The sequence below is a fragment of the Microtus oregoni genome, unplaced genomic scaffold (genome assembly GCF_018167655.1).
Source record: "Microtus oregoni isolate MIOR12 unplaced genomic scaffold, Mior012 000047F_ref0000412, whole genome shotgun sequence".
Lineage (NCBI taxonomy): Eukaryota > Metazoa > Chordata > Mammalia > Rodentia > Cricetidae > Microtus > Microtus oregoni.
The window spans coordinates 5,017,746-5,071,584 of record NW_024543221.1 but is presented as its reverse complement, the minus strand read 5'-3'; the positions used below and the strand labels follow the sequence as shown (position 1 = coordinate 5,071,584).

At 47.3% G+C, this 53,839-nt stretch overlaps 1 protein-coding gene and 1 pseudogene across 1 annotated transcript; one reads left to right on the top strand and one right to left on the bottom strand.

Annotated features, from left to right (window-relative positions):
- Nucleotides 1-364: 364 nt before the first annotated feature.
- Nucleotides 365-21,406, bottom strand: LOC121435785 (annotated as a pseudogene).
- On the top strand, nucleotides 21,191-53,636 carry LOC121435840 (epoxide hydrolase 1). Its single transcript, XM_041635338.1, has 9 exons — nucleotides 21,191-21,320; nucleotides 39,205-39,392; nucleotides 41,634-41,814; nucleotides 47,505-47,732; nucleotides 48,650-48,779; nucleotides 49,265-49,473; nucleotides 51,118-51,226; nucleotides 52,661-52,786; nucleotides 53,214-53,636. The coding sequence occupies exons 2-9, from the start codon at nucleotides 39,210-39,212 to the stop codon at nucleotides 53,413-53,415; spliced, it is 1,368 nt and encodes a 455-aa protein (XP_041491272.1). The 5' UTR covers nucleotides 21,191-21,320; nucleotides 39,205-39,209; the 3' UTR covers nucleotides 53,416-53,636.
- The last annotated feature ends 203 nt before the right edge of the window (nucleotides 53,637-53,839 follow it).

Here is a 53,839-nt window from a genome sequence, read left to right as displayed (position 1 = left end):
AAGAAAATTTAAAATAAGTTTCCTTTAGTACCCAGGTAACCAATTGTAATAAAGGAAGAAAAAGACAAAGAAACAATAGATATTGATACACTGCGATTAATACCTTAAGTTATTAGTTATCTTTAAGGTAGAATTGTGACAAAATCATATAATAGAAACGGGCAGTTTTACAATATGCTTGCAAAATGGTAGACAAGAGTGAGCACTCTCTCGGGGATGGTAGTTGAGTTCTGTGACAGAGTCAGGCTGACAGGGAACCAGAACAGCTTTTTGATATTATGGAGATTAAAACTCTTCCTGGACAGCTTCTGAGCATCACTGCTCTTAATTTTAATAAGGAAATAAATAGACATCGTCAGTTATTTTAAGTCTTTGCAGAATTTGCTTTGGCTCTGAGAGTGTTTCTCCAAAAGTTACTTTCTTCTTGAAGCCTCTTCCTCCTTGAGTAGGGACTTAATATGTCATCCATCACAAAATCATACAGTACTTTGATCCAGGAGCTGTGATGGGGGAGTTTATCATAGTACTCAGCTGCTATTTTCCTCTCCTGGAAGTGAAAAACACAGCAAGGTGAAGAGTGGGTGTTACTGAGGCCTCGAGACAACAGGTGAGTGTCTGACAGACTGAGGGACAAAATACCGAGCTAGCCAAAGGGCACCACCTTTGCTCATGGTCCTCCAGACTCCATGCAGGTCTTTATGAATAAAGACTACAGATCACAATCACATGAACAACTCAGTTTCAGAACCCACACTCTCTCACAAACATTGATTCAAAAAAATATTGGCAAATCGAATCCAGGATCACATTGGGAGCATCATCCACCATGATCAAGCAGGTTTCGTCCCAGAGATGTAATAAGAATTACAGTTACTATATTTATATCTATTTTTGTCATGATTAAGGAAAACTATAATTATTACTATCTATTATGCAACTCCATTAGACTCCAGAAGGATATAATATTACCTCAGCAAACAGAAAGTTCATTGTAAGCAACTTCCAAAGTTGCTGGAAGCAACTTCCAGAATTGACAGAGACATCTCACTGCCTGGACAGTTACCCAAAGTTCTTCTGTACCATTGGGGCATCCATCTTCAGCCCACAGGCCCATAGTATCCAGCAGACTTTTCCATAAAGCAGGAAATTTCAAAGAGTTCCACCTATATTGGCAGTTTGTCAGTCATTTTCTTTTGTGTCCTGCAGAATGTCTTGCAGACTCTTTTATGAAGCAGGAACTCTGAAAGACTGTCTCACCTTTAGGCAAGTTCAGTACTCATCTCTCTGTGGGTCCTGCATGTCCAGTTTACACAGCATATCAAAAAGCAGTCTAGGCAAGAGCAGTTTCTTGCCCAAATGGCTAGCAAACTCCATGAGGAGTCTCTTTGATGCCCATCTTTTTCTTGAAGTAGACTGGTGCTTCCAGGAGCAGATGTATCTCACTGTCATGAAAAGTCCTAAATTCTTTTTTTTTTTTTTTTTTTTTTTGGTTTTTCGAGACAGGGTTTCTCTGTGGCTTTGGAGCCTGTCCTGGAACTAGCTCTGTAGACCAGGCTGGTCTCGAACTCACAGAGATCCGCCTGCCTCTGCCTCCCGAGTGCTGGGATTAAAGGCGTGCGCCACCACCACCCGGCAAGTCCTAAATTCTTAAACATTTTAAATGTCATATTCTGAATGTCTCTGAAAAATTTGAAGAATACCTATCTAACTGAAATATATCTCTATATATCTAGAAAACCTAACTAACAAAACTACAAGCTTGACTGTTATAGATGATTATCTATTAACCTATATTTCTTAATCATACATTATATTTTTAAATGAGCTGCACAAACACAATACCTTAATCAAGAGCAGAAATATACATATTGCAAAATTGATCTTAAATTTGTATCAATAAACCAAGATCTATACCAATGTAAATCTCTATATCATATCCCCTTTAAATGTAAATAAACATTTATAAACAATATTTGGGAATATGGGCATAGTTCTCTCCAAACTGCTTCCTGCTTTTTGTTGGGCAAAGTATTTTGGGAGGTGTTCATAGCAACCTTTTAGAGGATTTTGGTGCATCAAACCACATTAGTCTGGAAGGATTCCATAGGTTCTCATCCTCTGTGAAAACAAATGAAGAACCTCTTTTCCAAAGCAACATATCCTTAGACTCAAATTCTGAGGTCAAGATACCTTTAAAGTATATATGTTGTTTACTTAACTCCTTCACAGTCAAAAAATTCAAAAAAACACAATAATATACATAATCCAGACTCTCTGTGTATATTTCATCTTTACATGGCTTATTTGTTTTTACTCTATTACTTTTTAATATTTATTTTATAGTCTTTACTCCTTTATTCTGTGACATTTGCTCAATTATGTTCATGGCAGCATTGTTCATAATAGTCAGAACCTGAAAGCAACCTAGATGCCCATCAACTGAAGAATGGATAAAGAAAATGTGGTACATTTACACAGTGGAATATTACTCAGTGGTAAAAAGCAATGACATCGTGAAATCACAGACAAATGGATGGAACTAGAAAAAAGCCATCCTGAGTGAGGGAACCCACACCCAGAAAGACGAATACAGTATGTACTCACTCACAAGTGAATATCAAATATAAAGCAAAGGATAACCAGCCTACAGTCCACAACTCCAGAGAAGCTAGAACTCTTGTTCAGAAACAGAAGGAAGCAGACACAGAGATCCACAACCTGCCCCTGTGCCAAGATCCCAGAGAACAATCCAAGAGAGGCAGGAGTGATAATATGAACAAAGGGGTCAAGACCATGATGGGGAAACCCACAGAATCAGCTGACCTGAGCTGGCGGGAGCTCACTGCCTCTGGACTGACACTGGGGAACCTGCACGGGTCTGAACTAGGCCCCCTGAATGCAGGTGACAATGGTGTGGATTGGGCAGTCTGTGGGGCCTCTGGGAGTGGGACCAGGATCTGACCCTAATGCATGAACTGATTTGTAGAGCCCATTCTCTCTGGAGAGAAACCTTGCTCAGCCATGGAGGGGAGGGCCTTGGTCCTACCTCAGGGAGGTGATGAGACAGATTTAGCTTACTTCCCAGGGGAGGCCATACTCTCCCTGAGGACAAGATGGGGGGAGGGAGGGGAGGTAGCAGGAGTGGGAGAACAGAGGGAGAAGGAACATGGATTTAATTAATTAATTAAGAAGGAAGACAGCATGAAGGGAGAGAAAGGGATGCCCTGGGGCTTAAGTCAAGATGCCTGACATGAGCTAAGTTTTCAGTATCAGGATGGCTACAGAAAGTTACACATATCTTTCTATGTGGCTTATTTTGGGGAAAAAAAAACCCATGTGTTCAGAGGATTACTACTGGCTTAGTCTCTAAGGAAGACCCACTTAAAAAAAAAACATAAAAGTTCTAGGCTAGAGAGATGGCTCAGAAGAGTGTCTTCCAATATTGTAGAAGACTCGAGTTCAGTTCCCAGCACCCACATGGCAGCTCACAACTGCCTGTAACTCCAATTCCAGGGGATCTGACACCCTCTTCTGGTCTCCCTGAGCACAAAACACACATGTCGTGCACATCCATGTCTGCAGGCACTCACACGTACACAGCAGAGGTCAACAAAAGCCACACTAGAGATTCAGGGCAGACTGACACCAAGGAATCGGGCGCTAGCATCACATTACCCTTGTTCAAGGTTGTGCTCATACAGGTAGGTGCTGCTTTCCTCAAATACTTTGTTCTGAAAACGTTAAGCCTGGTAAACAGTGGAGAGAATAGTCCAGTAGCCCTCATGGGCCTTTCGCAGGGGTGCAGGGGTGTCACAGTTCCCCGGGACAGTTGCCCACCCTTGTTCTCCTGCTGGACCTATTGAAACTAAGTTGTGACCTCATGCAAGAGCTCCAGAAAAGGTAACAACAGAATTATTTCATGCCTTGTTATCTCAACAAGTGTTCCTCCAGGTTGTCACTCTATAAACCAGATTTCCACATTCCATGCCTGGTCCAGTCTCATTCACCACCGTTCCTGCATGCCTGCTGGATCCCTGCCATGAGGATCACGGGCTAACCCTCTGGAACTGTGAGCAAACCCCTAATGAAATGCTTTCTTTCCTGAGCTGCCTTGGTCATGGTGTCTCCTCACTGCACTAGAATGGATGCTGAGAGGCCTAACCAGAGTCATTTACTGGACAACAGACTTTACACATCTCCCAGTACTTCTGGACCTTAAATGTAACCACTAAGCCTCAGGATCTAAAAGCGTGTATCCTTAGTAAATACTGGCCTGTTGGGCACTAGATGTATACTACACTTAGATTTTCATTTTAATGAGCAGCTTTGGTTGATAAAATATGCTAGCTTTCTTTAAAAACAATTAAGTGAAGACTGATTTGGATTATACAACTATTAGGAATGAAAATATTTACAAAATCTTTCACTTTCCAGGGGCAGGTTTTTTCCAGGAACGTTGGGGAAGTCATGGTGTTCATTATGATAGCCCACATTGAAGGTCAGCAGATTCAGAGGCCCATAATATGAGTATGTTTCGTGTCCCTTTAAGAACATGTAATGTTCGGCTATGAAATGCCCAGAAATGGGGTGCAAACCCAGGCCAAGCAGGGAGGCTGCCAACATGTAGACTAGAGATTTAATTCCGAAAACATAGTAAACTATGACGTCAAAAGTGATCTGGGTCACGGTATTGATGATTTCTAGGTAGGAAATTGTTTTCAGGTTGATAAATAGAGGACGAAAAATCACAAATTGAGGCTGAAAAATAATCCAGACAAGCTTCCTGAGTGTAGTGCAGAAGAACCAGCCCTCAAAATCGGTAGGAATATCCACATCGATGCCATCAGCTCCGAGGTATCGATGATGGTCCATGTGGTATCTCTTAAAGGAAACTGAATATGGAACTCCAATAGGGAGGTTAGCAAATATTCCAAACCAGCGGTTCCACAGCACCCTGTAGTGGCCAAAGGGGGAATTGTGGGAAATCTCATGGATCCCCAGAGTCATTGAGGAGTGGTTAATGGAGCTACCAAAGACATAGGACCAAAATAGGACCCATTTCCTCTCCAAGTCTTTCACTAAGTAAAATTAAGCCAGCTGGGCAAGGAATATCACGGATATGATCCAGATCAGGTTGGGGTCAGGTTGCACCAAGGATTTTATCTCTAGATATGTTGCAGTAAGAACAGAACACACAACAGCATGATCAATGGAGATTAGTGTAATTACAATCATAATCTATCAGGTTTCCATGACATGGTGGCAGAGCAGCTAGTCATTAACATGTAGACTCACAAGCGGGACACCTTCCTCTAAACATACACAATTGCTAAGTAAAACCACGCCGAAGACCCAATGATAAGATCACTAAACTCAGAAGAAGACATTGAGGTGAATCTTCATGACCTCTGTGGTTTCTTATGTATCCTTCTTAAAGGTATTAGTGCAAAAAGGGAGAAAAGTAGACTTATTAAAATCTTTTCTTGGGCTGGAGAGATGGCTCAGAGGTTAAGAGCACTGGCTGCTCTTCCAGAGGTACTGAGTTCAATTCCCAGCACACATGGTGGCGTACAACCCAACCATCTGTAATGAGATCTGGTGCCCTCATCTGGCCTGCAGGCATACATCGAGGCAGAATGTTGTATACATAAATAAATAAATAAATCTTTAAAATAAATAAATAAATAAAAATCCTTTCTTCTGGAACAGAAACTGTGCTTTGGATGTAAAAGAAATAAATAAATTTAAAATAAAAAACCAAAACAATCTTTTCTTCTGCTAATGATGCTATTGAAAAAGTCAAGACTATTCAAAACCCAGGGAATCACATCTGGAAATGGTCTATTCGATAAGAGATTTTACATAAAATAAATAAGGAACTTTTAAAACGTGTACAAATAAGTAATAATCCAATTTAAAGACTGTAAAATGCCTGAACAGGTATTTCTCGAAGAACACATATGTGATGGCTAGTCTTGGTTGTCAACTTGGCTAACTCTGGGCACACCTGTGATGGATTTTTCTTGGTTGGATTATTTGAGTTAGAAGATCCATCTGAAATCCGAGCCAAGTTTTCTGGTGGCAGCCCACATAAAAGGACATGGGAGGTTGATGTTCATGGCCTGTGTTGCCACCAGAGGCCACACAGGCCTGGGGTCTAGTCAGCCACCAGAGATCATGTTGGTATCCAAGGGCCATGTTGCCACCTGGGCCATACTGATGTGGGTGCCCTGCACTGACTCCAGGCCATGGTGAGACATCCAGGCCCGATCTGTTGCCGAGGGCCATGTCTGAGTCCGTGGCCCTACTGCAGCCTGGGTCAGTCTTGATCTCTGTGGCCCATGTGAACAGAGGGTGCCACAGGAACCATGGGTGTTGAAATCTGAGGCCGGGGCAGAGCCGGCACCTGTTGTTGGTTGTTTTTATTCCTTTGCTCTTTTGGGGGCCTGACACACAGCTCCCAAATAAATACACAGAGGCTTATTATTTCTTATGAATGCCCAGCCTTAGCTTGACTTATTTCTAGACATCTTTTCTGAAATTATCCCCTCTACCTTTTGCCTCTGGGCTTTACTCTTTCTCTATTCTATATGCCTTTGTTTCCTTCTTACTCCATTGCTGGTTATGTAGCTGGGTGGCTGGCCCCTGCTGTCCTCCTCTCCTCCTTTTCTTGCTCCTCCCTCCTCTCTTTCCAGATTTCTCCTCCTATTTATTCTTTCTGTCTGCCAGCCCTGCCTATCTTTTCTCTTGCCTCACTATTGGATGCTTAGTTCTTTACTAGACCAATCAGGCGTTTTAGACAGGGAAAGTAATACAGCTTCAGAGAGTTAAACAAACACAACATAAAACAATATAACACATCGCTGTATCATTAAAATATTCCCCACTATAAGCAAATATAATGCATCTGAAATTAATATTCTACAACAGGCCCCTCCCTTAGCTGGCCCTGCCCCTCACTGGCCACTGCAGCAGAAGAGCTGGCACTGTTCCTCATGGAGCAGGCCTAACAGCATGGGCATACAAGAGTAGGCTCTACCCCTCGAGGTCCCAGTGTCCCAGGCTGATCAAATCAGCTGCCACCCAGACTGACATCCAGGGCTTTGAGTTGGCCCACCCCAACATCTACCCTATCTATGACCTGCCGGAGTGTGTGAAGGAACTGGTCCTACAGAACCATAGTGGCAGGATCTTCATGACTCGGGCCAACAGCAGGATACCCGAGAGGAGTCTCAGAGAGGGTTCAGGATCGATGGTATACCAGAATCTTGTTGCACGAGTTTTAATTTGTCTTAATATCACATACCACACCCTGCCTCATTGGCCTAGCATCTCTTCATGCACGGCCGGGTTGGCAGGTACTTGAACTGTCTGTCTGTGATCCGCTGCCTACACTTCTTTGGTGAACCTGAACCACAGGACCTGGAGCCTGTGCCGTAGCTATATTCCCAGCTCTCCACCTGGCCTCTGCCCTCCCATACAGACATCTTGGATCTTCCCTTGAATCTCAGAGTCAGGGTTGTGTGACCCAGGGAGGGTTGTGTGAACCTGCTGTGCTTCCTGTAAGCTCTGCAGACAGTCCAGGGGATGCAACTTCTATTTGCTATCACCAGTAGTGGGGTGGACTTGCACGTGATGCGGTCGCCATGTTCTTGTAAATAACCCGTGCCCATCCTCCTGTAAGGCACCCCAATAAATATACTGGATCACTAAGAGAGACATGTAGAGTTGTTTCTTTGATCTGTCATTAATGCCCTAAGTGGGGTGATCTCCAGGAATAGCCACACAATAGATTGTCAATGTTTTTTTCTTCTTTTTTATGATCACTTCAAAATGATTCAGCTGAAACTAATAATGGTATGGAGAAGGACTAGCCTATAAGAAGCTTTGTTAAAATTTACTTATAGAAGAAAAATTCCTATAAACATTCTTTATTTGCTTCAACCAAATCTAACCTCAATAATTTTTGTTCTGTATTCCTGGACATACATAATGAGTGATTATTTCCCAATAAATAGCTTCTCTTTACTTCTTTCAAAATGTATCACTGGGGGCTGGAGAGATGGCTCAGCAGTTAAGAGCACTGGCTGCTCTTCCAGAGGACCTGACTTTATTGGCAGCTCCCGTCTGGTGATTCACCCTTCATAATTCCAGGTCTAGAGAAAGGATGACCCCAAGCTACCAAGGCACAGTCTACACATTTGACTAAGAAGAATGGGAAATGCCTCTGCTCTGGTATTATACCTCCTTGATTCCTGACGGCAGCAATGCCACAAGGTGGTGTCTGATGATTAGACAAGAAACTGCTGTTCTGAAGGATGGGATAACTCGGTTGTCTCCAGTGGATTAGTGGCATGTGCTCTCCGGTGCAGAGGACCTTGGCAAAACCTCTGAGGAAAATGTCTAATGGTGTCTTTATCACTCAAAACCTAAAAATGCCACGTTCTTGTGGAATCTTGTGTGACCTGGAGATTTCCAGGTCAGTCTGAAGGCTCATCGTAAAATGTGGACACAGGTTGAGGGAGCAAGACACAAAGAGACAGAATATGGTGTTTTGGATGAGACGTCCCCCACACTCCCAGCCATGTGAAACCTTGTTCACCAGTTGGTGGCCCTATCTGGGGAGGTGTGCTCTTGTTGGAGGAAGTATGTTACTAGGGCTGTTGTGGAATGTTTGTACACTGTGAAGATGTGTTGCTGTGATTGGTGTAATTAAAAAAAAAACTGAATGGCCAATAGCGAGGCAAGAGAGATAGAAAGGATTTCTGAGCAGAGAGAGGAAGAGAAAACAATCGATGCACATGGGAGAAGCCAACGGAACAAATCGGATATGGGCCAGAGGAAAGATGACCGAACCACGTGCTAGAACGTAGATTAATAGAACTGGATTAATTAAGTTATAAGAGCTAGTTAGAAAAAAGCCTAAGCTAAGACCAAGCTTTTATTATTAATAATAGGTCTCCGTGGCTGGGTGGTGGTGGCACACACCTTTATTCCCAGCACTCAGGAAGCAAGGCTGATGGATCTCTGTGAGTTTGAGGCCAACCTGGTCTACAGAAAGAAGTCTCTGTGTTGTTATTTGGGAGCTGGTAGTACAGAGAAAGACTCAATTATAGGATTTTAGGTTTCAAAAGCCACTTGCCATTTTGAATTCACTCTCTCTGCTTGCTGTTTGCAGCTCAAGATGTGATCCCTCACCTTGTAGCTTCTGGCTCCAGTCACCGAGACTGCCTGCTGCCACACTTCCCCAGGGCCTCTGGAACAGTAAGCCCCAAATATACTCTTCCTTCTCTAAGCTGCCTTGGACATGGTGTTTATCACAGCAGCAGAAAAGTAACTAAGACAATTAACGCATGAAAGGACTCCGTTAGCAGAAAGGCTGGAAAGCCCTCCACACCAGGGATGCACGAAAGGGGCAGAGCTCACACAAGAGCAGGAGCTACAGGGGAGAAGGCAAGTGCTGGGTGTATGGCCTTGCTGTATGAAGGGTCGCCATGCACACCCTGGGTCACATCTTTGCTTCAGACCCTGGCTCTCTAGCCAACTTCCATTCTAGAAAATACCTTTCTCCTTAAAACATGGTCTCTATTTCCATCACTACCTATGTATCCATGATCCAGTTATTTATTCTTGTCCCAAGAACCTGGAAGTTGCGGCTGGAGAGATGGCTCAGAGGTTAAGAGCATTATCTGCTCTTCCAGAGGTCCTGAGTTCAATTCCCAGCAACCACATGGTGGCTCACAACCATCTGTAATGAGGTCTGGTGCCCTCTTCTGGCCTGCAGGCATACACACAGACAGAATATTGTATACATTAAAAAAAAAAAAAAGAACCTGGAAGAAGTCTCAGCAGGTGCTCTCTGAACTCAGATCTGTGCCTCTAACAGGCAAAGTTGAAGAATAAGACCCTCATGAAACTCAAGAGCTGATGGGGGCGGGGCTCTTAAATAAGAGGTGGTTGGATTCTTGTGATGGGAAAGTGGAATGGGGCCTGCTAGGAAGAGGACCAGGATAATCGATTGAGGCTGGGAACAGGGGCAGGAGGGCAAAGCATGAATGAAGATGTGATCATGAAACCCATTTCTGTGGCTAATTCTACTACATAAAGAGACTTCGCCTCTGACAGACAACCCAGGGCTTTGCACGTGCTGGGTGAGAAGTCTACCACCGAGTTATGCCCCCATTGTCTCTATTACCTCTGATAGTCTCCTCCCGCTGTCTGCCCCCACTTTTGTCTTTTCCTAACGGGGTTCTCAGCATGTTGCCCAGGCCAGGCTTGAACTCCTGAGTTCATGTCAGCCCTTCTACCACCGTTTCAATGTTAGCTAACACCACAGGCGTGTGTCATTGAACCATTAAGTATTTTTTAATTTTGGTTTAATATTTACATGATTTAATATTTATTTTTTATTTTGTTTTAATGCCATATCTTTGCTGCGTAGGTTTCCCTTAAACAGGCAAACCTTCTACTTCAGGGTCCCAAATAGCTGGGAATGTAGGAATGTATTACCATAGTTAGTTCATTTAATATTTGTAATTAAGAACACAGAGAACTGTTGGGAGGCCAATAGTCTTTGCAATTCATTTACATATTTGTGTTTTGGAGAATGGATGTAGACAGATTTTTCTTTAACTGCCAGCTCACACACACACAAAAAAAAACCCAACATGGAGACTTATTATTAATTATAAAATCTCAGTCTTAGTTTAGACATGTTTCTAACTAGTTCTTATAATTTAAGTTAATCTTTTAACCTACATTCTTACACATGGCTTGGTTACCTTTACTCTGTACTGCCCATCCTGCTTCTTCTGCCCCTGGCTGGTGACTCCATCTTTCTTCTTCCCAGAGTTCTCTTAGTTTAGAAGCTCGGCCTATATCTCCTGCTTAGCTATTGGCCATTAAGCTTTTTATTCAACCAATCACAGTGACATATCTTCACACAGTGTAAAGGAATATTCCACAACAGATGGGTAGACATTTTGGGGTGCCCTGAAACAGCAATCTCCAAGTCCCTACCACAGCCTTCCTCTTCCTCTATTCCGGGTGGGGTAAGTATGAAAACACCCAGTGCTCTATCCCTGTTCCTTCTTCCAGGTCAAGATAAGCATGAGGTTCAGTCAAGACAAATGTAACCTGGAAGGAGATGGCTGTAGCTTCTATTGGAATAAATGTCCTTCCTAATTTAAGGAAAGGTCTATTATGGATTGAGTATGAAATGCCCCCTGCAGACTGGAGTTCTGAAGGCTTGGTTCCCAGTTGAGGAGACTGTGGAAACTTTATGATATAAATTTACGTCATTAATAGTTTAAAGTTTTATTTTGGCACTAAAGGATCTTCAATTTAAATCTTCAACTCAATTTTTTTTCTTTTTCTTTTTGGCTTTTCGAGACAGGGTTGCTCTGTGGCTTTGGAGCCTGTCCTGGAATTAGCTCTGTAGACCAGGCTGGTCTCGAACTCACACAGATCCGCCTGCCTCTGCCTTCCGAGTGCTGGGATTAAAGGCGTGTCAACTCAATTTTTTTAAAAAATAGATTTTTCTTTCTTTTTTGGAAAATAGATTTTTCTTTTCTTTTTTTATTTTATTGAACTATATATTTTTCTCTGCTCCCTTCCCTTCCTCTCCCCTCCCCTTCAACCCTCTCCCATGATCTCCATAATCCCAGTTGACTCATGAGATCTTGTCTTTTTCTACTTCCCATGTACATTAGATCCATGTATGTCTCTCTTAGAGTCCTCTTTGTTGTCTAGGTTCTCTGGGATTGTGATATGTAGGCTGCTTTTTTTATTTCTAAAAGCCACTTATGAGTGAGTACGTATGATATTTGTCTTTCTGGGTCTGGATTATCTCATTCAATATGATGTTTTCTAGATCCATCCATTTGCCCGCAAATTTCAAGATGTCATTATTTTTTTTCTGCTGTGTAGTACTCCATTGTGTAAATGCACCACATTTTCCTTATTCATTCTTCAATTTTGGGAGATTTAGGTTGTTTCCAGGTTCTGGCTATGGCAACAATGCTGCTATGAATATAGTTGAACATAGTTGAGCACATGTCCTTGTGGTATCATTGAGCATTCTTTGTCTATATACCCAAAAGCTGGATCTTGAGGAAGGTTGTTTCCTAATTTTCTGAGAAATCACCACACTGACATCCAAAGGGGCTGTACCAGCTTGCACTCCCACCACCAATGCAGAAGTGTTCCCTTTACCCCACAACCTCTCCAGCATAAGTTGTCATCAGTGTTTTTGATCTTGGCCATTCTTACAGGTGTACGATGGAATATCAGAGTTTTTTTGATTTGCATTTCTCTGATGACTAAGGATGTTGAGCATTTCTGTAAGTGTTTTTCAGCCACTTTAGATTCCTCTGTTGCAAGTTCTCTGTTTAGGTCTGTACTCCATTTTTTTTTTACTGTATTATTTATTCTTTTGGTGACCAATTTCTTTGAGTTCTTTGTATATTTTGGAGATCAGTCCTCTGTCTGATGTGGGGTTGGTAAAGATCTTTTCCTATTCTGTAGGCTGCTGTTTTGTCTTGGCGACTGTTCAGTTATTTACCCCTCTTTTTTTTATAGTAAGCATTAGGCCATAGCAAAGGAATCTTTACAATATTGAGGTGAAACTTAGACACAAATTGCCCTTCTTTGCAATTTCCATTAACAGAGTTTTTCAGTTAAACTAGTGTTTGTATTTAGTCCACGGCTTTTCCCTGGCATTCCTGGATAGCGCTTACCAAGGCTCTGCGCCTCCCCTGGCACTGCCAGTTTCGCATAGCAGGGAAGAATCTGGGGACAATAAAAAGCCAAAAAGTCAAAAGTCATGTAAGTTCCATCATTTAAAAGTTATCCCAACTCACATCAGTTTCTGGTCATGAGTGGGCAGGGGGTCATCGAAAAGCTGATCCTCAGTTTGCAGAGGGCCGCTTCAGTCTCGCAAATAGAGCTATGGGTTGTAAAGCGGAGTAATCCAACTTGTTTGTTTGTTTGTTTGTTTTGTTTTGTTTTTTTGTTTTTCAATACAGGGTTTCTCTGTGTCGCTTTGGCTTTGTTGCCTGTCCTGGAACCAGCTTTTGTAGACCCAGCTGGCCTTAAACTCACAGAGATCCTCCTGCTTCTGCCTCTTGAGTGCTGGAATTAAAGGCGTGTGCCACCACCACCTGACTGAGTAACCCACTCTTAATAGTTAACCCTTAAGCTGCTGAGAAAGCTGCTGACAGTCTGCTCTCATTCTCCTAGGCTTACAACTTTATATTTCTTTATTTTTACAGTTTTATTTCTGGAGTCTACATTTTTATATTCTTATTGCTGGACTCCCATAAGAAAGGCCCCTTCAGCTCTGCTTACAGAGTCTTTGGCCTACACTTAATAACTCTGCCACATCCCTCCAAGAAACCAGCTTTGAAGCTAAAAACCGCATGGTCGAGGCTTAATCACAGAAACAACCGCATTTTTTGAAGCCAGCTTTCCTTATTAGTTGCTTCTCTCTAGGCTACGATGAAATAACTGGCTGAACTGCTCACTGAAGGGAGGAAAGATTATTTGGGGGTGTGGTTTAAGGGACGCAGTCTGAAGCCGGACATGGTGGCACACGCAGGCTTCCAGCACTGGGGAGGCAGAGGCAGGCAGACAATCTGTGAGTTTGAAGCTAGCCTGGCCTGCTTAGTGAGTTCCAGGATAGCTAGGACTACACAGAGAAACCCTGTCAAGGATGCAGTTCATAAAGTCAGGCCAGGCATGGCCGCTGAAGTGGACTTGTGTTGTGACAGTGGAGTTTGCCCAGATCTGAGCTCAGACAGCAAAGAGAGACCCAGAGTCAAGGCCAGGCTATGAACCTCTAGTCACCCACTGTATTCGATTTGGCTTCATTTCCTAAAGGTTCCACAACCTCTTTAAGGACCAAACATTCAACACAGAAACCTATGGTGGACAATTTACATCCAAATCATAGCAGGAGTCCACGGCTCAATGGGGACTTCCTTCCAGGACACCTAGTCAGCCGGACTACTGAGTGCAGGTCTCTAACTGCTGGGGGCAGTGAGGGGCAGCATCCTCTCTGGCCCATATTCCTTGAATTCACCTATCCCAGTGAAATCAGAGGCTTTCCCTCCCTTCCGTTATGATGACCTGTGACCCATATGCTCTGCTTGGAGCTTCAGTCTGCAGTAGAGTTCGGGGGTAAGTAGGCGTCTTACCCTGGATTATACAATTTAAAGTTAGTTAATGGAGAAATTTTATTAACGCTAGCGCTTGAAAACAGTATACCAAACACCAAGAAGGAAGCCAGAAAAAGTGTAGTGTATCATCTTATGATAGGGTATGGATGGATCTGAGCCTGGGCCAGGACTCAGCTGCAGCTGGGGATGGAAGGCCACTGGGTAGAGTCTGGTTCACCAGCCTCTGCCAGTGGTAGCTCTTCCTCCATAGCCAAAGTTGGCTGTGTTAGAATCCAAGTGGAGCCGTTCCTGAAGGGTCACAGAATCCAGACGATGATGGGACTCAGCCGTCAATGGTAGAGGTACATCCACCCCCACCGTTCCTAGGAGGTCTAAGGTCATAGCTGGTAACTCTCTGAGCTGGCATAGGGAGATTGTCTGTAGATCTAGGGGTCATAGGATATGCTACCTTCTCTGTGACTGCGGGAGGCAGATGGACCTCTCTGGTGGCTGAGTGTGATGCCACAGCTGGAATAGGGCCTTGCTTGGCTGTTTCTGCTTCTGGTGTGTGTATCTGCCTACAGAGTAAATGTAAGGCCTGGCTTCCCAGAAGGAGGTGTTGCTCTCTGAGCATGTGTAGGCAGAGCCTCTTCCAAACGACAGCATGCAGGCAACGTGATGCCACACAAGAAATTGTCTCTCTTGGCTACTTCAATTATTTGGTTTACCTCCAAAATAATGAAGTAGGCACTCTCTCAGCTGACATGGTCTGACCCCCACCTGAAGGTAGTGCTCTCTCAGCTGACATGGTCTGATCCCTTAGCTGGAGGTAGCTCTCTTTTAGCTGATGTGAGCCAAATTGTTTAGCCATGGAGAAAGAAATTGTGTCATTTGCAGAAAAATGGAACTGGAGATCATTATGATCAGTAAATCAAGATGAACACGTATGGTATGTGTCCTCTCATGTGGAGTAAGTGAGAGAGAGATATGAAGGAAGGGTTATTGTTTCTGTTAGGCCCCAAGGAGGGGAGATAGGTATAGATAGTGGGAGAATTATAACCAAAGTACTTTTTATATATGATTGAAAATGTCATGATGAAACCCATTGTAATGCAAATTAACACACATTAATAAAAACATCCAGAAAGCCATGCGTGGTGCCACATGCCTGGAATCCCAATACTCAGGAGAATGAGGCAGGAGGATTACAACTTGGAGGCCAACCTGACCTTGAGACTCTGTCTTTAAAAAGGAAAGGAAAGCAATGGATTTGAGAAAACACGGTGGGAAAGGAAAGCAATGGATTTGAGAAAACACGGTGGGAAAGGTTTCATTGTGCTCCATTTGTCCGATGTTTAGTTAGGGTTCTGGGATGCATGAGTTCACACAATACTCCATAGAGTTGGCCTGGTCAGGATCCCCTTAAATACCTAAAACTAATTAAGAACACTAAGACACTTTTTTCTTTTTGTATTTTTGAGACAGGGTCTTTCTATGTAGCCCTGGCTGTCCTGGAACTCACTGAGTGACCAGGCTGCCCTTGACCTCACAGAGGTCCACCTACCTCTGTCTCCCAAGGGCTAGAATTCCATCGTAGGGATTCCATACACCTGACTAAGGCACTTTCCTGATTAGCAGCATATCGAAGGTTATTATTTTAACTTATAGAGAGAACATGGCATTATTTTACATTTTTTTGCCAATCTTTTAATGTCTGGCTTAAGAGGAGAATGATGCATTCTGTATCTATCAGTGTCTTCGGTCTGTTATGAAAACTACCATGAACAAAACTACAGAATAGAACCTTGTTTTGTTCACCATGAAGTTGGGAAATGAAGTATTTTCATGACAGTTTCACACAGACATTGCATTTTATACTTCATTGAACTTTATGAGTGACAGGCTCTTCTACCAGTTGTTGGGTGGGAAAGAGTCACCATGAGAACAGTGGGAACAACACAGCAGACTGGATGTGTCTGGGGGTTGTGGGTTTTAGGATGTGTTTGTTCGGAGAGTCGGCTCCGCAGGTTAAGAAAGCTGACTGCAAACAATGCTGCCATGAACATAGTTGAGCATATACTTTTGTTGTATGATAGGGCCTCTCTTGGGTATATTCCCAAGAGTGGTATTGCTGGATCCAGGGGTAGGTTGATCCCGAATTTCCTGAGAAACCGAAACACTGCTTTCCAGAGTGGCTGCACAAGTTTGCATTCCCACCAGCAATGGGTGAGTGTACCCCTTTCTCCACAACCTCTCCAGCAAAGGCTATCATTGGTGTTTTTTATTTTAGCCATTCTGACAGGTGTAAGGTGGTATCTTAAAGTTGTCTTGATTTGCATTTCCCTGATCGCTAAGGAAGTTGAGCATGACCTTAAGTATCTTTTGGCCATTTGAAGTTCTTCTGTTGAGAATTCTCTGTTCAGATCAGTGCCCCATTTTATAATTGGGTTGATTAGCCTTGGAAACAACCTAGATGCCCTTCAACGGAAGAATGGATGAAGAAAGTATGGAATATATACATATTAGAGTATTACTCAGCAGTAAAAAACAAGGACTTCTTGAATTTTGCATACAAATGGATGGAAATAGAAAACACTATCCTGAGTGAGGTAAGCCAGACCCAAAAAGAGGAACATGGGATGTACTCACTCATATTTGGTTTCTAGCCATAAATAAAGGACATTGAGCTTATAATTCATGTTCCTAGAGAAGCTAAATAAGGTGAATCCAAAGACAAACACATAGGCATCCTCAGGAATATTAACCTTCATCAGGCGATGAAAGGAGACAGAGACAGAGACCCACACGGGAGCACCGGACAGAAATCTCAAGGTCCAAATCAGGAGCAGAAGGAGACGGAGCACGAGCAAGGAACTCAGGACCACAAGGGGTGCACCCACACACTAAGACAATGGGGATGTTCTATTGGGATCTCACCAAGGCCAGCTGGCCTAGGTCTGAAAAAGCATGGGATAAATCCGGACTAGCTGAACATAGCGGACAATGAGGAATACTGAGAATTCAAGAACAATTGCAGTGGGTTTTTGATCCTACTGCACGTACTGGCTTTGTGGGAGCCTAGGCAGTTTGAATGCTCACCTTACGAGACCTGGATAGAGGTGGGCAGTCCTTGGGCTTCCCACAGGTCAGGGAACCCTGATTGCTCTTCGAGCAGATGAGGGAGGGGGACTTGATCGGGGGAGGGGGAGGGAAATGGGAAGCGGTTGTGGGGACGAGGTAGAAATCCTTAATAAATAAATAAATTTAAAAAAAAAAAAAGAAAGCTGACTGCTGTTGCAGGGGACCAGAGTTTGGCGGTTCACAAACATCTGTAACTCCAGTTTCAGGGGATCCAACGCCCTCTTCTGGCCTCTGTGGTCACTGCAGGCATGTAGTGCACTTACCAACAAGTAGGCAAAACACACACAAATTTTTAAATAAAAATTTTAAGTTTATTTGCTTGGTTTTGTTTTTTGAGACAGGATCTAGCGAAACAGCCCACGCTGGCCTCAAGATCACTGTCTCCTGAGACCTGAGCCTGTGGGATTGCAGGGCTACCACCACGCCTAGCTCAAGAATGTCTTAACCTGTCTGGTGATTAGATTTATATTGCTATTGCACAAATCTATCTATCTATCTATCTATCTATCTATCTATCTATCTATCATCTTCCTTCCTTCCTTCCTTCCTTTCTCTCTTTCTTTCTTTCTTTCTTTCTTTCCCCTTCTTTCTCTCTCAAGGTTGAGTCTTATTTTACTCAGGCTGGCCTTGAACTTGTGATCTCTCTGTCTCAACTTCCCAAGCATCTGAAATTCAAGCCAATACCACTGTGCCAAGCTGGCCTGGGTTTCCTTTGGGGACGGGAAGACTCAGGAGGAGTTCTGTGATTTTTATCCAAATTGTCACCCACACGTTTCTCGAGTCTGTGTAAACTTAGGGTTTCAGCAACAGATGTGTGAACTGACGACATGCCTGCTCCAAGGTATCATTAGGCAGAAGGTTTTCGTTGTAGATATGCAGGAGAGTACAGCCAGAGGCATATGAAAAAGCCCAGAACAGAGAGAGAAAGCAGTAGGCCAGACATGGCCAGCAGACTGGACTTAGCCATGAGAAGAGAGGAAGGTGGTAAAGATCTAACAAGAGAAAGGGAACCAAGAGAAAGGGAACCAAGAGAGAAGGGACCAAGAGAGCTCATGGCCAAAATAGCAGAGTTATAAGGGAATGGGGGAGGGAAACCCATGAGCTGGAGAAGTTTCGGGTCGGGATTGGGGTGAGAGGAGCTGAGAAGGGTCGGGATGTCAACATGGACTCTCTAACAGGTACTTGTGAAACTGAGGGAGCCAGGAGGCCAGCATGCACTTTGGTGTGCTCACAGACACCAGAGTTAGCCCTCAGCTCCAAGTTTCTTCTGGACCTGAGTGTGCATGAGTCAGCTTTCCCTCCACAAACAAGAGCTTGAAGTAATCAGCTTATGAAGAAAGCAGATTTGTTCTGATTTGGAATTTTAGAAGTCTCAGATTTTGATTTGTTGGCCTTGCTTGGGGCCTGGAGTGACACATCATGGCAGGAGCACACACTGGAGAAAAAAATGCTCAACTCATAGTCAGGGAATTGGGGTGGTGAGGATGAGAAGGTGGGGGTCCCATGATTCCCTTCAGGAGCATGGCCTGCTGACCTCTCACTAGGCCCCACCTCTTACATAGCACCTGCATAGTAACAGAGCCTCCACCACAGGAAAGGGGGGGAGGGTGTTTAAGATCCAGGCGGAGGCACCTGGGTATTCTAAAGCACATGCCAAGAAACAGCCTCTTTCTTTCTTTCTTTCTTTCTTTCTTCCTTCCTTCCTTCCTTCCTTCCTTCCTTTCCTTTCCAAACATAATCTATTCTAGCTGTGACACTATCCATTCTCTCCCTCACTGAGCTTTGGGATGGCTTCTGAGCAAACACACAGGAAATCTGTCTGAACTTCTCCCCGCTCTGATGAACTCTCTGTCTCTCCTGTTTGTTAACCTCCTTCATGTAAACTAGACTTTGAAGCCTCTTGCACCACATTAGAGTTCATGGCCTGTGGGTGACAGGCAAGAGGGAGTCAAGGCTACCTCTCTGCTTTGGTTTTATTGCTTTTCAACTGTGACTTTATTCAGATGTAGTGCACATATCATAACATATACTCTGTTTCTTTATTTGTTCATTTTTACCATGCTGAGGATCCAATCTAGGGCCTTCTGCTTGCCAAGCAAGTGTCCTACTACAGAGCCACACCCAGCCCCTAAGTTTATCCAACACTGCGGTTCCGTGGTGTCCTAATTGGATTTTGTTTTCTTTTGTCAATTGACACAAGCTGGAGTTATCTGAGAAGAGGGGACCACAGTTGAGATAAATGCCTCTGTAAGATTGGCCTGTAGGCAAGCCTGTGGAGCTTTTTATTAATTAGTGATTGGTGTGGGAGGGCCCAGCCCACCCAGAGGGGGCCACCTCTGGGCACATGGTCTTTAAGAAAGCAGGTTGAACAAGCCAGGTTGAGCAATCTATTAACAGTGGCCTCCGTTTCAGCTCCTGTCCCCAGGTTCTTGCCTTGTGTTCCTACCCCGACTTCCCTCAGTGCTGGAATGAGACCAAAAAGCTATAAGCTGAACCAACCCCTTTGTCCCCAAGCTGTCTTGGGTCATGGTGTTTTATCCCAGCAATAGGAACCCTAACTACTAAGACAAGTGGGTTCAGCATGTCCTCATGACGGTACAGCCATCACCTGCAACTAGTGCTGGAAGCTTTTCTTCTTTCTTTCTTTCTTTCTTTCTTTCTTTCTTTCGGGGGGGCTTTTAAAGATGTGGTTTCTCTGAGTAGTCCAGGCTGTCCTGGAACTCACTCTGTAGACCAGGCTGGCCTTGAACTCACAGAGATCTGTCTGCCTCTGCCTCCCCAGTGCTGGAATTAAAGGTATGTATCACGACTGTCCAGTGAGTTAGAATGTTTTCGTCCTCACTGGCTTAGGAATAATAAATGTGCCTGCTTTGGTGATTGGCAAGAGACAGAGCTCTTATGGGAGCAATTTGGAGGGAGGCTCAGGTTCTTCCTGGACTGTGCACTTTGGAGGAGGCCCGCAGGTGTGAGAAGGTATATGTGTCGGATGCTGTAGAGCTGAAGTACCAGGAGATTCCATGTTTGGAGAGAGGATTGGCAACATGCTCTCCAGGGGTTCCACGGTGGTGGGAATGAGTTGACTGTGTTCAGTGGAGGGAAACTGCCCTCCATAAAGTGGGGAAGGTTTGGGCCATGGTGAGCAGCGCAGAAGCCTGGAGCCAAGGGTGAGAGGTGAAAATTTAGAACCCTGCCCTCCAATGTGTGCAGAGGGATAAGCCTGAACCTCCTAGCAGGCCCCAGCAGGCTAGGCCCTCCCTCGCAGTGGTGTACCTGGTCATCCTGTCAGTGTGCCCACTGAAGCACGTAGAGGCTATTGGCTAGTCTTAGGAGCGCAGCAGAGGTGACGACGGGGGTCTGGGCAGGCTGGCCAGTGGAGAGCAGGTTAGCCCCAAGGGTGCCAGGAACTGTGGTTGGCATTTCTGCTTGGGCACCTTTGCCTCCTTCCTCGCTGTGCTGGCCTTTGCTTGGCGTCCCTGTCACACCTCACAGTGTGTGCTTAAAGACAAGGTTTTTTTTTGTGTGTGTGTGTGTGTGTGTGTTTATATCCACACTTCATTCTTTAGTTTATTTACTTGAATTTTCTCTGTGGTTCTGAGAATGAACCCCAGGGCCTTGTCCATGCAAGACAAGCACCCGACCCCCCAAGCTTATCCCCAGATTTTGGTTTTGTTTTTAAACTTTGTTCACATGCCAATTCATTTATAAAATAATTACAACTGCTCTCTAGAAAGGTGAGAGAAAGGGTGGGAGAAAGGCTGTCATACCTGACCAGTTCGGCTTTTGGGTTTAGATTCCACAGGCTGCAGACTGCCTGGCAAGGTGAAACCTTTGCTTGGTGCTCAGCAAGCCACGGCCGCCTAGGCAACTCGGGGGTGGAGCCGAGAGAGGGGTGGGGCTAATAGGGGCGGGGCTAACGGGCTGCTGGGGTCCCCGCAGCTCGAGTCCGGCAGACTTGCAAGAGGAGCTGGGGAGTGGAGGGAATTGCACACCTGCGGCCGTCGGAGCGTGAGCGCGATCCTAACCGTAAGCTCCGGGGACAGCGGTGGCACCCCAGCCTGAGAATTGCTAGGGCTGCGTTTAGCTCCTGCAGTTAAATGCGCTTCCCCCATCCCAAAACTGATCCCCGGCGTGCTCTAGGCCATGCCTTCTCGTCCTGCGCCCGACGCCCCATTCCTCCCCACCCCTTCCCTGGGCCGTCCGGTGCGCTTCGGAAGCAAGGGGTGGGTGTTAGGCCTGACAGCGCCGCTCTTTAGCCCTCTCGCTCGGTCCCCCACAGGTGCAGGTTTGTCCCTTCGGCTCCAGGCTCGGAGCTTATCCAGGCACCAGCCCCGACCCTGGTGGCGAAGGGCGCTAGCGCTACAGAGACCCTTTAATTTCTCCACTCCGCACCTCCCGCTGTTTAAACTTCCAGCGGCCCAAAGCAGGGGTCTCCTTGCCGGCGCTGAGTTGGCGGGATCAGGCCGGAGGTGGAAGCATCGGGTAGCTACGCGCAGCTCGCCCGAGACTAGGATCGCGCCTTTGCTAGCATTCTGCCGCTGCTGGCGAGAACTGTTGAGTTAGACTTTTGGGGTGTTTTGCTTGCTTCTCTGCCTCTGAATTCGGCCCTCTGAATTCGGGGTGATCTTAAAAAAAAAAAAGCCACAGTGCTCCAGAGGATAACATTGTTAGTGTGATAGTAGCTTCCTTCCTCAAGAGGAGCCTTTCACTGGCTGTGCCTGGTCTGACGTAGCAGAAGACGAAGGAGGGAGGGAAAAAAAGCATGGGCGTGTTCAGCAAACAGTTTCCATTCCCAAATACCCACACGAGGAGGGCCACGTGATGGCTGCCTGTGTCCCTGTTGAAGTGTCTCCAGTGGGGCTCTGCCTAGGGACCCGGACGGCTGTTCATACCCTGCCCTACACCCTGGGAATGGCAGGGGGCGTGCTTTTATGGGACGAGCTTTTGGACGAACAACAAGCACAATCCAACCCAGCACCACAAAATAAACAAGTATATATTTGTACGCTTTAAATTGTATTAGAAGATGATGTGTGCGGTGGAAAACAGAAAAGTATTAAAAAGAGAAAAGGATTGTTGAGTGGAAATCGAAGGCCTCACAGAGGCAACATTTCATCACTCCTGAAGAGATAGAAAGTCACTTTGTGTGTGGGCGGGGTGCTGCACTAGACTGAAGAAAGAACGCCCAGGTCCTGAGGCAGGAGAGTACGCCTCGTGTGGGTGACTTTTATGTCCTCGTTTGCAGTCTGGGAAGAGTGACCATTGTCAAAGAGAGGGCCCCGAGCTTTCTGCCGTCCTGATTCCAAGACAAGATTTCCCCTAAGCTCTTAACTGCTCAGAAAGTCAGCTGTGGGAGCTTCAGCACTGTTTCTAATGTTCCATGTTGTCTGGTGTGGCTGTGCCTGCCTTTTGGCTGTTCCTAACACACCCCGGCTGTCCCAGAAGTACGGGGTGAGCAGAGTGAGGGATTTTTAGTGAAAGTTGGGAAAGTGTGCACCTCCACCAGACCATTTTCTGCCTAGTGCCCAAGTGGTGCCTTCAAAAAGCCTGTCACTATGAGCAACATCCTACCTGTTCTCCCATTACAGAGGTGCCGGCATGCCCAGGCATAGCTCCTACCTACCTGGTGCCTACACTCTTTTTTTTTTTCCCCTAGCATTCTGGCTCAGGCTCAAGAATTTGAAGGGCAGAAGCTGTCCAAATTCCATTTCTTGATTCTTGTTCTGAGACCTGAAAACATGGAACACAGCCTGGTTGTAGAGGATGGGGGACAATAGAAGTCAAGGACAAGATTAGAGACAAGAGGGCCTCTACTCAGTCCCACTTCCTGGGTCACCTGCAGGTGGTCATCAGGCCAAGCTAGTGATGAGTCTTCAGTGGGCTCTGCTGATCATCCTGGGAAAAGGTCCCCAAGAGGAAACCAACCTCTGCTCAGAACCTTCTCCTACATGACGGTACCCAGTGCAGCGGGGAGACTGGGTCCCCATCTCCATCACGTAATCAATTACACAAACTGGGTCAGAGAAGCACTTGCCCTGCTACCAGGATTTATTGGCTTTCTTGAGGGACATCACAGTTCCTGCTTTCTGAGCAGAGGGCAACTGTCGTCCCTCTCAGAGTGGCCTGCATGCCCTGCCACCATCACAGGGCTGGAGTGGCATCTTCTCTCATGGCCCAATGCCTGCCTTCCCTTTGCTGCCGCTGGTCACCCCCACTTCCCCAGAGAGCCAAGTCACTACACAGCCACACCCTGCGTGCTCTTCCAAGGCCTGGGGAGCTCACTGTAGGGGGAAAGTGTTGTTCCAGTTGTGTTATTGAAAAGGCCATACAGAAAATTCTCTAGCTGGGCCGCCAACAAGCAAGACGCCTCATTACGGAGTAAGAAGCAGGAGTCTTTGCTGCCTTTAGCGGTGGAGAGACTGGTGAGCAGCAATGCAGTGTGGACATCTCTTTGGCACTTACTGGTTAGATTATTAGGAGCAAACTTCCTCTCTGAATTTTAAGTGCTCTTGAAAACAGAGGGAAATCCCCTTTATTTCTTAGGTTATAGTATTGCATGAGGTGATAATGCCAAAGTCTGGCTGTCGGCTGCAGCGAGGACACAGCTCATCAGTGTGGCCTTTCCTCTCCCTCCTTCCAGGATATATTAAGATCTCTGTTGCTCTTGGCCTAGCTGTCACTGTGTTCTCCCTGTCACAAAGGGGCCAGGGTGATCTCTGTTCCTTGATGGCACTAGGTAGGATGGCGGTGTTATTCCCAGAGGAAGACGCCGCAGAACAACGGTGGTGCCCATCTGTCACATAGGACAACCATGAGACCCGTCTCATAGTATAGGTGGTACCTGTCTGTGTGTGAGGGCCATTTCAAGAGACAGTCCCACCTAGTTTCTTGGTGAGTTTTGAAGTCAACCTGTTCAAAGGATTTAGATTAAATATGTCTTAGCATACCTATTTTTATCAAAACTTTTATTTAGTATCTGAGATTATGAAGTGGTTTATGGGGTTCATTGTACACCTGTTTGTCGATAAGAAAGGAGTATTGATTTTTTTTTAAAGCAGGCCAAAAAAGGTCAAAGGAGTTCTTACCATATGTCACAAGGAAGTGGAGACACATGGTTTCACTGTTAAGCATGGTTTGGTCTTATTGTGAGGGTTTCTCTCAGGATTATAGCCTCTTGTAGGCAGTTTGAAAATTCTTGGCAAGATACTTCACGAGATCCTGGGGGAAAGGGGCTCCTTTATTTCTCAGTGTCCCCTTATTTTCCCTGTCTTTCTACTGCAATGTCACAATCCAGACTCTCAGTGAACTTCCTCTAGACCGTGGGTGCCGAGCATGTGAGCATCCCTGCCATGGACACCTTTGCCTGGCTGTAGCCTGGCTGGCTACAGTTTGCATTGTGACCCGGGAAGGCTATGGGGTGCCACAGTCATGGGTAGGGGGTCCCAGTGCCTCCATGGGCCATCAGAGAGTCACAGGTAAGGAGCAACTTGTATAAAGAGGACGTGGCTGCTCCAGGGTCTGGGTGAGCAGAAGGTTTCTATTGTAGATGTGAGGGACAGTACAGTCAGAGGGACAGTACAGTCAGAGGCATCAGAGCAGGAAGAGAAAGTAGTCAGCTGAACGTGGCCAGCAGGCTGGACCTGGCCATGAGAGGAGAAAAAGGGAGCGAGTGAGAGAGGAAGACAAAAGAGAACCAGCAGAGGGAGAAACTGAGTGTGAGACCTAGAGAGAGCAAGAAAGAGGAGAGAGAGAGAGAGAGAGAGAGAGAGAACAAATGAGAGAGAGAGAGAGAGAGAGAGAGAGAGAGCGCACAAATGTTCTCCCGCATAGCAGAAACAGCAGGGTTATAAGAACAATGCGTAGCTGCAGGGAGGGAACCCGCTGGGGACAGTTAGCATAGGGGAGGGATAAGAAGAGTCAGGGTGCCAGCGAGCCTGGAGACCAGCATGGGCTTTGGCATGCAAATAGGTACCAGAGAGGGTCATTAGTCCCTTGGTAGAGGGGAGCAGGCTTCACTAGTGCCTGAGGAATGCTGGCTTTATCTAACTAACCCCCAGGATTTGAACCTGACACAGCTATTGGCTTGTCTTCTGTCCACTCTACCCAGAGCTGGCTCTCCTGCAGAAGGAGAGACCATGACTGTTTGGAAGGCTGGCTCTTAGGTAGTACCAGACATATTTCCAGAACCAAACCCAAACTCCTTTCTGGCAGACAGGGTTGGTGTCTGAAGTAGAAGTGTAGCCATGGCCCCATGCTGATGCCCCGTGAGAAAGATTTAGAAGTATACTTCTACCCCTCCCTGAGGTGGGCTACAGACTGCCGTCTCGTTTGCATTTTGTCTTGATTTTTTTCTTTACTTAAGTAGACTTATGTCAGAAGAATAGACTTAGGGACAGAGAACCCTGCAGGCCCCAAATAAGTAAATCTTTCCTCTTTGAAAAGCAGGAGGCTCTTTAAGACTTGCATATTCTTTAGCCAAGACTTGAAATTAAAATCCATCTCTAGAACAAAGAGCAGAGGCAGCCTACGTTCCCTTGACCCTGGGAAAGGACAAATAAGCTTGTCTCACTGTCGGGTCCAAAGGAAGCTCCATTTCCCCAACTCCTGGTGGTTAGACAAAAGTCAGTGTTCCTCAGGAACTTGTGAAGCCTGTTCCCCTCTGCCGAAGGAGCCAGTTCCCTCACCACTGCAGAAGGAACAAACAGCACACCAAAGTGCATGCTGGCCTCCAGGCTCCCTCAGTATCACAGGCACCTAGCTCTTCTCACCTCCTCCACGACCGTAAACTTCTCCATCTCCTGGGCCTCCCTCACTACAGCTGTTCCTTCTCCTTAGAGCCCTGCTATTTTGGTGATGTGTACTCTTGGTCTCTTTGTCTTCATCTCTTATTCCCTCACTAGCCCCCGCCGCAAACACACACACACACACACACACACACACACACACACACAGACATACACATACACATCTCTCTCTCCTGCTCTGTCTGTTCCATTCCTGCTTCTGTCACGGCTGGGTCCAGTCTGCTGGCCATGCTCAATCTACTTCTTTCCCTCTCTTCTATGGATTCTTCCAGATGCTTCTCATGGTTCTTTCCCTCATATCTACAATAAAAACCTTCCCTGTATGCATGCCCTGGAGGAGTCATGTCATCAGCGTACATACTCTCTGGTGTGTTTTGCCCTTGTTTCATGGCTTTCTATAAGGTGTAAGATGATGTTGTGTGGAGAAACTTAGAGACCCCTCACTTGTCTAAATTATAAGCAAATCCACTTTCCTTGGACGGCTTGTTTCTTAAACCGTTTTAAAATATAAAGAAGTCAGACCCCAGGTTTCTGGACCTGAGTGCCTGAGGGTGACAAGGCAGTTTAGGGGAGCTGGTCTCCCCTGTCCACTGAGTGTGGGGTCTTTTCCCCACTTGCAGCTTGCCTGTCTCTGGCAGACCTACTGCCCCACCAGCTTGCCCCTCTGAGAAAACAGAACTACCCAGAAAAATGGAAGCCTCCAGCCCCAGTGAGGGGAGGTGACTTGGTTCTCTTCTCACCCTGCACTCCATCGTGGAGGTCACCCAGCCCTTGTCAGCCCTGTCCTCTGAGAGCCCGTACTTCAGGAGGAGATGATGCCCTGTTAGGGTCGGGCATCTTATCTCAGAGGTGACCTTGGGATTTTTTTCTTTCCTGTAGAAAGAAGTTGCTGTCCCGCCTGGTCCCGCAGTCAATCCCAAAGAAACACAGAAGTTTATATTAATTATAAATTTTTGGCCTATTAGCTCAGGTTTATTATTAACTAGCTCTTATAACTTAAATAACCCACAATTCTTGTCTATGTTTAACCACATGGCTTGGTGCCTTTTCTCAGTAAGGCATTCTTGTTGCTTCCTCTGCATCTGGCTGGTGACTGACTCTGCCTTTCCTCTTCCCAGAATTCTCTTAGTCTGGTCTCCCCACCTATACTTCCTGCCAGGCTACTGGCCAACCAGCATTTTATTAAACTAATATGAGTGACAAATGCTTGCAGTGTATAAGAGCATTATCCCACAGCATAGTACTGAGAATTGAACCCAGGGCCTCACGAATGCTAGACAAGTGCGCTATCATTGAGCCACACTCAACTCCCTTGGCACACTCATAGGCCTTGGAGACTTTTGGTTCTCTTTTCGCAACCTAGACATTGCTATAAGCAAATTCAGTACTTTCCCAGCCTAAAATCAAACAACCCAGGGAACAGTGCTGAGAGGCTGGCCAGGCCTCATGGGGCTCTGCAGGAAGTTCACCCGGTACCCAAGAAGCCAGGAAGGTGGACTGGATTGCTCAGAAGGCCCAGGCTCCTGGCAATCCTGTTGCCTGCAGTGAGGAAGCTTCCAGACCATGAGGTTACAATCACTGAGGAAAATCACATGAGGGTGGGGTGTGGTGGGAAGGAAGGCAATGGTATGTATGCTGGATGGTCCACGCCTGCTGTCCCAGCACGGGCATCTGCCAGCCCAGCGCAGCAGCAGCCTTCTTAAAGCAGGTGAGCCCTGCTCCTCAGACATCTAAGCCAGTGGAAAATGTGACCACTCCTGTTTTAGTTGGCAGAGCGGGAGCTGGAAGAGGGCTCTGGTGAAACTCCCAGGCTTTAGCACGTTGACCTGGCAATGCCCTTATGTTGTTAGAGGACGGTAAAAGCTGTGTGGCAGCAGGGGGGGAAATGAGCGAAAACAGAGCAGACTAACAGTTTAGTGATCGAGCATGTGCCTGTGTGCAGCAGACTAACAGTTTAGTGATCGAGCATGTGCCTGTGTGCAGCAGACTAACAGTTTAGTGATCGAGCATGTGCCTGTGTGCAGCAGACTAACAGTTTAGTGATTGAGCATGTGCCTGTGTGCAGCAGACTAACAGTTTAGTGATAGAGCATGTGCCTGTGTGAGTGAGGCCCTGCGGCCCACCCTAGCACTGGAGAAAAGGATGATGATGATGATGATGATGATGACGATGATGATGATATTTTGGTGTTTTCTCTGTGTAGCCCTGGCTTTTCCAGAACACTCCTTCTGTAGACCAGGCTGGCCTCGAACTCTGATCCATCTGCCTCTACCTCCTGAATGCTGGGATTAAAGATGTCTGCCTGGCTAAAAAAAAACAAAAAAACAAAAAAAAACAAAAAACAAAAAACATTTTTTAGCAGAGTATGATTGTTTGAGAACCCATAAAATGGAGTTGAGGCCGCAGTTAATGAGATCTCAAAAACATCTGCAATGGAACTTTTGCTTGAGACTAAATAAACTAACTAACTAATTAGCGGGCCAATTGTCCAACCTCCTTATGTTTAAGGCTTATAGACACAGGGTTGAACCAATAATCTCATGTGGCTTTTCTGTGCTGGAAGTATGCACTCCCTCTCCGAAGCCATTCAGGGCCCGCCCGCTCGCACGTGTGCTCCCAGCCCTCCCCAGCCAGCCCCTCTGGCGGTGGTCAGATTGAGACCTGGACAAGGACAGTCTCTTTCCTTAGGGAACAGGGACAGCACTGAGGGCCTGGCCTCCAGCTGGGCTGGCCCTGGGCCCTGGGGTGCTTCAGCAGAGTACACTTTCAGATCCTAAATTTTCCACCCACCTCTGCTGAACCCAACGCCGCCGTTCCCTTCTTTCTCTCTTCCACGTTTGCCTTCAAAAACACTCCAACCTTCTCCTGCTGGTCAACTCTGATCTGTTTTCCTCAGCTCAGCTCCAAGGCCATGTTCTGAGAGAAACAAGACATTAGGCCCAATGCAGAGCCACAGTGACCCTGAGGGAGAAGAGACTGGCCATTAGCCATCTGTATGGTCTGAGGAGGCCTCTGCTTGTCTGTCATTGCTCCCTAACAGGAGTGTCTGTGTGTGTGACAGGCTGACTGGAGTGCAGGAGGGACCAAATGCATCCCTGTCTCCCCAGGAAGGGAAATGGGATTGCAGGGCTGGTTAGGCCGAGAGGAGGCCTCACCTTCCTCTCCTCTGGCCTGACATCTGAGGGTAACAGGAACACGGTTTCCCCACAACCCCTCTGCCCTCATAATTCCCAAGCCAAAGTGTGATGGCCCCAGGAGGAGCTTCCAGGAGCCCACGCCATGACCAAGAACTCTTGCAAGCCTCATGCCCAGTCAGACCCAGGGCCTACTGCCAACACTGGCAGGACTGGACTCTTGGTTGGCCTTGGCTCTGGAAAGTGCCCCCGAGTATCCAGGCCTGTAACTTGCAAAGAGCAGATCTGCTGAGTCACTATTAGCTTGTACTTTAGGGTGACTTCAGGGAGCATGTCTGAGCACTTGCTGGGTTACAGAGTGCAGACTTCTGTCTGAGAGCAGTTGGCAGCCCAAACCCTGGGACTCGCCGTGAGTACCCATTGGCACCAACACTACTCTCTAGTCTTTCTCCATGCTTTGAATAATCCTCAGTCCTTTAGCCATTCAGACTAGACTGAGAGATAAGCTGTATTGCTTAAGGAGAATTTAAAATCCTTTTCATTCAAAACTTCTGTTGTCATGTGCAAGGTCTGAGAGTTCAGAAGGGGTCTGAAGAAGCCTGCTTGCTGTGAGAGGCACCAGCCACGGCACGGGGACTAGGCACCAACAGAAATGAAGGAGGTGGCAGTTAGCAGCCCCCTCAGAGCTCTGGGACAACAGAGATGGCTGAACACAAGTACTAAACAAAGATGGTCCAACTGTGGGCGGCAGGGAGAGGTGGGTCATCAGCCCACACAGGCCTTCCAGGACACATTAAGAAGTTTTTCTTTGTCTTGTAATCATGGGAAGTTCCTTGAGGGTGTGTGTGTGTGTGTGTGTGTGTGTGAGAGAGAGAGAGAGAGAGAGAGAGAGAGAGAGAGAGAGAGAGAGAGAGTTAAGTGGGGAGGGGGCCTTGCAGCAGTCCTGGGGAGATCCTGTAGGTGCCTGGGCTGGGTGTGATGGCGGAGGTAGACTTGATTGCTATGCTTTGGAAGAAAAGTTGTGGGGCTTACAGATATGTCAGTGGAATAAGGGAATGCCAGGGAATCTGTGTTTGGGAACCTGGCGGTAGCATGGGAGTGGAAACCCCAGAAGATGAAAGGCTCAGGGGGCAGGCAGGATGACAGTTCCGTACCACTTGTGTTGGAGATTGGGAGACACCTGAGAAAGCAAGCTGGTGGGCAGGTATAAAGATGTGAGACTCACAAGAAGTCTGGAATAAACACACATGCCTCGGCCGTCTCTGCAGTGACAGTGGGTTCACTGCATGGATGTCTCCCTCTCTTACACACCAGTTCTCCAATGGCCTCGTCCCCATCTCCCTACACCTATCTTTACCCTATCCCCACCTTGCCAACTTTGTCTGCATTGGTTTACATTTTTCACCAGGCTGCTGGCACACATAGGTTTCCAGACCGATCTTTGTCTCACGGATGTCACAGACAGAAGGAAGTCGCACAGCAGTGGCCCGGTCACTCTTGTCACACCTGCTTGGGTGTGTTGTACAAGACTCTGACACTGTTGAAATGCATTCCCAGATAAAGCTTTTCAGGTGTAGAAATGTAGAACTAAAATTTACATTTAATAGAGTAGATAACATGTGCATTTGTTTAGAAGTTATCTGAATGGTACAAAAGCTAATAAGTACAATATTTAATCTGTGGCATGGATTATGCTGGATAAGCACTCTGCCACCAAGGCGAGATGCATACCAACACCTAATATTAAAATATGTATAACCTTAATCCTTCCTATAAGGACTTGATTGCTCCTCAAATTTCCAATAAATGACCCCTGTCCTCCATTTACTATGTGTTTTTTTTTTAATTTTATGCACCTAGGTGTTTTGCCTGGGTGTATATCTGTGAGCCTTGTGTGTGCAATGCAGGCAGATGCCAGGGCACCAGGAACTAGAGTTCCAGGTGGATGTGAGCACTGGGAATGGAATCCCCATCACCTGAAAGAGTAGCTGATGCTTCTAACCGCTGAGCCATTCCCCTCCCGTCCTCCCCAACAATGTTGTAACAAATGTATGAGCTGCCTTCTGTTGTTTAAATGCATCTTCTCCAGTACAAGATGGTGCACACCTTTAATCCCAGCACTAGGGAAGCACAGGCAGCTGGATCTCTGTGAATTTGACCAGCCTGGTCTATAAAGCAAGTTCCAGGACAGCCAGGACTGTGTTTCACAGAAAAACCCTGTCTTGAAAAACCAAAAACAAAAGAACAAAAAACCCACTAAAAACACATCTTCTTTACTAGGCAACTCATCATTTCGTGGGGTGAATACCATGGCTGCAAGAAAGAAAATACAATTTCCTTTGGCTTTTGTAGCACTAGGCACCAAACACATCTCCATGTGCCAGGAACTTCTGCCCAGAGCCACACCCCAAGCCCTGCCTTCTTTTAGAAAGGCTTCTTCTCCAACTCTGAGCGGGTGTTTTTCCTCATTGGAACATTGGGTTACAAAACAAATAAAAAGACTACTGGGAGGAAGAAACCTTTGGTACAGATAAATTAGCCCCCAGTTTCAGGTGCTAGCGTGGTGGAAAGGACTTGGGACCTGCGCTTTTGTTTTGTTCCCTCTTCTTTCCCGATATCCCCTAAACCCTGGGGGTTTTGTTGTTGTTGTTTGGTTGGTTTTTTTTTTTTTTTTTGGTTTTTCAAGACAGAGTTTTTGGTGTTTTTTTTAAATTAGGAAATATATGTTTTTCTAAAACATAAAAATTCTTACTTAGTTGTAGTTTTGCTGTTTATAGCTTATTCTATCAAATTTCAGCTTAGAATTGTTCATGTTAAAATGATATTTTTAAATATTTTTTGAGGTATATATTTTTCTCCGCTCCCCTCCCTTCTTCTCCCCTTCCCTTCTACTCTCTCCCATGATCCCCATGCTCCCAATTTACTCAGCAGATATTATCTTTTTCTACTTCCCATGTAGATTAAATCCATATATGTCTCTCTTAGGTCCTCTTTGTTGTCTAGGTTCTCTGGGATTGTGATATGTAGGCTGGTTTTTCTTTGCTTTATGTCTAAAAGCCACTTATGAGTGAGTACATATTATATTTGTCTTTTGGGGTCTGGGTTACCTCATTCAATATGATGTTTTCAAGATCCATCCATTTGTCTGCAAATTTCAAGATGTCATTATTTTTTTCTCTGTGTAGTACTCCACTGTGTAAATGTACCACATTTTCCTTATCCATTCTTCAGAAGAGGGGCATTTAGGTTGTTTTCAAAACAGGGTTTCTCTCTGTAGCTTTGGTACCTGTCCTGGAACTAGCTTTTGTAGACCAGGCTGACCTCGAACTCTTGCCTGCCTCTGCCTTCCGAGTGCTGGGATTAAAGGTGTGCGCCACCACCGCTGGGCTAACCCTGGTGTTTAAAGAGGTTAGAATGTTCTCTACTGCAGCAGAAAGGAACCACACAGAAGACATCACTGTAGCTCTTTGCTACAATGTAGAGGCTCAGCAGACAGCAGTGGGAGCCTTGATGGTGAAAACAGAACTTCTCCAAGCTAATAGCAAAAGCAGGCACCCCATGGCCATGACTTACAGAACATGGGTGGTCTCAGGTCTCCATGAGCTGGGTTGGGCTTAATCCTGCAGCACAGCTTTGGTGATGGCGTATGCGCAGGACAGTGGGCGCCTCAGGACACGGGGGTCTCCACTATGTACCCTCTCACCTTCAGCCTGGTTCTGTGCACCTAGGCTGCTGTAGAGCACTTGGATATGAGGGTCCCACACAGTGGATTAGGGAAAATGAAAGAGCGCCCACTTTGGTGGAGCACCTGCTCAGATCCCTTCAGTCTTCACCAGCAGCCTGATAGGTTGATGATCCCCACACTCTAGATGACAAAGGGTCAAAGGTTTCACAATTTCTCCAGAGCCCCACAGGTGCTGAATGATAGAGCTGCAAACGGAACCACCTAACGAAGAAAACACTAGAAAGCCCCTTATTGTACCTCCAAGATTCTCCTGTCCCTAACGCCAATGTGTCAAAGCTGCTGTTTGGGGTGTCATGGCACAGAAGCCCTGGAGGAAAGCCAGGTAGCATCCTCACTGTATAACCAAGTGTGCTAACATGCATCCCTGACCACAGGCATTGCATGGTCCCTGACATTTAGAGACAATGAAAGGACACATCTTCCCAGAGGACTCAAGGTTAGGTCTACCCTCTGAGCCACGCTCTTCCAGAAATTGGATCATCTGAGCCTGACCTCTTGTAGAAGGTCCATGAAAAAGTCAGTGGCTTATCACAGTGAGGTGCCCATAACCACCTGGGCTCATCATGGCGTCTCCCTACAGTGGCCTCCACCACGGAGAATCGCAGCAGTGTTCCTACCCTTCTGGACTACATACATACCTGTACTCTTCATCCCGTGGACTTCAGGATCCATCAGTGCTTGAAGTCCCTTGTCCAGTCTCCAAAAGAAGCAGGAGCCACGTCTACCCTGCTCTAGATGGTGGGCATCCCAAGTGCTCAGTCTCAGGGGAAGAGGGGTATGCGGGCAAAGATACCCATCGACACTGTGGGCACCATCTCTGATTGGTCAGACTCCAGGCTCTACCCCTTCCAGGATCTACTACCCACTGTCTAGCAGAAGATATTGCTTATTATCCCTTCTGTTGGAGGAGAAATGACTCACCGTCCAGGAGACCCCATGGGGGCCGCAGTATCTGGGAGCACAAGTATCAGTGTTCTGAGGTCCCAGGGTTGGTTTGAAAGCTTCAGTCTGTCAACGTGTCCTGGGGAAGAGAGCCAGGGAGGGGACGTGCAGCATTCTCTGTGGCAGGAATGCAGTCTTTGGCCATGAATTGGAGCCCTCACAAGCATGTAGCTAGGCACTGCCCTTCTCCAATTCTTATCTTAAATAAGTGTTGGGGGACTTTTGTGTTTCTTTGTTTTTAGAAAAGGTCCACAAATAGTGGGTTCACCTGTGAATGCAGCAAATCCAGCCTGCAGAAGGGCAATGCAAGCTACTTGAGGCTAGTCAGAGGCTCGGGTCTGTGTGTGCTATTATTACCTGCTATTAAGTAACAAGTAGTGTTAGTCAGGGGTGAACTGAGACAATGCAGCTGGTCCTGCTTTGTAGTCTGAGGCCCAGGGGCTCCAAAGCACTGGAGCAAAGCATACTACTGTTTTATAAGATTGTCTTAGTTAGGGTTTCTATTGCTGTGAAGAGACACCAAGACCACAGCAACTCTTATAAAGGAAAACATTTAACTGGGTCTAGATTACAGTCCAGAGGTTTAGTCCTTTGTCATCATGGTAGGAAGCATGGTGGCGTGAGGGAGACACAGTGCTGGAGACAGAACTAAGAGTCCTACATCTTGATCTGTTAGCAACAGAAAGTGGTCTGAGACACTGGGCATGGCTTGAACACACACGAGCCCTCAGAGCCCACCCTCACAGTGACACACTTCCTCCAACAGGACCACAACTACTCCAACAAAGCCACACCTCCTAATAGTCCCACTGTCTATGGGGGCCATTTTCTTTCAAACCACCACAATAATAGATAATACTAATACTCTTGTCACCTGGATTCTAATGTAAAGGACAGAGCCTTTAAATTGCTCTTTAGATCTGTTGATTTATACACACATACACACACACACACACACACACACACACACACACATACACACACACGCATGCACCACTCTATTCTTGAGCTTTTTGAAGGACAATACTTTCCAAGACACTCCACCACATGAATGCCTTAAGCCAAAAGCAGTTCTGAAACCTGTAACATCCCACACATTCCTGTACCTCCTTGCCCATTATAAAGCAGAGCTTATAATGAGACCCAACAGGAAGTTGACAATAGCTAATAACTCAATTGCACGTTGACAGCACTGTACTGTGGGACATCCCAACACCACGGCAGCCAAGTGAAATGGAGTCACTGAAACCATCTCTGTGATAACTGTGGGTGCTCCTATGCAGCTAAAGAACACCTAGTGTATACGTCATGGATACACCTAGTGTATACGTTATGGATACGTTGGACAAAGCAGTGGGTGACGTCACCACTTACAGCCTCAGCTTTGGGGTTTTGTTTGTTTGGGGTCTTGGGGGAGGGAGGGGATGTGAAGGGGTGGAAGCACAGCTCACCAGAGTCAGTTCTTCCCTCCACCTTGTAGATCCCCAAGGTCAAGCCAAGGCCACCAGGGTTAGCAGCGAGTGCCTTTATTCCATGGCGCCATCTTGCCAGCCCAGCACTCAGTTTTAAACTAAGAATTATTTCTCAAATTTCTATTTACATTCTCAGGCTTCTGTCACCCATGGGTAAACAAAGCCCTGCATAAGGGGTGACAATTTGGGGCAAGACCATCATGAGTCATCGGAATGCCCTTTTACCTGGATTCTGTTCTCTGGGACTCCGGGTCTCTGTCACTGTGGTTCTGTTTGCTGTCTGAAGTCCAGAGTCATAACCGCCCTGCACACACAGTGGATCAGCTGAGTCATTGGGGCTGTGCATGTGTGAAAAGGCAGGGTAGGTAGGGACTCACATTCAGCCCCCCTCACCTGTCCCCCGGCTCTGGGTGCTGTGACCACGAAAGGGTCAAGGCACTTGCACTGAGCCCTGGGGAAGAGCAGAGAATGCTGGGATAATTCCACCCAGAAAAGGAAAAGGCAGGCACTTCTGTCCCCAAGGAAAGCAAATAAGGAGTCTTTGTCCTTTTACTGTTGCCTGTCTGGTGGGGGGACTGATTGTCAAGTTCTCTGGGCAGGACGGCCCTCTTTCCTGCTGACTCTTGCAGTTCTCCTGATGACATCATGCAAAATTGGTCTTCTCTCAGTAGTTCTGGGGCAACAGGTGACAGCATTCTGTCTTCTCAAAGAAGAGGACCTTCTGATAAGGGCAGAGTCTCTGGAAATGGAAAAAAAAAAAAAGACCATGCAAAGTCCCTGTCTGGCTTCAGAGGGACTCCACTTCAGCTGTCTCTAACCTGTTTAATTTAAGCGGTTCTCACCACCTGACTGACTGGGGATCTGAGGACAGGGGCTGAGGGAGCCTCAGGCTGAGAGACAAGAGCCTTGGTCTGGAGCCGGAATGAGGGAGTGCATACCAACAGAGAGAGATTCACACAAACACATGCACAGGGAAAGAGAAATACATGCATGAACACAGACACAGAGAGAGGTGCACAAATACACACACACACACACACGCACGCACGCACGCACAGAGCGCGAATGAGCAAGAAAGAGAGACCGAGATACACTCACATAGAAATTCATACACACACGCAGCATCCTCTCATTAGAATGGACCAAGCTTGCTCTCCGGCACCCAGGCTCTCAGGAAACATTCTCACAGAGACTTTGAGCCACACAGACCCTTCCAGTCCAAAGAGGGGGACAAGTGCAAGTAGGAGTCTGTATTTACAGCGCACGGCTCCCACGGATGGCTGTCCTGGGATCTCAGCATCCCGACAACTTCGGCTGAGATCTCTGGCAGCATCTGATGTGGGGTGATGAGGTCTCTGTTCAGGAAGGGATGGCCGTGGCACTAGTTCCGGGGATGGGTGGGTATAAGGGAAGAAACAGCGGTGACTCTGAGACTGAAGGCGGCACTGGGGAGATCAGTAAGGTCACTGCCAGACAGAAGCAGTTTCCATATGAGATTCTGTCCACATCAAGAAACAGGTGCCCCTACATCAAGCCACTTCTGTGGAAGGCTCTTGACTGGCCCTTTGTATGGCCTGGTATCCCTGGAAATGGCATTGGGTGGCCCAGTTCTCAGCTTAAAAGGGCAACTTTCACCAGGTTATACCTGGGGCCTCAACACTGATTGAGACCTGACCGTTTGAAATTAGCGGGTGGTGTGCGCACAGGTGTTTTTCTAAAGGGTTTTCCTGCCTTAGGCTGCTGCCCCTCCTCCATCGCTCCAGACTGGTCCTGACTATAGTGTGCCCAGAGAAACCTCCTCTGCCCTTTCTCCAAGGATAAGTTCATGTTCGTGCCAGGCAAGGCACTGCACTCGGAAGATGGAAGCTGAAATGCCAGGCCACAATGCTGGGCTGGGACCTTTCTGTATTGGTTTGCAGATACAAGTTCTTCTTCCTCCTGAGAGAAAAGACAAAAGGCTCAGACTCATGGGCGTGCCAGTACAGCTTGGATTTTCTGAAATGTAATAGTGTGTGCCCACAGAAACCGGAGACGTGGTTACCGAGGGCCCAGGATACCCTGGGGACGAAAGAAGCGACAGGTTCGGGGTGTAAGCTTTCTCTTTGTTGGGATGACATCAGCTGTGCAGTTGCTCGCCCATGCCCATGAGTACACTGCAGACATGTCCGTCCTGTTTCATTAAAGCTAGTGAAAACACACTGAGATGACACGCGTAGCCAAAGGCAGGCTTCCTAGCATTGTCCCCCACCAGCTGTGTGCAGTGTCCCAGGACTCTGTCCTGTCACTTTCCCTTGTGCCCCATGAAGAACCCTCCTCCCAGGACCACACATGGGACAGAAGCCCCTCTTTTCACACATGCAGGGTGTAGAGAGTTTCTGAATGACCTCAGGAGCAGAAGGCCCCTCGGAAGGCCCAGGCCTCCATATGCAGCCTCCCCAGCCTCCACCCAGCACTGTGCTGAAGCCACCCTATATGTGTCCCAGGGATGCGGGCGGTTCTCATTGCTTACTGGAGTTATGAGTGAGTTTGTCTCTCTAACATTTTACATAATTTAATATTATATTTCTTCAGCACTGTTGGCCTAAATTAGAAAATTACTGACCAGACATGATGAGGCATACCTGTAATCCTGGGTACTAGGAAGCCTGAGAGAAGAAGATGGCTGGGGTTCATGGCCAGCCTAGTACTATAGCCAAACTCCGTCTCAAAAATCATTGAAACCAAACAAGAACCAGTGTTTCTCCAAATGTTACTATTAATTTAGGAATAGCAAAAAACAAGGCAATGAGAATACACAGGTAAGGACTGTAGAGATGGCTCAGCTGTTAAGACTAGGCTCACAACCAAAAGTATAAGAGAATACACAGGTCATAGTAAATTATGCCCATATTAGAAAAGATTGAAACAAAGGGAGTTTTTTAAAGGCAAAAATGAGGACTGGCAGTGTAGCTCACCAGTGATAGAGAGAGCCCTTGCCTGCTATACTCGAGACCAGGGATTATAATAATAACAACAATAACAGACAAAATTAAAACAAAGTTGCACGACATCAAATACATTGAAACAGTAGCCTTGGCCACTGTTACTGATAAAGAAAGTGACTTCATAATGAGGCGGAAGACATTGGCTACACTGTTGTCCTTGCAGAAGTGTTTCTGTGTAGGACTGTGGCACCCACTGTGCAAGCTTAGGTTATGACAGAGTCCTTAGCCACAGCTACTATCAGTCACGTAGAAGAATTATTTTCTCATAAGTGTTTTTTTGTGGGGATGACACAATAAACGCCATTTTCATCCTGGCGCCCTTCACTTCTCTCACAGGACAAACATGAGTAAGACCAGGAGCGGGTCACATGTGACTTATTTCCTGGTTGTTGTCACAAAATACCTGCTAAGCGACTTATGGGTGGAAGACTTGGTTTGGACTGTGCTTGAGGATAGAGTCGATCACAGCAGGCAGACATGGTGGCAGGAGCAGATCGCTGGTCACACTGTGCCATCAGGGAGCAGAGAGAGCTGGGTGCTGGTGTTTAGCTCGCTTTCTCCCTCTGTTCAGCCTGGGGCTCTCGACGTGGAATGGCACCAACCAAATCCAGGGTGGGTCTTCCCGCCTCAGTCCATCTTTCCCGGAAGTACTCTCACAGGCATGCCCGGCGGTTTTCTCCTAGCTTTGGGACAAGCTGACAGTCAAGGTTATCATCACATTGGGGGATGCACTGGGAAGAGCCTTTTTGGTAGCTAGTCTCTGCAAAGCTAGACGTGAGGTTCTGGCTGGGTCGCTGCTCTTGCTGATGGATCCCATTCAATCTTACAGGAGTCATGTGGCTGGAACTCCTCCTGGCCTTGGTGCTGGGCCTTGTCATCTACTGGTTTGTCTCCCGGGACAAGGAGGAACCTTTACCACTTGGAGATGGCTGGTGGGGCCCAGGGTCAAAGCCCTCAGCCAGAGAAGATGAGAGCATCCGACCTTTCAAGGTGGAAACATCAGACGAGGAGATCAAGGTGAGACACCCTTTCCCAGCCTGGGTAGGAACCAAAGGGGCAGACTGGCTGTGGTTTCCTTAGAACAGAGTGGGGACATGGTTGAAGATGGAACTTAAGAAATGGGCCATCTTGAGGTTTTGTCTGTCCATGCTAGCCCTTGGGGGAAGATACATTTTGCTCCTAAATGGTATTTCCTACTTACTAACCCCATCTCTAGCTATTTTCCTCTCCCACACAAGACCCAGGAGGGCTCCCCAATGTCACTGTATTCATCAGAGACCAAAGGAAGTTTCCATCCTCCTTCCCTCATGCCCACTTGCAGAGTTGAAGGGAGAAAGTGAGCAGATGCCCGGGATAGATATGGAAGTCACAAGTACAGAGGGAAGTAGTGTTCAGGAAATACAGTCATGTGGAGACCACAGGTCAGCCTTGGGTAGGCGGCCCCTACTGTGTTGACCACTTCTGGGCCCATCATATCATTACAGCAAGCCTGTCTATTGTCACTTGTAAACAGAGATTGCTCTTTCATTTCCCAGCTGCTCAGACCTGAATAATCACACAGAAACTGTATTAGTTACAACATTATTTGGCCAATGACTCGGGCATATTTCTAGCTAGCTCTTACATCTTGAATTAACCCATTTCTATTAACCTGTGTATTGCCAAAAGGCTGTGGCTTACGGGAAAGTTTCCAGGTCCTTCTCCTTTGGCAGCTACATAGTATCTCCTGACTTCACCTACTTTCTATATATTTCTGTTGGATTTTCTGCCTGGTTTTGCTCTGCTACATCATTGGCCAAAACAGCTTTATTCATTAACCAGTGACAAGAAAACCTAGTCACAGCATACAGAGGGGAATCCACATAATCACTTGTTGCACCGGCTCTCAGAGGTGGGCCCTGAGAATGGTCCAGCAGTGGGTCCCGGGTGATGGATTCTAAGTCTAAGTATCCTGGCCTTTCCATGTAGAGTTGGAGTCAGAAAGGAGGGGCCAGCGGGTGGAGGGAGGAGCCAGACTCAAGTGGGGTCCCAAAGAGGCACACCTTACAAAGCGCATCCTTTGCTTCCTCGTGCAGTCCTTACGCAGCTACTGTGACAGGTGCCCCACCGGGTGCCTGGAGAACAGAGACCCCTCCCTCACACAGCTCAGCATTTAGCATCCATCCGCGAAAAGGGAGTATCCAATGATAGACTGACCCACACATCTGTAGAGATTAATGTCATCGGCTCTAGCAAAAGGTCACAAAAGGTCCCAGGAGGAAGGGATTGAGACCGGGAACTGGACTGAAGCCAAGAGCAAGTGGCTGAGGTTCCTGTGTGGGGCATGCTGGGCCCTTGCTTCTGAGGGCGGAAGCTGAGCTCTGAGGATCCTCCTGAATGGAGCCAAGACATGGAAGGAGTCTAGGTTTCCAAACCTGTTTGGGAGAGGCCGAGGGACATGAAAACTGCTGGGAATAATGACACCTGAGCCACTCCATGGGGCACCAGGCACGTCCCTCCACTGTAATGCTGAACTTTGAACTGAATCCTCTGTATTTGGATCCTGTGTCCTTTTTATCTGAGTTAGGGTTATTTGATACTGTGCAGCAAGGACCGGCATACCATGGCTCAAGGCCAGGTGTAGCATACCACTTGTATTTTAACTGCCTGGTGAGTTAACTTCGGTGTCTTTAAAGGAGCATGGGGAAAAAAAAGAAAAGTAATAATTAAAGTCATGCAATGATTGTCTGGCGTTTGAGCTTCAGTCCTGTGTGTAAGTTTGACTAGAGCGCTACTTCGCTGCTCATGCGGGGGGTCATCTGTGGCCATGGCCTCACTGCTCATGCGGGGACCATCTGTGACTGGTTCTTCACTTCAGGGAAAGAGTAGAGAGAGCTTGCATTTTGCCTAAAACCTTGATATGTGACTCCCTGCAAAGTATTCCAGTTCCAGACCTATACATGACTTGGTGTGTTAAAAGTGAGTATTATTGACACACCTAAGGAATGAGAAGATGCCTGGAAGGGAGCTGGAAGGGAGAACGGATCATGTGTGGCCTGAGCAGTCTTCCAGTCTCTCCCTGCACCTCCCATCCCACCAATAGAGAAAGGGAATTTGAAGTCCACAGGGAGAACCCATAAGCCTCTCAGGGATCCAGTGACACCCATGGGCCCTGTGTGGCCCCTCCACAGTATTCATCTGTGGCTGCAGGGTTCACTCTGAGTTGTGGACACAGCTCTCTCCTGCCTCTGCCCACCCACCCTGACTTCTTCACTGCAGGACTTACACCACAGGATCGATAGGTTCCGGGCATCCCCACCTTTGGAGGGCAGTCGCTTCCACTATGGCTTCAACTCCAACTACATGAAGAAAGTGGTGTCCTACTGGAGGAACGAGTTTGACTGGAGGAAGCAGGTGGAGATCCTCAACCAGTACCCTCACTTCAAGACCAAGATTGAAGGTGAGTTTGCAGACGCCCAGCCGGACCTAGGGGTGTGTGAGTCACAGGGGAAGCCTTCCTGTGTGAGATGAGTGACCCAACATCAACCATACTGCAGTACCCCAGGATGCAGGAAGATCAGTGACCCCAAGTCAATCATGCTGCCGTACCCTGGAATCCAGTGGAAGGTCACAAAGATATGTGGTTCACCATCTTGCCAGGATGTACAAATAATGCCAAGAATCAACAAACCATCAGTGTGTAGCACTAGACTTGATGGCAGATCAATGATTTTACAAGCAGAGACCTGTAAAGCCCAGTTGGGAATCTAGAGGTCCTTGTGCGGTATCGGTAAAGGAAGCCTTGGGTCTGAGCATGGCCTGAATCAGCTCAGCCCCTGCTGGAGTTTTGGGCTAGGCGATCCATTGGGGCGCTCAACAGTCAGCCCTGAGATAAACTGTCCTGTCCAACTATAGCCCTCAACCTCATGACCAAGTCCCTCCTCACACTGTCCCTAAGATTAGCCCTGAAATAAAGAGTTAGCACAAAGTTAATTCTTTATTTCCAGGAAGGTTGACCCCAGGGTCATTTTATCTGAATTAATAGACCCTTAATAGAAAGCAAAAATTTGCCAACATTTGGTTAAGCAGGGAATCTTTAGTAAAATTAAATCATGCTGTTAAGTTTTTAACCCGTTTATTTTTATTGTGGTAAAATGCATGTAACATAAAATTTGCTGACCTTGGTGATCTTGAAGTTCACAGTTCAGTAGCTCCATGGCAAGAAGTGTGTTGTCCCATGGCATGAAGATGATTCATTGTCAGGCAGGCTGTTTCCAGAAGCTTTCCACCATCCCAAGCTGACACCTTTGGCTGTTGTAAATAATGCTCACCTCCTGAAGACCCTGCTTATGGCCAGACACAGTGCTGCATGCCTGTAATCCCAGCGCTTTAGAGGTATAGGCAGGAGGATAAGTGTTCTAGGTCAAAATAGGCCATCCACATAAGACCCTGTTTCAAACCACAAAAGAAAGCAAAGAGACTCTTCAACTGTTTGGGCTGCCACCTAGAAATGGCAATGCTGAATCAGATAGAAACCATCAGCAACAGGACATTTTAAGTGCCCTCCAGAGTGCAGAGGTGTTCCAGATTCTCCATTTCTCCATATCCTCCCCAAAGGCTTGTTAATTCCTGGAATTTGTGACACTAGCCATGCTACAGAGTATAGATTGATATTGTGTGACATATATTGTCATTTTGTTTGTTTGTGGTGATGCAGACTTATTATTCACTGTGATTAATGGTATCAAGCATCTTTTCTTTGCATATTAGTCATTTTTAGATCTTTGGAGAAATTTGTGTTCAAATCTTTTGTCCATTGTTTTAGGATGCTGTTTCACTGTATGGTCCAGGCTGGTCTGAATTTGGGAGCATAAATAAATGACTCTCCTGCCTCAGCCTCCCAAATATCTGGGACTATAGGTGGAGTCTGGAGTTACTCTGTGGTCAAGTTTCACTCTTCACGTGTGCTGCTAGGCTGTTCTCTGTTGTAAGAAGGCCGCTTGTTGGTTTCTGGCCACTTAACCCAGAAATAATCACACAGAAACTGTATTAATTAAATCACTGCTTGGCCCATTAGCTCTAGCTTCTTAATGGCTAACTCTTACATATTAATTTAACCCATTTCTATTAATCTGTGTATCGCCACATGGCTGTGGCTTACCGGCTAAAGTTCTGGTGCCATGTCTCCAGCAGGGCTACACAGCTTCTCTTTGACTCCACCTCCTTCCTCCCACTATTCAGTTTAGTCTTCCCCACCTAGCTCTGTTCTACCCTATCAGGCCATGCCAATTTTCTTTATTAATTAGCCAATCAGCCGGCCAGTGGTGGCGCACGCCTTTAATCCCAGCACTCGGGAGGCAGAGGCAGGCGGATCTCTGTGAGTTCGAGGCCAGCCTGGTCTACAAGAGCTAGTTCCAGGACAGGAACCAAAAGCTACGGAGAAACCCTGTCTCGAAAAATCAAAAAAAAAAAATTAGCCAATCATATCCAAAGCATACAGAGGGGAATCCCACATCAGTTCTCCAGAACCTGGCATCTCCAGCCATGACTTTGTCAAGAGCATCCAAGCCACTCTCCCAAAGCCATCTGTTCAGACTGACGTACCAGTCCCCACAGGCTGTCATTTAAAGCCAATGGCACTGCTTCTTGAGCTCAGACACGGATCTCTCTGCCGTCTCAACTTTTCTGTGTCCATGCAGCTGATATGAACTGGGTATTTCTCTATCCCAGGTATTGTACTCAGCCTGGGATGGGCACTTAGACAGGACAGGGTTCGAGTCTTCCTGTCTTATGGATCATGGTTAGGGGCATACAGAGAGAAGGCCCCGAAGTTGCTTCCTACAGTTGTGAGTAAGGCTTCTTGGAAGAAGGATCCACTGCACCGAGGTAAATAGAGCTAGCCAAGTGTGAGGGACAGGTGAGCCAAGGATGCAGAATAAGAAAGTGCAGAGCAGGAGGTGCCAAGGGCTGTTTCCTTTCTGGAGACAAACTTAGGAACACAGCTTTACCCCAGTGACCTCTGGATGCCCCAATCTCTGTGTCACAACACAAAGCTTCCTCCATGTGCGAGTGCTCCAAGAAGGCAGTTCCAGCCTGGAGTTCACCCCTGAGCAGTTGTGTGCGCTTTCCCAGGCCTGGTCCTGACAGGATGGGGTCTGCCTGCTGAGCTTGGAATCCTGGTGCTCTGGTGGCCTTGTGGGCGATCTGTCACTTCAGTCCTCATACCCCGCAGTTCTTCCCTTCCGCTCCTTTCCTGGACCCCACAGCCCCTCACCCTGCTTTCTGCATCCTCCTGCCTGGAATGGGGCCCAGTGGCAGTCTGTGCAAGACACTGGGCTCTATATCTAATACTAATAGGAATTATTAATGATGATAATAACTTTGACTTTCTGTGATGTAACTGTTACAAGGGACCACAAATAAAGGCGAGTATTCCTGGCAGTGAGTTCCTAGTCTAGATCCAAATTCTGCTGTTTTTACATAACCTTCTCAGGAGAGCCCATGTGGATGTATGGGGTTTTTTTCTAATTTTAAAATCAGATGATGTGGTACTAAATTTTGAATTAAAAATAACCTCATACCTTGCAGTGTAGTCCAGAAATCATAAAAATACCCACTAAAATAAAAAAGATGCCCACTAAAGTAAACCTGAAGAGGGCAGTAAGTTTAGCAGCAGAGAAGGACCCTGGGAGGTACTGGAAGGTGGGAAAAACAAGGTTCTAAAATAGAACAAGCACAGCTTCTTAGCTTTGTTAAAAGGAAATGTGTTCTAGAAGTGTTTCTTGTGTTAGAACACAAGTCAGGTCTCAAATCAACATCCTTCTTCATCCGAGAATAAGGTCGGATTAAAGCCGAGAAACCCTGAATTGCACAGCACTGAATTACGTACCAATGTCACACAGCTTTGAAAGGGAGAAAACGAAGCTGGTATCACCATCCCTTATCCTAGCACTTGGAAGACAGAGGCTGGAGGATCAAAAGTTGAGGCTCAACCTGGGGCAGAGATAACAGTTTCAAAGGGAAAAAAATTCTGCAGTGTGACCCCATGGGCAGATAAACCTTAGGGAGGGTATTTATTATGTTGTCCAGGGTGACAGGTGTCTTTCACAAAAGGGTGCATTCTTCACAATTCCACCTAAGTGAGGTATCTGAAACAGAAACTGACAGAGGCGGACTAACTGGGCTGGGCAGATGCTAAGACTGCGTAGACTGTTGTGGAAAAGGCAGATGTATAAGTTCTAGAGCCCACCCTGCCTTTTACAGCCATGGTAACCGGGGCTGCAGGGGAGGGGTGTGGCTCAATGGCCGGCCATTTGCCTAGAACACACAGCACCTGGGATCAAGCCCCGCAGTACGATGTGAATGGATGAAGTCTTTAAAGAACAATTTGAGAACTTCCCAGTCTAGTGCTGGGACTGGAGAGCTGGGCTCAGCAGCTAAGAGTACTTTCCACTCTTGCAGAGAATTAGGGTCCCCAGGTCCCAGGACATCAAGTGCCCTCTTTTGACCTCATCAAGCACCAGGCATTCGTGGTATAGAGACATATGTTCAGACGAAACACTCTTAGCCATGCAATAGAATAGGCCTTTAAAAAGTTTAGTTTTATAATTGGGAAATTATAATTGATAAGAAATGCTTCAGCCAATACATGTAGAAAATGTACATTTTATATCTGTTCATAATAGAAAAATTAAACACATTTATCACAAAGAATAAAACTAAAGTCCTCAGCTGTCCCACTCCTAGATGATTACTCTGTATAACTTTGGCGCTTATCCCTGAGAACTTCAAATCTCTGCATACAGAGTTATATAAAGTCCTTGGCCCCCGAGGGTCTAGTCCATGGTTTTTCTCCTTTACTATGATGTGAAGTCAATATGCCTTCTGTAGAAACCACAATTTGGTCCTTTTTCCGGGCTGGTGACAGTCTGTCTAGGCACAACTCTCACATGGGCCATTACCACAGAGGAAACAAGCTATTCTGCAGGGAACCGAGGAGGCTGGGCTTTGGACTTTCGTGTTTGACAAGTTAGGTACATTGTGTGTGTGTATGTGTGTGTGTGTGCACATCTATGTGTGTGCATGTGTGCGTGTGTGTATGCATGTATGTTCATCTGTGTGTGTTTGTGAACGTGTGCGTGCATCTATGTGTATATATGTGTGTGAGTGCGCTCACACTGAACACAGTGCCTTGTGTATACTAGGCACGTGATCTACACTGACAAAGGCATTTTTAACTTCCAAAATTTTCAGCTTCTGGCAGGTTCGTGAGAATATAAGCTACATAATGGCTGTTGCACTCATGAGCAAGCAGGTCAGGCTAGTTGATAACGGCAACATGGCATTCCCCTAGATGAGAAGCTGTTTGGCGGTTGGTGGGGAAGTCATTTTTCTTCGGGGTTGTAGCTGATGGCAGGTTGTCCATGCACATACAGACAGCTCTAATTGGACTCAGTGAGTTAGAAAACAAGACAAGAATATGAGAGGAGAGTCCTGGGGAGTGGGTACTATCACGAATCATTTACATATAGACATGCATCTATAATATATGAAATTGTTGAAGAGTAATAGAAATATTTCCATTTTTAAAAGAAATTTAAAATACATATAACCCCATGTATGTGAATATACTACGCATAAGGCTGTCTGCGAAACTGGGCTACACCATGGCCAGGACATGGTCATTTAATTCCATGGCTATGAGCTCTTCTGTACATTACGTGAGCACACGGACGACAGTCACTTTTCACGACTGTACTGCAGAGCTCTGTCGAATGCAACCCGCTGTCGCTGGGTATACGGCCCTCTCCCGCCCTGCTGTGTTCTCAGTGAACAAGTGTTTATGGAGCCTGCTGTAAGCCAGACTCTGTCCTGGGCTGTGGAATCCTGGAAGTGCCTTCCAGACCACCTCTGCCCTCCAGAGAGCACACTCTGATGTGACTGGGAGGTCAGCGAGGACATGCACATAGCCAGAGCTCACTGTAAGCTCACAGTGAGACTTGTTATTACTGTCATCAGAACCTTAGGGACACCAAGGGCACAGTGTTTACTCTCTCCAGGAATGGCACACAGGGAAACAAGACCCCCAGGACCTCAGCCTCCACTGCAGCAGGCCCCTCCGTCCCTCACCCTGACTGTGCTCTTCCCCAGGGCTGGACATCCACTTCATCCACGTGAAGCCTCCCCAGCTGCCCTCAGGCCGCACCCCAAAGCCCTTGCTGATGGTGCACGGCTGGCCTGGCTCCTTCTATGAGTTCTACAAGATCATCCCGCTGCTGACCGACCCCAAGGCCCACGGCCTGAGTGACGAGCACGTGTTTGAAGTCATCTGCCCCTCCATTCCTGGCTATGGCTTCTCAGAGGCATCTAGCAAGAAAGGTACAGGGTGCTGGAGGGTGGCACATTCCAGACTGGTCTGTTCCTACCAGTACCTGCTAGGGGCAGCACCCCTCCGGAACCTTGTGCTGTGTAGCTCACAGACTTCGGTGCCTGGAGTGCCCCAAGGGTGGCAGAACCAGGCACACTGCCCTGTGGTCTGCATCTTCCTCAGGGCGCCAAGGCTCCTTCCTTCTGGTCTCCTCTGAACCTCTTTGTGCTCAGCTGGGGAAAGAAAGGTCTGGGGAATTTCACAGGCACCTGCGCACTAGCCATGACTCCCTGAGTAACACTCACCGTACTGGTCAGTTTTGTGCTGTTTGCGCTCACGGTGAAGCTGGCTCTGGAAGCAAAAATGCTGACACCCCTAGCCTGACCCCCTATTTCAGACTCAAGCATGTTTATCTCAAAGTGTCCTTCAGGGCACCCAGTCCTGGGCCCCCTGACTCTAATGGGAAGAAAGAAAACCAACAAGCAGCACAGAGTGTTAAGAGCGTTGCATCCTGGAGGGCGGCTAGAAGGCAGAGTTTGGGTGCTGCTGTGTTTGTCCCATCTCATAAAAATGCCCATAGTGGGAAGCTCGTCCATGGAGAGAAAACTCTCCATGGGGATTCTAGCTGATGCCTCAACTTCCCTCTTGATTTCTGCGGCATGTCGGGAAGGTCTCCTTATTGCTTGCTTCCTCGGGCAGGCGCCTCCGCTCATCTTTACAGTCTGTTGGAAACTTCTGATTTAATGATTGTTATTTGTCAGCTGCCACTATTGCTGCTGTACCTTAAAACTCATTCAAAGCCCAAAGTCCAGCTATCGCCAACGATACCCCAGGCTGTGCAGAACACCCTGCCTGTCCCCAAAGTCCAGCTATTTCAGATGTTTCTCCAGGCTGTGCAATACACCCTGTCTGTTCCCTTTTCACTCAGGCTTCAATTCGGTGGCCACCGCCAGGATCTTCTACAAGCTGATGTTGCGGCTGGGCTTCCAGAAATTCTACATTCAAGGCGGGGACTGGGGGTCCCTCATCTGCACCAACATGGCCCAGATAGTTCCCAAGTGAGTTGATGTAACAATCAGGCATGGTACAGTCTCTCCAGGATCTCTGTGTGGGTGGAATCCACACAGGACACAGGCTGTTGACCCGAGGGCCCCTCCAGCAGTGTCTGAGACATTGGAGCACCCCTTAGCCAGATCCCCACAGGCCCAGATGCTGTGGGCCTGGGGCTGAGGAAACAGATCTTCCCTCATTGGGTGAGAGAGGGCATGTTGACCCCATCCTCTCCTTGGGGTAACTGTGGTGGCTGTCTAAAGGAGACGAAGAGGCCTGTATTAGATCATGCTGGACAAGATCTAGAACAGGCCTGACCAGAATACTCTAGAACAATTCCCTCCTCTCCAGCCACTCATCTCAACTCAGTGGATGCCCCCAACGGACAGGTGCCATTGGACACTGGCTCTTCAATCTCGTGGCCTGTCCCTTCCGCCCCCATCTCCTCTCACATAGCAGTCAAGCTCACCTGTGCCCATTCCTCTGCCCACAGCCACGTGAAAGGCCTGCACTTGAACATGGCTTTCATTTCAAGAAGCATCTACACCCTTACCCCTCTCCTGGGCCAGAGCTTCGGGAGATTTCTTGGCTACACTGAGAGGGATATCGAGCTGCTGTACCCCTTCAAGGAGAAGGTTTTCAACAGCATCATGAGGGAGAGTGGCTACCTACACATCCAGGCCACCAAGCCAGACACCGTGGGTAAGCACACCAGGGCAGGGGGACCCAGAGGGAATCCCACTGACCCTGAGAACACAGCTTACAGCAAGAGAGCCCTAACAAGGTACACAGGACTCTGCTTTCCATGCTGAGAATTAAACCCAGGGCATCGCACGTGCTAGCTAAGCCACCTGCCACTCAGTACAGCTATAATCCCAGGCATGGGAGGTAGAGCCAGGGGACCCCCACAAGTTTTAGGTACCTAGTCCACACAGTGAGTTCCAAGCCATCCTGGGCTATATAGCAAGACTCTTGACTCAAAAAAAAAGAGGAGGAAAAGAGATGAAAATAAACAAAAAATTTAATTCATAAGAAAAATGATAGGATGATCAAATAAACAGTCGTTTGTTCAAAGGTATTAAATACAAACTTGTTTTCTAATGGATACAGAACTCATTAACACCCACAAGTAGTCAGGCCTAGTGATGCTTGCAAGCCTGTAATCCCAGCTGCTCTGGAGGCTACAGCAAGACAAGGCCTCCTGGGTGACTTAGTCTGAGACCTGATCTCAGAGTGAACACAGTAAACATGTCCGTGAGGCAGCTCAGTGGGAGAGCAATTGCCTTGCAACTGTGAAGTCCCTGGGTCCAGTCCCCAGTATAGAAACAAAATTGCCTGGAGGGGGGTATGTATTTCTTCTTGAGAGACCAGAACCATTTGTATTTTCCTGGTTTTTCTTTTAGCTGTAAAGTAGCTAAAAGACAGGGAAGGTGGGACCCCCCCCACACCCTAGAATAGTGTTTCTCAACCTTCCTAATGTTGTGACCCTTAATACAGTTCCTAATGTTGTGATGACCCCCCCACCATAAAATTATTTTCATTGCTACTTCATAACTGTAATTTTGCTACAGTTCTGAATTGTAATGTAAATATCTGATATTCAGATATCTAATATGTGACCCCTATGAAAGGGTCATTCAACCCCCAAGAGAGTCACATCCCACAGGTTGAGAACCCCTGCCTTAGAAGAGCCAAGGCCTGTGAGGTGTCCTCTGGATGGTCCTCGAGTCCATTCAGAGGACACCTGGGAATCATTTTGCTCACTTCAGAGCCTCCCACAGTTCCCCTGGCAGTCCCATACCCACAGCCTCTGATCACATTAGCCCTGTGCAAAGTTGGAATTCCTTTTCAGTTGTGAAACAGATGCTCATCATATGATTTAAAATGCAAAACACACACACACACACACACACGCGCGCGCGCGCGCTTGCACATGCACAAGAAGTCAGTCTTGAGCTCTCTCGCCTTCCAGCTGCACTCTCCAGAAGAGCTGGCAACCTTGTCCCTTACACATGTTGTAAATGCAGGCCCTATGGGTCCGACACAGGTGATGGCCTCTTTCGGGACCTGAATGGGTCCCCCTCACTCCTCTAACTAGGTGTCCTAGGGTGCTGTTTCCAGTACTCATCCTTCTGGTGATTGGAGCCACACTGCATGGACTCTGTATTCTAGCTCCTTTTTCTCAGTATGATCTCCCTTTGCTATACGAGGCTACTCAGGCCAGGGCTCCAGAAGTGGGGTGCATTGCTGGGCCTGCTGCCGCTCTGTGGCACCCACACACCTCCGTCCTGGAGTCATACTCTCTGGGGCCAGGCTCGAATCCCTCCCTTGCTCTTCCCCATCCAGGCTGTGCTCTGAACGACTCGCCCGTGGGCCTGGCTGCCTACATCTTAGAAAAGTTCTCCACCTGGACCAAGTCAGAATACCGTGACCTGGAGGACGGAGGCCTGGAGAGGTGAGGCCCCATGGCCCTGCTGCAAGGACCTAGTCCCCAAGCTCAGCCTCTTTCTGCTTGCCATTCCATCCCCGCCCCAAGGCGCTCCACAGGGGAAGCCAGCAACCATCTTCAGCCCTTGACTCGCTGCACCTCCTACTCCATGGCCAGTGTTGTCCTTATGGGGATGGGGAAGTAGAGGCCAGCAAGGTCTGGTGACTTGTTCAGCCTTCCAGTTGGTGGGGAGACAAGATATGTGTGCCAGGAAGTCCCCAAAGTCGCAAACACCCTTCATCGCAGGATAACTGAACCTTCTCTCACGGCACCTATGTAGCCTGTGGGTTCTGTGGAAACCAGTGGGGAGAGGCAGAGCTGTGAGAACACATACATGTGAGGGTGTGTTTGTGTGTCCCTCTGACACAGTGCTGAGTGACACGGAGCTTAGCATTGATGCCGTGCTCTTTGTGGCATGGTCACATCGAGGCACAGGCTGCAAGACATCCAAGCAGGGGTGTCCATTCAGAGCCCGGATCCACAGAGGTAGAGCTAGGGTAAAATATCATATGGAAGAGACAGACCCATGTGGTCTGGTTGTCCTGGGGTAGATGTCACAGAAAATGTGGATGGCAGCATCTAGAGATGCTGGAGCATCCCTACAGAGGAGGGAAAGGAAAGGACAGAGGGATGGGACAGACAGACAGAAAGGACAGAGGCCGATAAGAGCCTCACTCTACAGACCTGAGCAGTAAGAGCAGTTCAGGAAGCAGAACTGAGAATAGAGTTGAGGGTGGAGTGGGAGTGGAGTTGGAGGAGCAGGGAGGGCAGCTGGAAGAAGGGGCCTAGGGGTAACGTGACAGTGTGGCTAGCCTAGGAAGGAGAGAAAGCTGACACGGCCAAGGAGGCGGATGGGTGATTCAGGGACCAACACTGGCAGATCACAATTCTAGGGCAGAAAAACCTGGAAATGCCGGGCCCAAACACAGTGGGCACTAGCATCTGCCAGACTAAGATGTTCTCAAAAAGGGTGACCAGGCAGGTGGGGCTGTGATAGACGTGTGGCCCATCAGGACACATCCAATTGGGACCCTTGGAGGAGTCAGCAACTGGGATCGAAGGGGGTCAGCAGGGTTGGGGGGCCACTTGGGGCTATAGCTTAGTCACAGTTAAGGCTCAGAAGACCACAGGGCTGAATCAGTGGGGTCAGCAGGTGTCACAAGAGAGGTGGCAGTGCTCTGCAGTGGGCCATCAACACAGAGGCCCTTCTACAAGGCAGACAGCTGCCAGGGATCGCTGGAGCTGTGGAAGGCCACAGCCATGAGTGGCAACTGTAACTCCTCAGCCCTTCCCTGCACTCCCAAGCTAGCCTTACCTGATGTTTCCAGCCTGAAGGGGCAGCCCCTTTGTTCTTAACAGCCATAGCTTTCACTGACCTGAGCATCCTGTGTGCTTTCCCAGGAAGTTCTCCCTGGAAGATCTGCTGACCAACATCATGATCTACTGGACAACAGGAACCATTGTCTCCTCCCAGCGCTTCTACAAGGAGAACCTGGGTCAGGGCATCATGGTCCATAGGCATGAGAAGTAAGCCTGCTGAGCAGGGAGAGGGGACTCTGGGGCTGGGGCTGGTAACCACTTGGCCTTTAATCCATAGAAGGCAAGATGGTGAGATAAGAAAGACAGCAGATGTTCTTGGGATCCTGATGTTCCCTGGATCCTGCTCTGCTGGGACAGAGGTATTGGGGTTTGCAAGGTCTACATTGAGACGCTCAGGCGACAGCGAGGAAACAGACTCACAAAGTGGGTATTTAGAGGCTCACATGACCTGTCACATGGTCCTCCCAGGCAGAGCGCGTCTTTAGTAAGTGAAAAGCAGGAACTATAATGCGAGGGTAGTGTAAGCCTTTGATGGCTCCATGATCTAGCCGAACTCTCCCCAGGCCATAGGTGTCCCCTCTGGAAACAGGAGAACACAGCATCTCTGCCTCACCCTTATCCCTCTTCCCTGCAGGATGAAGGTCTTTGTGCCCACCGGCTATTCTGCCTTCCCTTCTGAGATAATGCATACTCCAGAAAAGTGGGTGAAGGTCAAGTACCCCAAGCTCATCTCCTACTCCTACATGGAGCGTGGGGGCCACTTTGCTGCCTTTGAAGAGCCCAAGCTTCTGGCCCAGGACATCCGCAAGTTCGTGTCCCTGGCCGAGCTGCAGTGATGACACTAGCTTCCAACCATGGCTTTAGCAGCAGCCCTGGTTCCCCTGGAGGCACACTGAGGAGAGATGACCCCGTTCTAATGAATATTTGCTTTCTGTCCTCTGACCACCCTGGGGGGTCCACACTTAACCCCCACCCAGAGTCCCCTCTCACCACCCCATATGCATCACCCCACTGCACACCAGGGTTAAGCTTTGATGATAAATGGTTTTATTTCTAAGAGTGTCTGGACCAAATTCCATGTGTTTCTTAGACACCCACCTGGGGCTTTCCTTCCAAAAGAGAGTTGCCAGGTGCATGAACCCCATCATGGAGGGTCCTTCTGGGCCATGCTGACTGTGGCAGAGATGCAGTTAGAGGCCACCAGTAAGTAGTCCAGGCCACGCTGCACCAGGCAGACCCCAGAAGACTACAAGCACCCCT

What these genes read in the sequence shown, in the direction of transcription:
- LOC121435840 (XM_041635338.1), top strand. Translation starts at nt 39,210, where the DNA reads ATGTGGCTGGAACTCCTCCTGGCCTTGGTGCTGGGCCTTGTCATCTAC. An exon ending in CATCAGACGAGGAGATCAAG is followed by an intron (nt 39,393 to 41,633) that starts GTGAGACACCCT and finishes TCTTCACTGCAG; the next exon opens with GACTTACACCACAGGATCGA. An exon ending in ATGGCCCAGATAGTTCCCAA is followed by an intron (nt 48,780 to 49,264) that starts GTGAGTTGATGT and finishes CTCTGCCCACAG; the next exon opens with CCACGTGAAAGGCCTGCACT.